General features: G+C 38.4%; 2 protein-coding genes and 1 pseudogene across 2 annotated transcripts; all 3 read left to right on the top strand.

Annotated features, from left to right (window-relative positions):
* The first annotated feature begins 7876 nt into the window (after window positions 1-7876).
* LOC122199166 (olfactory receptor 52K1-like) lies at window positions 7877-8870 on the top strand. Its single transcript, XM_042903939.1, has one exon. It carries the CDS (start codon window positions 7908-7910, stop codon window positions 8868-8870), a length of 963 nt encoding a protein of 320 aa, XP_042759873.1. The 5' UTR covers window positions 7877-7907.
* Window positions 8871-12386: 3516 nt separating this feature from the next.
* On the top strand, window positions 12387-38691 carry LOC122201245 (annotated as a pseudogene).
* LOC122199834 (olfactory receptor 56A4) lies at window positions 27179-64380 on the top strand. Its single transcript, XM_042905181.1, has 3 exons — window positions 27179-27301; window positions 55039-56019; window positions 64221-64380. The coding sequence occupies exon 2, from the start codon at window positions 55075-55077 to the stop codon at window positions 56014-56016; it is 942 nt and encodes a 313-aa protein (XP_042761115.1). The 5' UTR covers window positions 27179-27301; window positions 55039-55074; the 3' UTR covers window positions 56017-56019; window positions 64221-64380.
* Window positions 64381-72089: the final 7709 nt, after the last annotated feature.

The following is a 72089-nucleotide window of genomic DNA, read 5'->3' as shown; positions in this document are numbered from 1 at the left end:
TCCTTACCAGTTTGGCTGCTTTTTATTTATTTGTTGTTGTCTGATTGCTGATGTTAGGACTTTCTAGTACTATGTTGAATGAAAGTGGTAAGAGTGGACATCCTTGTTTTGTTCCTGACTTTAGAGGAAAAACTCTGTTTTTCCCCAGTAAGGATGATGTTAGCTGTGGGTTTTTTATAGATGTCCTTTATTATGTTGAGGTATGTTCCCTTTTTCTGTTGAAGGTTTTTATCATGAATAGATGTTGTACTTTGTGAAATGCTTTTTCTGAATCTAGTGAAATGTCATATGGTTCTTATTCTTTCTTTTATTGATGTGATGTATCACAGTAAATGATTTGTGAGTATTGGATCACCCTTGCAACCCAGGAATAAATCCCACTTGATTATGGTGAATGATTTTTTTAAAGTGTATTTTGAATTTGGTTTGTTAGCATTTTGTTGACAAACTTTTGCATCTATGTTCAGCAGGGATATTGGCCTGTAGTTCCTCTTTTTAAAAATTTATTTATTTTGGGAGAGAGAGAACGGGAGAGGGGCAGAGGGAGAGGGAGAGAGAGAATCCCAAGCAGGCTCCACGCTGCTGGAACAGAGCCCCATGTGAGGCTCGATCCCGTGAACTGTGAGATCATGACCTGAGCTGAAACCAAGAGTCAGATGCCCAGCCGATTGAGCCACCCAAGTGCCCCTATAGTTCTCTTTTGTAGTGGAGTCTTTATCTGGTTTTGGTATCAGGGTAATGCTGGCCTCATAGAATGAATTTGGAAGTTTTCATTTCTTTTCTATTTTTTGGAATAGTTTGAGAAAAATAAGTATTAACTCTTTTTTAAATGTTTGGTAGAATTCCCCTGTGAAGACATCTGTTTCTAGATTTTGTTTATTGGGAGTTTTTAAATTACTTACTCAATTTCTTTGCTGGTTATTGGTTTGTTCAAATTTTCTATAGATTTTTTTCTGTTTCAGTTTTGGTAGTTCATATGTTTCTAAAAATTTATCCATTTCTTCAAAGTTGTCCAATTTGTTGGCATATAGTTTTTCATAATATTCTCTTGCAATTGTTTGTATTTCTGTGGTGTTGTTTGTTCTTTTCCTTTTTCATTCATGATTTTATATATTTGAGTCCTTTCCATTTTTTCTTGGTAAGTCTGGCTAATGGTTTATCAATTGTATTGATGTTTTCTTCAAAGAATTATCTCCTGGTTTCATTGATATGCTATATTGTTTTTTAGTTTCTATATCATTTATTTCTGCTCTAACCTTTATTATTTTCTTTCTTCAGCTGGTTTTGGGTTTTGTTTATTCTTTATCTAGCTCCTTTTGGTGCAATTTAGGTTGTTTATTTGAGATTTTTCTTGCTTCTTGAGGTAAGCCTGTATTGCTGTGAACTTCCCTCTTAGAACTGTTTTTGCTGCATCTGAGGTTTTGGACCATTGCGTTTTCATTTTCATTTGTTTTCATGTACTGTTTAATTTCTTCTTTGATTTCCTGCTTGACCCATTCATTGTTTAGTAGCATGTTATTTAGCCTCCATGTATTTATGGTCCTTCTGGTTTTTTTCTTGTTGATTTGTAGTTTCATAGCATTGTGCTCAGAAAATATTCATGGATTTTGATCTTCTTGTATTTGTTGAGGCTTGTTTTGTGGGCTAATATGTGATCCATTCTGGAGAATGTTCTGTATGTACTTGAGAATAATTTATATTCTGTTGTTTTAGGATGGGATGTTCTGAATATATCTGTCAAAACTATTTGTTCCAGTGTGTCATTCAAAGCCATTGTTTCCTTGTTGATTTTCTGTTTAGATGCTCTGTCTGTTGATGTAAGTAGGGCATTAAAGTCCCCTACTATTATTATATTATTATTGATTAGTTCCTTTATATTTGTTATTAACTATTTTATGTGTTTCGGTGCTTTTATGTTGGGTGCATAAATATTTACAGTGGTTATATCTTGTTGGATTGTCCTCTTTTGTTATATAGTGCCCTTCTTTGTTTCTTGTTATAGTCTTTGTTTTAAAGTCTATTTTGTCCGGTATAAATATTGCTATTCCAGCTTTCTTTTGACACCAATTTGCATGATATATTCTGCCCACCCTTCTCACAGTTGGAGGAATTTTCAAGGATACAAATTCATGAATATAGTATTTCTCTCCATTAAGTTAGATCTTTAATTTCTCTTAGTAGTGATTTAGGGACTCAGAAATATTTTATCAAGTTTATCCCTGAGTATTTGATATATTTTGATGCAATTGTACATAATAACTGTAAATTTAGTTTTCCAATTTTTTCATAGCTAGTTTGTAGAAATGCAGAAAATCAATTTTGCATTGACTTTGTATCATGTTATCTTGCTAAATTCAATTATTAGTACAGATCTTAGGCTTTCCTACATACATCCATGTTGTTTGCAAGTGATTACATTTTACTTCTTATTTTCAAATCCCTAAGATTTTATTTTTTGTCTTATTTCAGTGGTTAACACCTGTAGTGCAATCATGAATATCCATTGATAATCCTGATTTTAGGGAGAAAGTCCTCAACTTTTTACTATTGTGTATGATATTGAAGGTATACATTAATGCCTTTTTTTCCCATGTTTGGGAAATTCCTTATTATTTCCCATATGCTGAGCATTTTTTCTATTATTATTATGAATAAATGTTGTTTTCATATGATTTTATTTTTGTCTCTATTAGGATGATGATATGATATGTATACTTTTCACTATTTTGTTAATATGACAATTTACTTTTGAATGATAAACTACTGTGCATTCTTGGGGAAGCCCCACCTACTCATGATATAATAATCTTTTTATATATTGTTGGATAGTATTTGCTAATCATTTGTTAAAGATTTTTATATCTCTGCTCATGAGGGACTTTGGTTTGGATTTTCCTATCTTGTACTGTCTATATGATTTCGTCATCAGATTAATACTGGCCTTGTAAGATGGATTGGAAAGTGTTCCTTTTTCCTCTGTTTTCTAAAAGTTTGCATTATTATTTCTATTGTAAGGATTGTCATTGTTTCTTTCTTAAATATTTGATAGAATTTTCCAGTAAAGACTTGATCTAATGCTTACTTCACTCTATTATCACATCATCTTCCTATGCCTAGAACACTATGAAAGAAATCTATCAAAGCACTAATCTATCCGTGTCACTGCTGTGCTTAAACAAGTTCCTTGACCTCTTATTAACATGTTGTGCCATCTAGAAGAGCACTTAAGACCTGCCATAGTCTGGGCCAAACTTCCTCTCAAATCTCATCCCTCTGCACTGCTTCATTAATATTGATCTCTTCTTAGCTTTCCATCAAAAATTCCATACTTTATGAGTTTGGAGTTCCTTTTAGTGCTAGTGAGTCATTCTGGAACATTCTGTTCCGTTATTCAACTTTCCTCTCTCATGTTGCCTCATTTGTGAAGCCTTCTGTGATCCCCACAGGCATAATCAGATGTCTCTCTCCATGGTTTTCCCATCTCTCTGTGATGTGGCTACAGATCCTTGCATATACCTCTGCTTTGCCTTTGGTCATGTTTTGCCTTAGTTTGATGTGTATCTTCCACCTGACCCTGTTTAAAAGGGGTTTAAAGTTTAAGAGGAACCCAGGAAATATATTTTTTGACCCAAATTATTGATTCCAATCCCTTGACTATTTTTGGATCTTTGGACAATTCCAGTCTCTTAATGTTTTTTGCAAGGTGAGGGTTCAGAGTTTCAGTCAGGCAGTCCATATTCACACTAATCTAGATTTCTAGTTCTGAGACTTTTGTTTATTTCCTGGACTGAAGTTCCTGTGTTTGTTACCAGTGCCTCTTAGACTGAACTTTGTATTGCTCTTGCTACTTGTCCTGCCTACTCCCTCCTCCTCCACTAGGGTTCTGTGCTGATATTTTCTGCTTCATAATACATCTCTCTACAGTTTCAGAGACATCATAGCGTCATCTCCTGTAAGCTCACTGTTACCCAGCTTGACTTCTCTGTTAGAAAACTGAATGCTTCATGTTAGGGTTCATAATCCTGGCTGTACCTGAAATGACACCTGCTATGTCTTCTTTTCCCGTCCGGAACTGGATAGTACCCTTAGAGCATGGCTGTCAGAAATGGATGACCTGATTTTGCATACCCTGTCAACCTTGTGCTGTTCCTTTCCAGTATACCCTGTGTATACCTCTGTCTTTCTGATAAGGTTTATCATTCTGAAGACACAAAGGTCTTGCTGAGTTCTGAACCATAAATTTGAATGTGTTTGTTCTTGTTTTTTTCCTTTGGCTTCATAAAACAAATAATTTTCTCTCATAGGGAGTTTCTTCCTGGACTTGAAGAACCCATTAAAAATCATGCATGCCACCACAAGTGTTCTCTTGTGTAAGCTGTACACACTCAATTTTTCAAAACTCTCTCAATCCAAGGCAATGTCCAGATCCTTCATACTATTGAACATCCTCCACAGATTAATCTGGCACCATTTTCAGGAGTGATTTTGGTGGCTGAGATGAGAGTCAAATGTAGAGAGATTGGTTAAGAATGGAGAGAATTGTAGGTAGTTTCACTTAAGGTGACATAATGTATGGATGGAAATACCTACAAGACTTGGTCTACTTTTGTACCTACTGTTTTGAGTTCAGGCACTTGACATTTTCTTCACTCTTATTCCCAGGCCAGGTTCTCTTTTCTCTTAAAAGCTTATACCTTTAATCCATTCTTTCTCTCATGGTTCCACCTATGTCGTGGAGGGGTCGTCTAGGTAATGTTGTCTGTTGGTCCTGGTGTTGCCCACCGCCCCCCACACACCTCCAATCTCCCTGCCTTCTTCCTCATTCTCCCTAGATCAGATCTTGCTTGTTCATCAAACCAGGTGGTCCCCTTCCCTATGGGAGGAAGCCACACCTTGCTTCTGGCTGCAGGGCCTTGGCCCTCTCTTGACATGACACCCTGGAGTATGCGGTTCAAAATATTCCCTGCTGGGCCTGTTCCCTGGGGTCCCAATAAGAGGAAGAGACCTTGTTAAATCTTTGTTTGAAGAAGAGGCAGAAGTGCTAATTGGTGTCTTGTTGGTGGGAACTTCATTTTGGATCCCTACAGGCAATGCCTGAAAAGGTGCCCATTAAATACCCTGTTCTTGGGATTTGACTGGTAACTTAACTTTTTCTCATCCTTTTGTAGGTTAAACAGTGCAGATCTTTGGTGAGTAATGGCCAAGGGTAGGCCCAAGGAAAAGAGATACATACAGACTTCATCCACAAATTAGCTTTCCCCCAACATTTCCAGATCTGCATAATCTGATAGGCTGTCTGGGGTGGAAATGCATGGTCTTGGTATCACTGAAGAAAATTGGAAATATCATCAATATTGATGATGTGTACATCATCAGAAGTCTATCTGGACCTTTTGTATTATATGGATATAAGCAAGAGAGGGATCAGGTATATTAGGATTACTTCCTTCCAAGTAGGCAAACATCTTTCCAATCCTGGCTCAATAATAAGCTATTTATAAATATGTTCCTCTTTGAGTGAGTCATAAGGAAACATTATGGAGGCACCTCAGTATGTGTCCTGGATTCTTCTGGTTCCAGGACCCCTTACCTCCCTTAACCCTCTTTCCTGATGGAAGTAAAGGAGCTGAGCTTACCGGGTCAGACTTTTCCTTGAGGCACGAGGTTATAATGAGGGACATTTGCTGGGTCCTCAGGAGACAGTTGGGAGATCAGAGGTAATTATTTCTTAAACTGTTCTGAAGATACTGTTAGGTTCCACAAGGTGGGCTGAGGCTTAAGGATGGGCAATTTTGAGAATTATTTGAAGCAGATGCTCAGGAGGTCAGAACCACATTTCTTGACACCAGCCAACCCCTTACTCCCCCACTACCAACACACACAGCATCATTCCCTGAGGGTGCTGAGGGGAATAGCTTGTGGTTAGGAGGGAAGAAAGGAGCCGTGTTGGGGAGGATATGGTATTTTTGACTATGTGTCTCTGGATTACTACTACACAACATCCACCCATGGGATGAACATACCATTCTTTGTCAAATCAAATGCATTGTCTCTGAATCACTGAAGTTTCTGTTGCTCTTAACCAGATTCCTCCAAATGAATTGTTTATTTCTTATAATTCAGTGAAAATAATGTTACTGTTTTCAGATTTTGACAAAAGATTTTCACATATAATATCTCATTGAATTTTCATAATGATCCTGTGAGGTAGGTTTTAATTTATTCATTTCACATGTAAGGAAACTAAGGCTTGAAAATGGTTGGCTTTGCTTACGGTCACAAAGCTGACATATGGCAGAAATAGTACCTCAAATCAGGACCTTGACTTCTGGTCCAGAGTTTATTACATGGCACTAAAACTATAGGTGTCCTGTAATCTCCCATCTTCCCAGCCCTCACGCCTTCTCTTGAGGTTACATAGTTTTCTCAGTGGCTGTGGTAAAGGTATGGGCAATAATCATGTGGTTTCTCTTGGAGAAAAAAGCAAATGTTCTTGGCCATTTTAATCTGTGCTGTTTCTTCTTTCTTGGATTATGCTTCGTGCTGACTTTTGCTCCTTTCCCTCATGCTTATAGACCACTTCCTGCTGTCACTGAAACTGTGAGATCAATCCAGCTGCATCTTTTCTGCCTGGAATGTGAATCACTTATCTTATGCTCCAAAGCCCTCTTTGACCCCAGACCCAGGCCTCTGTGTGTCCTTGTGTTTTTACTTTCACATGAGAGAATCGTGGCACTGGAGGTAATAAGGGGTGTTAGAGAGACACGTACTCCCTAAATAATTCCTTATCTGCCCTGATATTTCATTGCTCTACTGCTCACCCGTGGCCACCCAGCCCTGGATGTTCTTCCTTGGCCCTGGAGAAGTCACTGCTAACACAGAGACAGGGTGATGACCTTCTAGCTCAGGGATCAGGGATTGGTGGATGTAAGGCCTTGTCTGATTTTGTCACTAAATAGATCTGTGACCCTTGGCCATTTGCTTCTTTCTAGACTGCAGTTTTCTAACCTAAAAAACAATAGTATTTGGCACAGGATATATTGCAGATCTGAATAATTCTGTACACTTTTTATAGTTATGTGATAAATAGAACTGGAGGGAATGCCCATTTTTTCTTCCGTTCTCAATAATTTGGCACAATTTAGAATTCTTTGGCTTTCACATGACAGCTATTACCAAGAGCTTCTGTTTTTTTCCAGGTCACTACAGCTCTGAACTTTGTGTCTACCTCTGTACACCACCACCTTAAAGGAGAGGGAGCTACAGGATGAGATACTGAGGAGAAAAACAAAACATTCATTTGTGAAATGGTTGGGGAATAATCCAAGGAAGAACCTAATCAATGTTGGAGTCATCAGGGACCATTTATTCTGTAACCTGGGAGTCAAGTGAAGTTTGGAGGAGTGAGGTATCTCCAAATTAAGAAAGTTTCCAGGTGTTAGGATTTTTGGCAGTTTCAGATGAAGGTTAGTGGTATAAGACTTAAGGAATGTGTAAGGTCAGCCCTGATTAAATCCAGTGCCAATATTCAGAACTTGGGAATGTGAGCTTGATGGGAAGGGTTTTTATTTAACATTAATTCCTGGGCATCTGCTTAAACCTGGTTATGTCATTTGCTCCAGGTCATAGATATACTAGGATATCAAATTCTGGAAACTGGTTTCTGAACTTCTTGTCCAACACATTTCCCACTGGACCAAACTAATTTGCCTCCTCTGTGTTTGAGGTTCTTGCAGAAATATTAGTTACGCTGAAAATCATTTTTGACTGTTTACTGAGACCAATGGGGGAAGAGTGATGGTGCTGGTGCTGTTAGCGAGACCATAGATCTTGAGCTCCCAATCTCCACATCACTGACTTTAACCTGCTTCCTTTCTTTCTAGTAGCCCTTCACGCTTCTAAGTGAGATGATCACCATAATTCTTTCCAATAATTCTCATCACTTCCCACATACTTTCTTCTTGGCTGGCATCCCAGGACTGACTGTTGCCCACATTTGGATCTCACTTCCCTTTAGCTTTATGTTCTTCCTGGCAGTGACTGGGAATGGTGTCCTGCTTTTTCTCATCCGGACAGAGCACAGCCTTCACCAGCCCATGTTTTTCTTTCTTGCCATGCTCTCCTTTGTTGACCTGGTTCTCTCCCTCTCTACTCTGCCCAAGATGCTGGCCATCTTCTGGTTTGGTGCTACAGCTATCAGCTCCCACTCCTGTCTTTCCCAGATGTTCTTCATCCATGCATTCTCTGCTATGGAGTCAGGAGTGCTGGTGGCCATGGCCGTGGACCACTTCGTGGCCATCTGTAACCCACTACATTATGCGTCCATTCTTACCCTGGTTGTTGTTGCCAAGATTGGAGGCCTGATAGTGCTGCGAGGTGTGGGATTGACCATCTCCTTTCCAGGCTTGGCCCGTCGGCTGTCCTACTGTGGCTCTCACATGATTGCCTATACCTACTGTGAGCATATGGCAGTAGTGAAGCTGGCCTGTGGGGCCACCACTGTGGATAACCTCTATGCCTTTGCTGTGGCAATCTTTCTTGGTGTGGGGGATGTGGCCTTTATCGCCTACTCTTATGGGCAGATTGTGAGGACCGTGATTCATTTTCCTTCACCTGAGGCACGTGCTAAAGCTGGCAGCACATGTACGGTTCATGTCTGTGTCATCCTCTTCTTCTATGGACCAGGCTTTCTTTCGGTAGTCATGCAGCGCTTTGGCCCACCCATAGCCTCTGCTGCTAAGGTCATGCTTGCCAATCTCTACTTGCTCTTTCCCCCTGCACTGGACCCCATTGTCTATGGGGTCAAGACCAAGCAGATCCGGGAGCAGCTGCTTAAAATGCTGAGGCCCAAGCAGATTGACCCCACCTGAGTGCAGTTCTCATGAACTGGACATCAGAGGCAACGGTGGTCTTTCCCTTTGGAGTGGGAGCCCCACAGCCTAGTTCATTTACTTGGTGGGGACATTCAAGAGAAAAATGAAGTTTTCTTGAGTGTTTGAAAGTTGGGAAATCTCTTCTGAGGTCTATATAGGTTTAGATATTGGGATGGAAGACAGGGGTATCTCAAGAAAGTAATTTTTTGGATATGTTTTTATTCTAAGAGTTTGTGATTTACTTGTGTTGAGAAGACAAATGAATCAAGGAATTAAGAAATAATTAAGGTATCTATGGACCTGGAGCAAGTAACTTAGGAGATTAGGGAGAGATGAACTGGATGCCTATTTGTACATATGAGAACATGGGCCACTTCCCACCATGACACTGACACAGGCAGTCTGTGGGAGTGGATAGGCCTTGGGTAAAATTTTGGCATCACGGAAATAAAGGTGACAAACTATGGAGATTCTTTAGAGTTTCAGGTTCATGAGAGAAACTTTTTAAAAAATATTCATGTTCCATCTGATTCTGGAAGTGCTTTAGTTCACGTGCTTTGATTCTGTTTTTGAGATGGATGACCCTCTATGACTCCTGTAGTATCATGTATTTTTAAGCTCTGAGAATAATGATAATTGTTCTTTTATTTTTTCATTTTTAGTCTTAGGTGCAGAGCCTTGAGTTAAAGTTTATTTCACACAATAATTATTGTTCTAATTCTTTATTTTCTGTCTTGATTCCTAATTCTTTGGGACATTCTCTTCCAGTTCCTACTATTGGCACTCACTTTAATGTGTTTGTTGTATGTTCCTAAGTATATATGTATCCTTGCAACATATGTAGTGTTGGTGGTATGTTATGTAATATACATAAGTCTCCTTCTTTAGTTCCCCAAGTGTCCATGCTTCCTCCAGCCATGGGTAGTCTGGGCTCTTGCTATTGGGAGTGCACCTCCCTGTCTTTATCCTTGTTATTCCTACTCATCTTGAGCTTCAGTCTAAACCTCACCTCTTTGATGAAGGTTTTATAAGATAGATCAGGTCACTTTATGAACTCAGAACTCCATGTATCTTTCTTTAATTATCCATCATAATTAAATATATGTATATTTAATTAAATATATACATATTAATTATGTATTAATTAAATATATCTTAATTAAATATATATTAAATAAATATATAATAATTGGTTTAATGATCTTTGTCCCCCATCTCTACTAAATGGTGAATTGCATTGTATCCTTAACATAGTACTCATATGATAGGCACTCAATAAATGTTTTCTCAATAAATGCATTTTATTATTTTAATGGATTATATCATTACTAGCATGTTTCTTCATTAGTCGTATTGACATATGTGTATTTTGGATTAAATGAGTACATTAATCTCAAAGTGTGGCACGGTAGGCACTCAGTAACTTTTTACTGAAGAAATGAAATAAGTTGTCACAAAACTAGCATTGAAATCATAATTGCTTTTTTTTGCAGTCATAATCACTCTTAACACTAATGTCTTTATTGCTATCACTGTGATGAACACTACCTTAAGTTTCAAATGTTATTTCATTTTTTAAAAATTTCAACTTGTGATATTTTGGACACTGTGCAGGTGCACTGGAGAATGTGATTATTTTTAATAAGGCAACCTCACTGCTGTGTATAAACACAGAACAAGCAGAAAAATAGAATTTGTTTTCCTCCTTATCTTTATTTCTTCATTATTCTCTTCTTTTCTTCATTATTGTCTTCCTCATGCTGAATATTTACCAGACTCTTGGTGTGATGATGAAATAAACTTGAAAATATAGGAAGTATGATAAAATGTGACAGTGCTGCGGTAGATGTTGGTTCCAAGTCACAGATTAGTTCTCAATGGGAAGTGAGGGGCAAGAAAGGGACTTTAGTTCTCAATGGGAAGTGACGGGCAAGAAAGGGACATAGGTTGGGTCAGGTTAGAGATGCTATGAGTGACCAGGGTTTAGAAGAGTATGGGCCTGAGTTGTCGAGTGGGTGGATGGAGGGTTAGGGCTAAACTTATGGTCTCTAAAGGGAATCTGCTTCAGTCTTTCCTAAGTGGCTTCTGCTCTATGCCATACTCAATGGTCCCATGTTTCCTCAGTCAAATATTAATCTTCAATATTATTACTAAGAAGATAGCACAGAAGCATTGTTCACAGTAGCTTAAAGGTGAAAACAACCTATGTGTATTGGCTAATGAATGGATTAACAAAAATGTAGTATACACACATCGGCGTTCAGTGTTAAAAGGAATGAATTTCTAACACATGCTTACAACATGGATTAACCTTAAACGTTATGCTAAGTGAAATAAGCCAAACACAAAATAACAAATATTGTATGATTCCTCTTATATTAAGTACCTAGAATAGGCAAATTCATAGAGATATAAGTAGCATAGAGGTTGCCAAAGGCTTAGAGGAGAGAGGGATGGAGATTGTTTAACAGGTACAGAGCTTCTGTTTGGGATGATGGAAAAATTCTGGAAATAGATATTGGTGATGGCTATACAGTATTGTGAATGTACCTAATGGCACTGAATTTGTAACTAAAAATGGTTAAAATGATAAATGTTATGTTAAATATATTTTACCACAATAAAAAATGACTTTGCTTCATGGGCAGGAGTGGAAGAAAGGGCTGCTGGAGATGCACAGTAGCTATAGGATTGCAGAGGAAGAGGATGAATGACATTTATTACCAATGGGTGTAGAGTTTCTATGTGCTTTGACTAAACTCATTTTAAACAATATTCATATGAATATGTTGTATTAGTATAAAATCTTCATGATATGAGCAGGTACTGTTGTTCAGCTCTTACTGCATGGTACCTTGAACCATTGAGAAAAAAATCTTTGCACATAAAGTCTCTCATTTAATTTTTACAAAATGTATATGAAGCTGGTTCTCTCATTATATCCATTTTTTTTCTGACAAAAATTTTATACTTCTACTAAGTGAGGACATTACATTTTCTCACACTTGTCATACTCTGGTTTGGTAGTATGTTCACTGTTCTTGTTCCCCAAAGCAATTTTTAGGATTTTCCCCCTGGAAAAACAGACTAGCAAACAAGCATGGACTGGTGCTTTTGCTGTTCATGTCATTCATACAGATCATTCTCTACCACTCTTTGGTACTGGTGTCTCTCCTTGTTGCTCTTCTTCATTAAATGATGACTAAGTTAATGTCTTCCCTATTTTTGGCCTCCCATTACCCTGGTGTGAGACTTCAGGAATCGTGCGAATGACCCATTGAACACTCTGTTTTCATATTCTTGATTTCTTTCTTCCAAATATCCCTACCTCATTTGCCCATTTTCACAACATATCCTTGAACCTCTCTGGAGATCACTGAGTCTCTAACACATCTCCTAGCATCTGTGCTTTACCTCTTCCTATACGTATTCCTAAGCATGATACTGAGATTCTGATCGTGTCTCAATAAATAATGACACATTTGTGTCATCCTGATCTTCTATGTTCCTGGAATGTTCTCTTTCCTCACTCACCGCTTTGGCCACCATGTACCCCATCATGTCCATGTTCTTCTGGCCACACTCTACCTCCTCGTGCCACCTGCACTCAATCCTCTTGTCTATGGGGTGAAGACTCAGCAGATCCGCCAGCGAGTACTCAGGGTATTCTCCCTAAAAGGATGGATCTGACCACATCCCAGTTATTATTTTCTGAGGCTCCTGTCAAAGGTACTGCCTGGAGTCCATGGCTGGTCTAAGCTATGTGGGTAGAGACCATTGCACAGTGAGGGGTCCTTCCAGTCCTGCTATCTCACGGCAGAGAACACCCCTGGGCACTTGGCTCCATCAGTGTTTGGACTCCCTGAATAGCTGGATTTTTTATTATTTTCTTTTCTTTTGCTTCTGATTCTAACATTTCTCTATTCCTCTATCAAGGGGACTTGAGGAGTGGAGAAAAGATATATCTTTGGACATGCCATTTTTTTCTGCCTTCACCCAATGATTGTGGAACATCATTCAGTAAGGGAATGGGAAGTCCCAGCCTCTTCTTTGTTTTAGTTTTAGAGTGTCTTCACACCCTCAATGTTATTGCTATGAGCTCTAGGTCACTCAGCTTCCATGTAGCAACAGAGTCTCTCTCTAACCATTTGATACTACCAATATGTCAGAAAACACCTTTTTATTACAGTATGACTCTTACTCACATATTTAAATTAACCTAAGTGTGGAGACATGGTAATGGGTTCTTAGAAAAATGAGATACAAACGCTATTTTCAAGGAAGAAATGTATATTGTAGAGTGCATTTCTTTTTGAAAAGGTCAGTATTTTTAATTTATTCATATTTTTTATTAGGGTAAAGAAGGAATAAGACCAGTATTGAATGTATGTATGTTTTGTAAGTCTTAATTTAACAAAGCTAAACACCCATATATTAATATTATTTAATAACTACAAAATGTGCTAGAGTCTGACACTGGTAAACATAGCTTTATTCATACATGTAGATGTAGTTTTGGCACTTGAAAGAATTTCTATTTCTGAAATGTGGATATGGAATGATGTCAGTTAGACCCCCGTCCCCACTTTTTTGGTAACAGGAACTGGGTAAAACTTATAAGAAGATTGTTACAATTGGTGTATTGCATCCTGTTTGTTGGATGTTGCCCTAAAATCTGGCTTAACTCTTTTGTGTTCCTAAAAGGGAGCACATTTTGTTCTGTTCTGGAGGAAGCAAGTCACTGCTGCTTTGAGGTAGGATGCTCTGGTGTTGAGAGGGCTCTATCAATGGACTCCATAGTGGTCAAAAGGGGGGAATGGATGAGTTAGTGTTCCAGTTTCTCCTTTCTTGGTAAATTTCACTCCTAATAGTTTTCGGGTACAGAGACTTGAGTATGAAGTCTTCAGTTTGGTGCACGCACATGGGTGAATTAGGGAGGAATTGTATGAGTTCTTATTGTAGGAACAATTACACGTTCTCATCACGTTGGTTGTAGGCGCAGGACTTGAACTCTGGTGAGTTGTCCTGAGGAAGCCCAGGCTGTGGTGTATGTTGTATCCCATTCACTAGAAAACAACTATGTTGGCTCTAGCGGTACTTTGTTTAGGTACTTTGTTTACTTTGTTTTATTCAAAGTAGCTGTTTGTTCTCTCATCCCATTTACACTATTTGTGGATTTTTGGGATGTGGGTATGATGGTGGGATCTGAAGAGCTTCTTGGATCACAAGATGGAAAAATGTACTGAAGATGGCAGAACAACACTGTAGAAGAGCCTGTGTTCCCGACGCTGTCTGGGCCACCAACCCTGACTTAAACCTGAGATAGAAACTTGTATCTGGGTTAAACCCCACTATATTTTGGAGAATCTTTTTGGTGCTGACTAACCTATAGGCTAAAAAGTAGATTTTTTTAAAAAATCTCAGATCATCTAAATGGGGTATGTATGATGCTTGAAGGATGTCTTTTAGAATTTCCTTTTGAAAGATTTTAAACCTTTTTTTGGCCTAAATATCTGCTTGTTTGCTGTCATTGAAGTTTACTATCAGAAAATATTCATATCATATCTTATTGTTTTATTTTCTACTGTGGTTATAGTATATCCCCTATTTTATCCCTAGCAGTGTTTATTTGTGCCTTCACTGATTTCCTTGCTCACCTGTGCCAAACATTTATCAATATTATGAAAATATTTAAATGTTTAGACTCATAGCCATTCAACTTAATGTTAGCACTGGCTTTTTGGATTTAGCTTTCTTGTCACATATTGTGCAGAAAAGACTGTACTGACATAGCTGCCCTGGCAATACAAGAACAATTCCCTCATCAGTTCACTAAAGGTTTGCTTTCAATTTCTAAAATTTCAATTTATCAGTTCGATTGATTCCAAGCTTGTGTTATTTCTTGAATCTCTTAATAAGTACAATTCTCAGGTCTGTATCAAGCTGTAACCCATTCCTTTTCCTAACTCATAAGTCTACTCTCCACACATACATACCTACACTGGTTTGCAGATTTCTTCATTCTGGTGTTTATAAAGTTAATACAATCTGACTTATAAGTTCCAGAAATATTTGAAAGTGTATGATCCAACCCTAGAACAGTTCCTCAAATTCTAGTAATTTTATTGAATTACTCTTACTTTTGTGTCTTTTTAGTCATTAGATTTCAAACTACATCACAGAGCTATAGTAATCAAAACAATATGGTATTGGCATAAAAACTGACACATAGATCAGTGGAACAGATCAGAGTTCCTAGAAATAAACTCATGCATATATGTATAATTTAATTATAATAAAGTAGTCACAAATATGCAATGGTAGAAGGATAATGTCTTCAATATATAATATTGGGAGCACTGGATATTCCCATGTGGGAGAATGAAACTGGATCCCTATCTTACACCATACACAATAGTCAACTCAAAATGGATTAAAGACCATTTAGGTCTGAATGTAAAACCTGAAACCATAAAACTCCCAGAAGGAGACATAGGGGGTAAACTTTTTGACATCAGTCTTCATAAAGAATTTTTGGATTTGACACCTTAAGAAAAAGCATCCAAGGCCAAAATAAACAAGTAGTAGAACATTAGACTAACTAAAAATCTTCTGTATAGCAAGAAAGCCATCAACAAAATTAAAGGACAATCTATAGAATTATAGAAAATATTTGCAAATCATATATCTGATGATGGGTTAATATCCAAATTATATGAAGATCTTATATGACTTAATAGCAAAAAACCAAACAGTCCAATTGTAAGTGGGCAGAGGTGCTGAATAGACATTTTTCCAAAAAAGTTATACAAATGTCCAACACGTACATGAAAAAGAGCTCAGCATCGCTGATCATCAGGGAAATGCAAATCAAAACCACGATGAGCTATCACCTCGTATCTATTAAAATGGCTATCATCAAGAAGACAAGAGATAACAAGTGTTGGCAAGGATGTGGAGAAAAGAAACTCTTGTGGACTGTTAGTGGGAATGTAAATTGGTGCAGCTACTGTGGAAAGCAACATAGAGGCTCTTCAAAACAATAAAAGTAGAACTGCCATATAATTCAGCAATCCCACTTCTAGGTATATTCAAAGGAAGTGAAATCACTATCTCAAAGAGATATCTGCATCCTTAGGTTACATGTGCAGCATATTTTATAATAGCCAAGAAATGGAAATAGCCTAATTGTTCCTCAACAGATGAATAAATAACAAAAATGTGAGATATATAGTGTTATATATGTGTATGTGTGTGTGTGTGTGTGTGTGTGCGTGTGTGAGACATGGTATATTACTGTAGTACATATATTGTGGTATACACATATATGTATATATATTGTGAATGTATGTATATATTGTGAATGAATAACAAAAATGTGATATATATACATAGTTGTATATATACCCACACAATAGAGTAATATTCAGCCATAAAAAAGGAAATCAGTCATTTCCAACAACATGGATGGAACTTGAGGGCATTATGCAAAGTGAAATATGTCAGTGAAAGACAAATACTGTATGTAAAATCTGAAAAAAAACAAAACTCAGAAACGAGAACAAATTGGTGATTTCCACAGGTAGGATTTGGGAGTGGGTATAAAAAAGTATGATAACTTTGAGGGGAGGGGGGAGTAAATCATGTTGTCAGTCCAATATCTTCAATCAGAACTATTATAATTTCAGTGTAATTTTGTAACATTACTTGTGTTGTATATATCCCATGTTAGACTAGACTCCAATTTACTTTTCAACTCCAAGTGTCTGACCTACTCCTCAGCATAACAAACTTCCTCAATAATTACTTGTGATACTAGATTCAACCAGTGCACAAACTTCACACAGTGAATTTTTTTTCCTTTTATTAATTTTTTATGTGATTTTCTGTTTAGGACTAGTGGGACAGATTTTCCATCCAAGAATTAGCTGCTCCTCACCTGAGAGAAACAGAGTGCCTCCCTGAGAGGAGAAAGCTCAGGAGTGCTGTTGAAGATGGAAAATGCAGATTTCTCACTCTTTATCCCCTCTGCATTCCTAGCAGTGGAGAATGCCCACAAGGAATTAAAGAGGAATTAAAGTGAGAATAGTTAAGACCTAATAAATGTCATATGCTTGGCTCTCTGGTAAGTCATGATTAGAAAATGAAGGTGAGATCTGAGGACAAAAAGGAGGCCATCAATTTCATTCCCTAAATTTTAGGTCCTAACACTCCAACCACTCCCTCCCTTTGCTCAGATATGGTGAGATTTTATTTGAAAATTTGGTTCCAATGCAAATACCCAGTAATTTACAAGGAGGATTGTATACTCTCCATAAATTGGGTGAAGCCATAGCGGAATGTAAAATGCAAAAAGAATGGTTGCTTTCAGAATTCTGTCCATGAAAGACATCATAAGCTCTATCCAGGTGAATTTATGATACTTGGATACAAAACAAAAGAGAGTCCACTGCTGTACTTACAGATCCTCCAGGTTGGCAGTAAAACAGACAGAACATATTTCCTATGTTTGAGATGCATGAACTCCACCCACTGCTCCCAACCATTCCTGTCCAATTGTATTGGTGATCCTTCTTCTCATATGGAAAAGAAAACAAGGGAGAGGAGAGGGGGAAAGATAGAGCAGGAACTTTCACTCCTATTATTTCCGTCTTGTGATGTGAGGAAGAAAAGCCTTGCTCTGGAAGTGGAGAGGAGGAAATAAAGTTCTTCCCCAATAGGCAGTAGATGACTCTTCATGTTCTTTGGGTGAGGTTGAAAATGTTACATGGGGGATGGGAAATGTGAGGAGGTAGAGGACACTTTCTTGGCACTGGGTCATAAATTATGTCTGAATAAATTTTGAAAGAATAAAAAACTTACACAGTATATTCTCTTACCAACATGTAATTATATTAGAAAACAATAATAATAAGATGTCATGAAAAACCCCAAAAACATAGACATTTTTTTATATTTACATTCATGATTTATATTAAATATAATTTATTGTCAAATTGGTTTCCATACAACATCCAGTGCTCATCCCAACAGGTTCCCTCATCAATGCCCATCACCCACTTTCCCCTTTCCCCCAGCCCCCCATCAACCCTCAGCTTGTTCTCAGTATTTGAGTATCTTATGGTTTGCCTCCTTCCCTCTCTGTAAATTTTTTCCCCCTTCCCCTCCTCCATGGACTTCTGTTAAGTTTCTCAGGATCCACATGTGAGTGAAAACATATATCTTTCTCTGCCTGACTTATTTCTCTTATCATAATACTCTCCAGTTCCATCCACGTTGCTACAAATGGCCAGATTTCATTCTTTCTCATTGCCAAGTAGTATTCCATTGTATGTATAAACCATATCTTTATCCATTTGTAAGTTGATGGGCATTTAGGCTCTTTCCATAATTTGGCTATTGTTGAAAGTGCTGCTATAAACACTGGTGTACAAGTGCCCCTATGCATCAGCACTCCTGTATCCCTTGGATAAATTCCTAGCACAAACGCTTAGAAATTAAATAACATATATCTAAATAATTCATGGCTCAAATAAGAAATTATAGAGAATGTTAGAAAATATTTCAAACTAACTGATAATGACATATAATAAAATTGTGGGAATGCAGGTAAAGAGAATATGGAGGAAAAATTATGTTTTTAAATGCTTATATTAGAAAATAAAGACTTAGTATCAATTATCTAAGGTGACAAGAATTTAGAAAAAGGAAAATAAATTGAGCCTAAGGTAAAAAAAAGAGTAAGGAATTAGTTAAGATTAAGATAGGATCAGGGTGCCCGGATGGCTCAGTTGGTTGAGCATCTGACTCTTTATCTTGGGTTGGGTCATGATCTTGTGGTTCTTGGGATCCAGCGCCCCAGTGGTCTCTGCACTGACAGTGTGGAGCCTGCTTGGGATTCTTTATCTCCCCCTCTCTCTCTGTCCTTCCTTCATTCGCATGCGCGTGTGTGTACACACACTCTCAAAATAAATAAACTTAAAAAATTAAAAAATATAAAAAATAAAAGTTGGATCAATAAAATTGAAAACAGAAATAAAGAAAATCAAGGAATTTTAAAGTCAATTTTTTGCAAAGATCAATCAAATCGATAAAGCCCTAATAACACTTATCAAAGAAAAACAGAAAGGGAGATGATATCAAGATGGCAACAGAAGTTGCTCGACTTTAATCCCGTTCACAAGAAGACCAACTAGCAGCTATCATAGATAAGACACCATTAATCCCATAACCCAAGGCATCCTCCTGGACCACAGAGACCCAGAAAGACTGCATTAGAAGAGTAAGAGTAGAGGTTTCACTTTGCCTGCTTTGCCTCTCTCCCAGGGCAGCACAGCACTGCTCTGAGAAAGCCTATCCAGTTCCTCTAGTGGGAAAGGAGAGCCCAGTGTGGACATCCAGCTCCATCAACTTTGCAGGATGCTTTCTGGGAGGTCCACTCAGGTCTTGTCTCATAAGGATCATGAGTTAATCTGCATGGCTTGATCACTGGGCATCAGACAGGGATGGAAAAGGGGGCAGAGTTTTCTGGCAACCAGTGCTCAGATGCTGGAGGACAGCCTTCCTGCTGTAATGGAACCTGAGTAGATATCTCAGGCAGTGGTCAGTCCACCTGCAAAGCTGAGCTCATGGCTCAGCTCCATCTCGCAGTGAGCTCAGTTGGCAGTTCTTCCTGATTTAGGACCCCAACCAATAGGCTTACCAGTCTTGGAGTCTATTCTATGACCCCATCCAGACAGGGAAGCAAATCCATAGCCCCACTCACTGTTGAGTATAGGTTCCAGTGCATGACCAGGAAGTTTTGTCCTGGTTAAATGATAAAAAAAAAAAAAAAAAAAGATTTTAAAAAGAATGATAAAATGATAAGGTGATTAAAAAATGATAAAAAAAAAAAAAAACCACTTTAAACAAACAGAAAGCCAGGAGACCTGTGAAACTGTTGAGTATAGCCTCTGACCTGCATAACCTAACAGTGACCCTGGGCCTAGTCTAGCCTTGGAGCCTAGCCTATTGTCTCCCTTAGCCTATGACCCTGACTGATTATTGAGCATATCCTGTGGCCTTGCCCAAGCAGGGAGCCCAGCCAGTAACTCTGCCCAGTTGAGGAGCAGGTTGAAGAGTTGAAGCAGTTGAAGATTTAGGTAGTCTGTGGGCTACCTAACCGGAAAGTCTGGACAATGGATCCGCCCAATCACAATAGTAAGCCTTGCCTGGCCACTGTTGCTACCAGCTGATCTGTCCTGTACACAAAGCTAAGCTGATTGGTATAGGTCTTACCCTTCTGAAGCAAACCTGTAGAGTATGGAAAGGACATTGCTTACTCCAGTGCACAGATAGCAATGCAAGGATACTAGGATCCCAAAGAAATCTAATAAAGCTCCAATAACTGACCCTAAGAAAATAGTGATCTTACACTATGAACTGTTTGACAAAGTATTCAGAACAATCCTTTTAAAGAAGTTCAGTGAACTACAAGAACACATAGACATACAACCAAACAATTAGATTAACAGTGCATTAACAAAATGAGAATATTAGTAAAGAAACAGAAATGATTAAAAAAAAAAAAACCTAAACAGAAATCTTTACATTCCTTCCTTTTTCTTTATCTTTGGTAAAGGAGAAGAAAAAATCACACAATGAATCTGAGCGGTTTTACATTAATTTAATCATCATAAACCCCAAAAGATATTCAGTAATGTTTGTGACTGGAGTAATTGCCTGCTCAGAAAAGTGGTTCTAAATACACTAGAGAGGTAGAAAGGGGTCAGATTATGTATGACCTTGATTTCACTAATTAGGTAAAAATGTGTTGATTCTACTACATTCTAAACACGGTATGAGACACCACATTAGTGGGGAAGAAAACTGACATGGATCTAGCCACCCAGTTAATGTTTAGTGTTGAGTAGCCCGTATTAAGAAAGCTAGTTTCATTTTATAGGCAATGGGAAACTACTGATATAATGTAATGTGATTACTGTAAAGGAATCTTGATAAAGGCAATGACCTTGACTACTTTGTTCACATTTTTATCCCTGTGACTATCCTAGTGCTGGCCATATGGTTGATAATAAGTAAATATTTAGTGAATGACTGAGATTTGCATAGTGTAAATTAGTTTCCCAAATCCATGCAGACACTAAACAGCAGAGTTGAATTCAGGATAATATAAAAAACAGGAAGTAGTATAGTTTCATTAAGAAATTCTGGAAAAGCTCAATATAACATTTCAGGATATTGAAAGTGTTATAATGTTTAAGAGGATGGCCTATGAAATTGAGCAGATTGATATAGATTTGAATTTCAAGTCAGTTTCAAATCCTGTCCCTCACATCACAACTACTGGCACCCAGTAGCACCATAAGTTAAAGTGAGATGAAGGTTCCTATGAGATCCAGCTCATCAGCCCCATGGTCCCAGTAACCCAAACTAAGACTGTTCTCAGATGATTTGGAAAAGGAGATGGAACAACGTGAGGAACGGACTGCAGATCATAAAACCTTCTAGATTTTTTCATCAGAGCCAAGGAAGGAGCTCTGGTTCTGGTTACTGGATACAGGCAGTTGACTCCTTAAGTAGGACTCAATCTGTTGTGTCACTGGTAAGTTTCAGGGTTAAGGGAGGAAAGCCCATGTCGTGCTAGGCCCACAGAGGCTGAGTCACAAGAAGAGTGAGAACAGAGGACTTTTTCCTCATTCTTTTTTTTTCATTTATTATTTATTTATTTATTTTTATTTTTTTTATTTAAAAAATTTTTTAAGTTTACATCCAAATTAGTTAGCATATGGTGCAACAATGATTTCAGGAGTAGATTCCTTAGTGCCCATTATCCATTTAGCCCATCCTCCTCCCACACACCCTCCAGTAACCCTCAGTTTGTTCTCCATATTTATGAGTCTCTTCTGTTTTGTCCCCTCACTGTTTTTATATTATTTTTGTTTCTCTTCCCTTATGTTCATCTGTTTTGTCTCTTAAAGTCCTCATATGAGTCAAGTCATATGATTTTTGTTTTTCTCTGACTGACTAATTTCACTTAGCATAATACCCTCCAGTTCCTTCCACGTAGTTGCAAATGGCAAGATTAAATTCTTTTTGATTGCCAAGTAATACTCTATTGTATATATATACCACATCTTCTTTATCCATTCATCCACTGATGGACATTTGGACTCTTTCTGTACTTTGGCTATTGTTGATACTGCTGCTATAAACATGGTGGTGCATGTGTCCCTTTGAAACAGCACACCTGTATCCCTTGGATAAATGCCTAGTAGTGCAATTGCTGGGTCGTAGGGTAGTTCTATTTTTAGTTTTTTGAGAAACCTCCATACTGTTTTCCAGAGTGGCTACACCAGCTTGCATTCCCACCAACAATGCAAAAGAGATCCTCTTTTTCCACATCCTTGCTAACATCTGTTGTTGCCTGAGTTGTTAATGTTAGCCATTCTGACAGGTATCAGGTGGTATCTCATTGTGGTTTTGATTTATATTTCCCTGATGATGAATGATGTGGAGCATTTTTTCATGTGTCGGTTGGCCATCTGGATGGCTTCTTTGGAGAAGTGTCTATTTATGTCTTTTGCCCACTTCTTCACTGGATAATTTGTTTTTTGGGTGTTGAGTTTGATAAGTTCTTTATAGATTTTGGATACTAACCCTTTATCTGATATGTCATTTGCAAATATCTTCTCCCATTTTGTCGGTTGCCTTTTAGTTTTGCTGATAGTTTCCTTTTCTGTGCAGAAGATTTTAATTTTGATGAGGTCCCAGTATTCATTTTTGCTTTTGTTTCCCTTGCCTCCAGAGACGTGTTGAGTAAGAAGTTGCTGCGGCCAAGTTCAAAGAGGTTTTTGCCTGCTTTCTCCTCAAGGATTTTGATGGCTTCCTGTCTTACATTGAGGTCTTTCATCCATTTTGAGTTTATTTTTGTGTATGGTGTAAGAAAGTGGACCAGGTTCATTCTTCTGAATGTCACTGTCCAATTTTCCCAGCACCACTTGCTGAAGACATTGTCTTTATCCATTGGATATTCTTTCCTGCTTTGTCAAAGATTAGTTGGCCATACGTTTGTGGGTCCATTTCTGGGCTCTCTATTCTGTTTCATTGATTTGAGTGTCTGTTCTTGTGCCAGTACCATACTGTCTTGATGATTACAGCTTGGTAGTATAGCTTGATGTCTGGGATTGTGATGCCTCCTGCTTTGGTTTTCTTTTTCAAGATTGCTTTGGCTATTCAGGGTCTTTTCCGGTTCCATACAAATTTTAGGATTATTTGTTCTAGCTCTGTGAAGAAGGCTGGTGTTACTTTGATATGGATTGCTTTGAATATGTAGATTGCTTTGGGTAGTATCGACATTTTCACAATATTTGTTCTTCCTATCTAGGAGCATGGAATCTTTTCCATTTTTTGTGTCTTCTTCAATCTCTTTCGTAAGAAGAGATTTCTTCATGCTCTTTCTTTTGGGGTGAATTCCTTTGTTTTGTCATTTTGAAGGGAGAAAAAGAATTAATGAGGTAGAAAAATTGAAATTAAGAAAATTAAAATTAAAAAATATTAAAATTAAAAATTAAAAACATTCCCACACCAAATCGAATAGATGACGCTAGATCCAGGTGTGTTTTGGTATGAATGTAGAAAGTGGTTTGACAGATTAGAGAAACAAACAAACAAAAAGGATAAAAGGGGGGGAGAGAAAAGAAAAAAAAAAGGAAATCGTTTGAGAATTTGAAAAAATAAATACACTAAAGTAGACTGAAATACATAAAAGTAGAGAATATAGTAGAAAAAATTATAGAAAAATATTTTTAATAAAAATTAAAAAGAAATATGAATTTTTTCATTTTCTGTGTTTAAGAAAAAAGAAAAGAAACGAAAAAGAGAAAAAAGATAAAAAAAGAAAAATGGAAAAGAAAAAAAGAAATTGAAAATTTGAAAAAGTGAATACACTGTAGTAGACTGAAATAAAATGATGGGAGTAAGATAGATTTGAAAAAATATACATAAAATCAAAAAATATAATAATAAAAATTAAATAAAAATATTTAAAAAAGAAATTGAAAGTAAAAATGAAGTTTTTCTATTTCTGCATTCAAGAAAGAGAAAAGAAATGAAAAAGAGATAAAAAGAAAAAGAATGTAAAAAGGAAATTGTTTGAAAATTTGAAAAGATGAGTACATTGAAGTAGACTAAAATAAATTGATGGAAGTAAAGTAGAATTTGAAAAAATTTACACAAAAGTAAAAAATATAGTAATAAGAATTAAAGACATATTTTTAATAAAAATTGAAAATAAAAATGAGTTTTTTCTCTTTCTGTATTCAAGAAAAAGAAAAGAATTGTAAAAGAGAAAAAGGAGAAAGAGAAAAAAATTTGAATAGATGAATCTGTTAACAGATTGAAGTAGTACTGAAATTGCTTCGTTTTCCCCTAGAGGTCAGTCCATGTAGCTCTTTATAGTCCATAGATGAAGCTGGCGGTGAGGTTTGTGTTCTTTAAGAGTGAAGTTGGCCCAGTTGGGCAGGGCCCGGTGTAACAGCTCCGCTCTCCACTAGATGGCGCTGCTAGCCTACTGGGGTGGAGTGTTGCGGTGCATGTTGGTGCGCATGCGTGGGAGCGTTGAAAAATGGCGCCACTCAGCCACCCAGTCTGTTCTCCTGGATCAGCAGTCGCGCACTGGTCCTCCGTATTCAGCTCTCGTCCACTCCCCGCTTTTTCCACTCTCCGTGACCAGTCCCCAGGCAGTACCTCTCTCCCAAGTTTTGTCTCAGATGTGGCTGTTTTCCCTGGCCCTTACTTCCGAAGGACTGCAGCTTTGACCCGCTCCACCCCTCTGCGGGAGGGTCTCTCTGAGCAATGGCTGAATGAGCAATGGCCGAATGTCGGCTGCACCCAGGCATGCCTGCTGCATCCTGCTGTTGCCGGTGCCCTGAGACTGCAGCCAGGTGCCAGCCCACCCCCCAAAAAAATCGCGAGACAGTGTAGCAGCAGCATTACAGGCACCATGGAAAATCGCCACACACATTTGACACCAGGCTTCACCCTCAACAGCCTTGCTTCAGCACCAGCGAATGTGGCTGCCTTCCGGGGTCTGCTGGGACCAGGTGGCTTCAACAGTCTCTACTAAATGTCCTTCCAGCAGTGGAACCACTTTTCCCCGTGTGGCCTGAGAACCTCCTGGACCCCACTCTGTTCCTGGGGATTCACCTTTCCCCCCAGAGCACCACCAGGTATTGAGCTGTGGAGTTGCAGCCTTCGCTCTCCCCTTGTTTCAGTCTTAATGGAATTTAAACCCTCTCTTTTCTTCTTTCTCCCTTTTTAGTTTAGTCCCTGCGGCTGTTTCCAATTTCCACTTTCTCTCCAGCTGCTTTTGGGGAGGGGTGCTTTTCCCATATGCTTCCCCCCTCCCCAGTCTCTGTCCTCTCTCCACCTGCAATAACAGTTCCCTACCTTTCAGGCCTTCTTGCTTCCCAAGTTCAGCTCTTCGTGTTGCATATCTGCTGAATTCTATGGTTCAGGTTGTGCAGATTGTTGTGTTAATCTTCCAATTGGTTTTCTAGGTGTGTAGGATGGTTTAGTGTTGGTCTGGCTGTATTTCATGGACATGAGACACACAAAGAGCTTCCACGTTGTTCCACCATCTTGGCTCCTCCCCGATTCCCAAATTCTTAAAGGCATTCGAAATGTTGAGAGTACTGATTTCTTGTTTTCAACAAATATTATCTTGTCTTTGCAATATCTCTTGACTGGTAAATGGCAAATATTGGATATAAAGGAATATACTATATAGCAGGTGGAGAGTTGGAGAACTGCTTGATTCCTTTAAGTATAAAGAGTATGAAAATGTGGTTTAAAATATTTTAAGGAAATTTTTTAAAGAATGAGCAGAACTTGATTATTAGTTGGATGTGTTGAGATGTGTGAGAAGGAGGGAAAGATGACTATATATGCATACTGATAATTGTGTGGATTTTGTTATCTCCAGTTTTTGTTTATTCAAGGAATATTGGCATAAAGTTCTCTTCTTATGAGTAAAGATAGCAGTTGGGTTCCTTAGAGCCAAACATAATTAACCTGGTGGCCTGGTCATAGAGCTGTCCTTGCTTAACCCTGTGGAAAATAAGATTCCTAGGTACACGGTATTTCCTGAGATGCTCATGTTAATTCTGAGTATACATCCTATTGTCTCCACACACGAAGAAGAACATTTTGATAGATTCTTCCCTTAAAAATAAATCTAAGTGCCATTCTTAATCTTCAAGGTCCTGAACTAGTCACATATGTGATTTCCCACATATCATGTGTATACTACTGTCCTTCATCTAGTCCTAAAATCTATTTTCTCCAAATTCCTTAGGTGAATTTTGTAGTCCCCAAATCACTATGACCTCAGGTTCCCCCAGAGGTGTATTTTCCACTCTCCGTGACCAGTCCCCAGGCAGTACCTCTCTCCCAAGTTTTGTCTCAGATGCGGCAGTTTTCCCTGGCCCCTTACTTCCGAAGGACTGCAGCTTTGACCCGCTCCACCCCTCTGCGGGAGGGTCTCCCTGAGCAATGGCTGAATGAGCAATGGCCGAATGTCGGCTGCACCCAGGAATGCCTGCTGCATCCTGCTGTTGCCGGTGCCCTGGGACTGCAGCCAGGGCTGCATAGTCTGCATATTGTAGTGCATAGTCTCCTAAGATACTAAGGCATCAGTTATAAAACAGATCTCTTCTGATTTGTGGTGAGGGTATGGGGCTTATGTAGTCACACATCCAACCCTGAGCCCAGGGAAGGGTCAGAAGTTAGATGGTGCTTTCATCTGATTGGCCAACATGAATTTACATACTTGAGAGGAACTTTAGCTTGTTGAAATGAACAACAAGGAGTAGATTTATCCTCTCACCAAAGCAACAACAAAACATTGGACAAAGTATATGAAATAATGGTTCTGAAGACACTGGACCTGAAGAAATGGAAGACAATGATCCCTGAGAGATAGGAAACAAATGTCCTGTTTATTGGACAAAGATTGTTACAGCTTATTGGAGAGAGATTCCAAGCCATTTTGAAGAAAGGGTGAACTTAGGTGTAGTCTGGTAGTCTTTCTGTATTCAGGAAAAGGACATGGGAATCAGGGAAGGCCAAAGTATCTAGAGTTCACAGGGTAGAGTATTAGTGCAGAGAGAACTGCATAGAAAGAGAATTCCCAAGATCTACAGAGGGCTCTCTAACATGCATGTGTGGAAACTATGAGACTTGTGTGCCAGACCCTTTTATTCTCTCATCAACTCATCTTTGGATGGGGGTTTCCCCAGGGGGAGAGCAAAACCTTGGAGAAGACAACTCCCATTGGCAAAGGCAGTGCCGCTAGAAGAACACAGCTGAATGCCCTGCCCTCATCACTGTTACTGTTCAGTGTGAAAGAGAACATCCTGACCAACACAGTAAGTCAAGGAAGAAAGAAGCGTTTTAAGGATCAGAGTAAAAATGGTTCAACTGTAATTATTTTTATGTGATATAATCAGTAAACTTAATAGAGTTTTAGAAGTAGTTATATGTTCAATAAGATGTTTAGATATAATAAACTGTAAAAAAATCAATAGTTGTCTTTATACCAACAAAAATAATCTAGAAATAATAGACATCATCCGCCATTTATGTAATAGAAAACTTATTAACTTATAGAAATTGGCATCTTTAAATACACAAGAATGCTATTTTAAAATTATGCTTAAAGTATTACAGTGAAGACCTGATTAAGTGTTGAGATAAACCATGTAAATGAAAGACACATGAACATTTTAAAGATGTCTGTTTTCAGGGGTGTCAGCATGGCTCAGTCAGTTAATTGTCCGACTCTTGGCTTCGGCTCAGGTCATGATCTCATGATTCGTGGGTTTGAGCCCCGTATCAGGTTCCGCACTGACAGTGCAGAGCCTACCTCGGATTCTCTCTCTCTCCCTTTCTCTGCCCCTCCCCTGCTTGCTCACACTCTCTCTTTCTCTCAAAGTAAATAAATAAAGTTAAAAACAAAAGATGCTTGTTTTCAAATTAACTTATAGGGTCAATGCAATTTCAAGAAACATTCCAGCAAAGATTTTCAGAGGATGTTTGGTACAGTTATTCTGAAATGTAAAATATATATGCAAGTTAAAATTTCACCAAATGGAAGAGAATTTTTAAAAAGATTTGTCACACCTTACCAGATAATAAACCATACTACAAACTCATTGTATATCAAATGATTGTGCCTAGGACGAAAGCATGGGATATAACACAGAGTTTATAACAGGCTCATGTATGCGAGTTAAATTGATATGGGATAATATCATTTACATGTATATGATCTTAATATACACATAGAAACACAGGTGAAATATACACAGTAGATTGTAAATACCAGTTATTTCTAATGGGTGACATTTTGCTGGACATTAAATGGTAGACAGTATTACATGATTTGAATGTTATAATGTCAGTATATTATTTCATAATCAGAGGAAAAATTAAAAACTGCCATTGGTGGGCTATATTGTTCAGAGTGAGAATTCAAAGGATGAGTATCAGATTGAGGAGAAAAACTGTCAGTTTATGTCAGTAGAAAAGAAATGTAAGAAGTCAGTGAATTCAGGGACACATTTAAAGGTCACCAGTTAGGAACTTGTGGAGAACCAGTAAAACATAAGGGTGGGAGGACTGGGAACTACAAAGCAGTTCTTTCACTTTTCATTGGCTTGATTGTAGCATCCCTTTTGAATTTCAGTTTTGGCCATCAGTTTGTTCCGGTGCTATCTTTGCATGGCCCTATTGTGTTCCAGGTGCATACTTCCCAGCACAAGTGAATAGATCGATGTTACTGGGTTCCCATCAGAAACAGCTCACACCCTGCTTGCCAGCTGAGTGGTTAGCTCTTTGTTCTCATTGTATCTATTTCAGATGGACCCAATCCTCCTGTGCAATATAAACCCACAGGAAGCTCCAGACTGCTACAATTACACCAATCCCAAACAAATTTATAAAGGGCACTAGGAGAATAAGTTTCTGCCCATTTTCTAATGTAAGGTAGCTTCCAGGTGAATTATGTTTATAGGTAGATCAGATGAGGCAATAGGGAAATTAAATATTTATTACCTAACTAAATTGTTTGTCTAAAATCAGTGGGAGATCATATGGGCTAAATATTCACATCTCAAATTATTTCTCTCTTGAATATATTCTTTGCTTGAAGTCTAAGCCTTTCCTAAATTCCTCTCAGAGGTATCCTTTATTTAAGTAACTATACCATATGTATCTCCTTCTGTAATTATCAATTACTTTATATATATTTATTTTTCAATGGATTTTCATTGCTGGGAAAATGAAATATTTGAGGACTTACCTCAGCCTGTACTCAAGACTTAACCCTTTTTTGTTTAAACCTTCAATTTTGACATCTCATTTTTGTGGTTGATCCACCTCTAAAATACAGATTTGAAACATCTACCTTCTGACTATCACCTTCTACCTTTGGGCTCAAATTTTCGACTCTCCTCAGGACAGTCACAATTGTTGGACATCAAGAGTCACAAGCCATTGGTTGAATCCCTTTCATGCTATCTTTCATCCCTTTCTTGTCCTGACTTTATTTTTTGTCTAGCTTAGATTCTATAGCCCATCATTTAACTACACTCTTGGAAATAATATAACCTCCTTTGTTTGCTCCTTCCATTGAAGTTGTTTAAAAAAAAACTAAATTCTGTTTAAATATCTGTTTCCTCTGTGAAAGACTGAAATTTGCTAGGAAAAAAATCCCTGAAATGAACTTACAGATTTCACATTAAATTTATTATTAGAAACGTCAGATGTAATTTCAATACCCAGAAATCTTAAATGTGTGATATCATTACAGTAAATGAGCCCATATTCACCAAGTTGTCCAGGACAGAATTCTAAGATTTATATTTGATTTCTACATTAAATACTTCAGTTCTAATTCATCATAAGTATATTGACTTGACTATTCTTCCAAAATTTGTTTATTCAAAGTCATTTCCTCTGCTACCAATATGGTCCATGCCACTACCATGTCTTACCTGGACCAGGTAATGGTCTTCTGCCTGACTTTTCTGCTTCTACCCTGTTTTCCTTCTTATTCATACCTCTTTTTGCTAAGACTTTTTTGATTTGCATTACCTAAACTAATGCTACCATGGTAATGCTCTATGATGGTACATGATAGGATTTTGTATACTTTATTTTGTATAATTACCAAAACTTTTGGCATTTCTTTGTTTTATACTTTTATCTGTATGGTCAAAAGGAAAGACTTTTAAAAATATTTAATTAAAAATAGTGTTTGTATGTGATTCAAAATTTTAAACCTTAAAAAGAATATTCAGTAAAAGAAATTCATTCTCCATTTCAGTTAGTATATTTCTGACTGCATATAGTAGAAGCTCCAAATAATAGTGACCACCAAATTACGATTTTTTTTCCTTTCATGTAGAAGAGTTTCAGAGATAGACATCCAAAGCTGAAACCACAGCTTCACCAGTTTCTCTCTTACTTCTTTATCATACTTAGAATCTGACTTTCATCCTCAAAATTGCTGATGGTTTGGGGTACCTGGGTGGCTCAGTCTGTTAAGCATCCGACTTCAGCTCAGGTCATGATTTTGCGGTTTGTGAGTTCGAGCCCTGCATTGGGCTCTGTGCTGACAGTGCAGAGCCTGAAGCCTGCTTTGGATTCTGTGTCTCCCTCTCTCTGCCCCTTCCCCAGCTCACACACACAGTCACTCTGTCTGTCTGTCTCTCAAAAGTAAGTAAACATTAAAAAAAAATAGTTGCTGATGGTTTAAGCTGGAAATTCAGGTGTCAATCCTGTGCCTGTTCCATGGGAAAGGAGTGAGGGCTAATGACCTTTGTTTCTCAACGGAGTTCACATTAAAGAGTCTTCTTGGAAACCCCACCAAAGGACATCTACTAACATTCAGAATCTGAGAATCTGAGAGGTAGAGTATTTTAGCAGTATAGATGGGTACCCAAATAAAATTATGTTTTTTGATACTAAGGAAGAATAGGGGCATTGGGTAAACAACCAGCAATCTCTGAGACACCATTCTATTCTTGTCTGCCAAGCACACAATTTTCTTTCCCAGAAGCAACTGTTCTTACAAGATTCTTGTTTATCCTTCCAGAGGTAATTTGAATATTATACACACACACACACACATATATATATATATATATATATATATATATATATATATATATATAATGTAAGAATATATATATTATATATAAGGATATATATTATATATAAGAATATATATATTATATATAAGAATATATATAATATATAAGAATATATATATTATATATAAAAATATATATAATAAAGTATGTATATATTATACATTTATTTATATGTATTCTTTGTATAGCATTAGAATTATTTTGTACACAAGTTCATTCTCTGAAGTTTTTGCCTCTTCCTTACTTAACAATATATCTTAGAAATTATTCAAATAAGTACATTTAAAGTTGCCTGTTTTCTTTTAACAAGCACATAATTAGAATGAACTCTTGGTGAGGACTGGAACCATGTGTGCCTTATTCACCATTGTATACAGTGCCTAATACAGTTTGTGGAGCATAGGTGGTAGTTAGTAGTTGTTTAATGAATGGGTCACACAAATAGCAAATGCCAGAGCTAGGGTTCAAATCTTGAATGGTTTTATCCCCATGATCTTATCCAGAATCTTGATGTGTTAGGTTGACAGATTTCCTTATACTGAACTCTCCTTGCATTCTTCAAAAGATAAATATAGTTGTCAGTTAAAAAAATGTTAAGTTTACTAAACTCAACTTGCTAGGATTTTGTTTAGGATATTAATACCTATGGTCATATTCATCAGTATAGTGGAGACAGTAGATAAGAGTCATTTAGAACACAGATATTGGAATCAGATTGATGTGGCTCTGAATGTAGGCTAACTGCAGTGAGTTTGGGCAAGGCTTCATCTTTCCATTTATCCCGTACCCAGTGGGGATAATAGTTCCTACTTCAGAGTTGCTCATTCATATCTAAGGGAGATGATTAAATGAGAAAAAATATAAAAGAACTTAAATAGTTTATGGATTGCCTGGGTGGCTCAGTTGGTTGAGTGCCCGACTTTGGCTCAGGTCATGATCTCACAGCTCATGAGCTTGAGCCCCTCATTGGGCTCTGTGCTGGCAGCTCAGAGCCTAGAGTCTGCTTCGGATTCTGTCTCTGTCTCTCTCTGCCTCTCTCTCTCTCTCTCTCTCTCTCTCTCTCTCTCTCTCTCTCAAATATAAATAAACATTAAAAAAATAACAAAAAAGAACTTAAACAGTTTAGGTCACTCAGAAATGTCATTCAAAACTTTAGAATTATAATAAAAGGGGTTGTTCTATAGCCTCTTTTCTTATAGTTTTTGACCATGTTTGCATGTCAGGTTTGTGCACCAGATCATTGGCCTCTGGACAAGTTCTTACCTTAATTTCAAACCACTCCATTCTTCACACCCCAACTCTTTACCTGCAGGAGTACCATAAGACAGGTCCCAAAGGACTCAGCTCTTCATCCCCTAAGTCTCTGCTTCCCAAGCCATCTTTTCCCAGCTGGGTCCAAAAAAGAGAGGGTAGGAGTGGAAGAGGAACTCATAAAACTCTTCAGATGTATTCAGCAAAATTCCAGCACGTTTACCAATACAGCTGATATATCACAAAGGACTCATCCTTTATAACTTCTGTAAGTTCCAGGGCCAAGAGGGGATAGGACAGACTGAATTGGATCTCGATAGTCTGATCATTACCAACCTATCCATACAAAATCTGTCGCCCTCTACCAGTCTTTCCTCTCCTCCTTGACTCTTATCCTCTCTATATCCTATTTTCTCATCCCTATTGAGTGCCTTTCTTAGCACTTTGTCCTCTTCTAGCATTGTTTGACATAATCTTCACACCTGTTTATGCTTCTTCTCAAAGGCCTTTAGTAATGATCAGACCGAGGAAATTCAAGAAAATTCTTACCAGCATGTTAGGAGCAATAGAGTTGTTTTGTGTTTGTATTAAGGCAAAGGCAAAAGGTTTCTTATGTCAGATACCTAGCCCAGGGTTTTACCATTAACCAAGGAGCAGGCTCTTGAGGCACACCAGTAAAGAGTGGCATGCAGAAGTCCCTGAATTCCCACATGCATTTTGTGCCTTGCCCTGCCCCCTCAGTGACCACCATTAGTGGTATTGATCAGGACTTCTCCCTTCCATTCCTCAGTGTCCTCTTTAGCATACTGAAACTCTCCTAAATCTCCCCTTTTATTTTCCCTCCTTGAAATTTTCCATTAATGTAGAACACCAAAGCCCAATAATTCAAAAATCGTTTCAGTAGATTTTTATTAAGAGTCTGTGGGGTGTTAGAGGAATTTGGTGTGTATAAATACAAAAGTGTACCTTGTCTATCCTTAGTTACTTCACAGGGGGTGGAGGGAGACAAATAGGTACAAAAGCTATATGTTAAGTGTTATAGAGAAAAATGATAATAATGGTAATAAAATTGCCTTCTCAATAAACTACTTGTTATCTTACTTTCTTTCTGAATTTTAACCTTTCTCTAAACAATTAAGCATGCTACAGTATGTTTCATTCCTGTCTTGCTTTTTTCTTCACTTACAAACTTGAAATGAGGCTCTTAGCTGTATAGTCAACCCTCCCTATTTACACTTCCTCACTTATTAATTTCATTGCCCTTCCTTCTGAGTTCTGTTCCACCAGTCCAATGAACTACTCTTGTCCAGGTCACCATAAAATTTAATGGTTATTCATATTTTCATGTTATTGAACTTCTGCCGTATGTTGGCCATACATTACTTAAAATTTTCTCCCCAATTTTTCTTAGATCATCATATTGTTCTGATTTTCTTCATACTTTTCCAGACCCTCCTTCTATGGCTCTTTTTTATTTTTTCACCCTTGCAATTGCCATTTTCCAAGGTTTCAATCTCAGCCTTATGCTATTCTGACTACTTCAGCTATATGATAATTTTTTTTGAATTTATATCTTAGGATAAGATCCTTCTAATTTGTTCAAACTGCTCATTTCCAACAGTCTAAGATAATTCTCTATATAGATTTGTAAACACCTCAGTATTGATATATACTCATACACACAAAACCTGCTAATTCTCCTGTGTTTCACATCTTGGTGATTCTATTTATTCAAGTCAGAAAATTCTAGGCTTTTCACCTACTGTCTCTTTCATAACTGTCTATATTACCATGGGAATATGCCACTTCTTCCCATCCTCAGTGCTCAAACTTTCTTCAGACAACACTTCTCATCAGAGATATTGTGGCTTCCATTCTTTTTGCTGCTACTGTCTCTACTTACTCAAATAATCCATAGCATTGTATCCAAAGTGAACTTCCTATAGTCCATACCCAGTCACTTCTCTCCACTAATGAAAATATTTCTTTATATTCTCTTTATGTGTGTGTGTGTGTGTGTGTGTGTGTGTGTGTGTGTGTATATATATATATATATATATATATATATATATATATAGTCTCTTTATATGTAAGATTAATTCTAAATTCCTTAGCATAGAAAAGGTCTATCATGATCTGCTTTTCTCCCCCACCGCCCCAACATCATTTTCTGCTCTTTCTTTCAACTTCCCACCCTCTTGGCTCCAGTCAAATTAAATATTTCATAGGATCTCCCCCTGAAATTCCTCAACTTATTTCCATGCTTTTACACAACCCATTTCATATGCCTTAAATACACTGCCCACAGTTTTGGTGCACATCTAAGTTTTCCACATCCATCAAAGCTCAGCTAAGATGTTAGTAACTTTGTGAAGGCTTCCAAACTTTTCGTCTCAGGCTGATTTAGGAAATTTTATTTTGTGTCCCTCTATCACTCTGCTCATAAAACTAACAATTAATTTATTCTACAAATATTATTTGGCACCACTTCATGCCAAGTACTGCGCCAACTGGTGAACATGGTCTCTACTGTCATGGCATGAAATGTCTAACTGGACTTGGGGGAAGGAATATTTAACCAAATTATTACATACACATCAACTGTGTTGAGGGGGTACAAAGTGCTGTGAGAACATAAAATAGGAGACCTTGGTTTTGTCTGGAGAGGATTAGAGAAAACCTCCCAGAGAATGGAATATTCAAACTGAGATATTAAGGATGGAAAAAAGTAAAGGGATGTATGTGTGGAAACATGGGATGCACAGTCTTCCAAGAGAAGTGGGAGAAGAAAGTGCATGTTATATTTGAAGATCTGAAAAAAAGGACAGTGTGGCTGGGGCTCTGGAAGCCTCAGAAGAGAGAGAGAGAGTTCAGATTAGACTGGAAAATGGGAAAGGAGGCAAATGATATATTCATTCATTCATTCATTCATTCATTTTCTTATTTATTAAATAATTTATTCAAGTAACTATGAGCACCTATAAAGGAATCTACCTATACACTGTACATATAGTGATGAAAAACATCAACAGACATGGTTTCTTCTCTCATGAACTTGTATCTAATAAAGTTAAGGATTTTGTTTTTTTTGCCTATTAACAATGAGAAGCCAATAGCATATTTTAAGCTGATGAGTGGCAAGATAATATTTATATTTGAAGATATTTCTCTGATTTCAATGTAGAGAAGGGTTTTATAATGAAACCTAGAATGCATTAAGAGGCAATTCCAGTAAATTTCACTCAAGAGACAATGATACTGTTTTTTTGGCTGGTGACAGTGGTGATGGAGATGTAGATCCAAGAGCTAATTAAAAGGCATATTTGACAGGTTTTGGTGGTGGGTTTGTAATGGGAAGTATAGGTGAAGGATATGTTCAAGATGGTTTCTAGCCTATGAGTTGTGGAATAGCCCATACACATATGCTATTCACTGAGAGAAGAGATGCTAGACAACCAGGCTTGGAAGAAAAATGGTAAATTAATGTTAGAGTTGGTGAATTTTGGATATCTGTGAAAGATGCAAGTTGATATATCGAGTAGGCATTTAGGAGGTGTAGGCAAGATATATAATTTAGTAATCATCAACATGGAGATGGTAATTGAGCATATGGAAAAAAGAAATGGAAGACAGGGTAGAAGAGATTAGCACGGAGGAGAGAAGAAAATCAAAGAGAACTCAGGACTGAACCTTAAAACCGATGTCAAAGTGGTGGATAAAAAAACACATGTAAGAGAAAATGAAGACACCAAGAGTGTGAGATAAACCAGGAGATTGTGATGCAAACAAAACCAAATGGAGTATGTCAGGAAGAGGATCTGGTCCATTGCTTTAGCAAGATTTAGAATCGACAGATGATTTTTTAAAAAGTTTATTTATCTATTGAGAGAGAGAAAGAGAGAGCATGGAGGAGGGGCAGGGAGAGAGGGGGTGGGAGAATACTAAGCAGTCTCTCCACTGTCAGCATAGAACCCAACAGGAGGTTCCCTCTCAAGGGTGTGAGATTATGACCTGAACTGAAAGCAAGAGTTGGGTACTTAATCAGCTGAGCCACCCAGTCACCCCAACAGGTGATCTTTTTGAGAGGCATTTTGTGGAACTAATGGAGAAGGAGGCCATGCTGATGTGAACTGTAGAATGGATGTGAGGTGAGAACTGGAGACAGTGAGTGTGGCAGTGCTTGGAAGAAATTTGGGTGTGAAGGGAGGGAGATGGAAAAATAGCTGGAAGGAAATAAAGAGCCTTTTTATTTTTATTTTTAAAAATGAAAGATACTGGAGAATGTTTGAAAGACAAGGCAGATCCACTGAAGAAGGAAATATGACCCCAAATTAGGGAACAATTGATAGTGTAATTGCAAGGCTAGAAGGGCTACGATTCAGTGTAGGAAGTGGAAGGTTTGATGCATTGAGTATGGGCAGATTCTATATCAATGGGGGGAAATAAGGAAAGGATGGGAGAATGTGCAAATAGGTTGGTAAGTTTTATCTTGGGAAGTTGAAGAAAAATCTCATTGCACACCTTTTTTCTCTGCAAGGTAGTGGTTGATGTCATCTTTTAAGAGAAGAAGTAGAGTTTGAGGTTTGAACAGAATGAAGAAGTTTTGAAAAAGGTTTTGGAAGAAGGGAAAGTTGATCAGGAAAGTTTTTAGGATGGACAGGAAGCATTGAGGTCTCATTTAAAGTTGGTAACTATATAGTAAAAGCCATTTCTGTTATTTTAGGCTTATTCTAAGACCACTTGGGATGATCAGGTACAGATGCTGAAAGGTGAGTGGTTGTATTCAAATAGATTGGGGTTTTAGCAAAGGCCTGGCTTAATCAATTTGACATTCTATTTTCTTCTAGTATACCATGAGTTTGTGGAGGGGATACAACAAAATTATCAATCCAAAATCATATTGGATATGGTAGTAGGTGAGCAGGTAATTAAAGGTTTTCCATCCCACATCAATGCCAATAATTATCTCAAAAACGCCTATTGAAGGATATTTTTCTCCACCATAGGTTTGATGCCACCCTCATCGTACACTAGATAATTGTAAAAACTAGGTGTGCTTTTGGCCTTTTTTATACTATTAACATTTTATTTTTCTTACACTGGTATCATACTGACATAATTTGTTGCACATTTTTAATGTTGTGAGGTTATTCCTTATCACTATTCACCTTTCAAATTTTAGTTTATTCACTGATTCCTTTTCCTTCGTAGACCATAGCTTTTATTTGTTGAGTCTCACCAGTCTATCTTTATGATATTGATTGGGATTTGCCTATTCAAGAAGAGTCTCCTATATATCACTAGCTGCCTAAAGAGTAAGAGGCACACTTTTGAAGTGGACTAAAAAAAATTGCTTCTCGTATCTGCCCATACAAAGAGTCCAGAAAAACCTCAGCTCCAGATTCATTCCATTGCATCACCCAGCAACTACTCCACTGCTCCAGCCTCTGAATTCCTCCTCATCTGCTTCCCTAACTACCGGAGTTGGCAGCACTGGCTGTCCCTGCCCCTCAGCCTCCTTTTTCCCCTGGCCATGGGGGCCAACGCCACCCTGTTGACCACTATCTGGCTGGAGGCATCTCTGCACGAGCCCATGTACTGCCTGCTCAGCCTGCTTTCCCTGCTGGACATCATGCTCTGCCTGACTGTCATCCCCAAGGTCCTGGCCATCTTCTGTTTGACCTCAGGTCCATCAGCTTTTCGGCCTGCTTCCTCCAGATGTTTATCATGAACAGCTTCCTCCCCATGGAGTCCTGCACATTCAGGGTCATGGCCTATGATCGCTCCATGGCTATCTGCCACCCACTACAATATCCTTCCATAATCACTGACCAATTTGTGGCCAAGGCTAATTTCTTCATAATCACACGAAATACCCTACTCACTGTACCTATTCCTATTCTCTCTTCCCAGCTCCATTACTGTGGGAAAATGTCATTGAGAACTGAATCTGTGCCAACTTGTCTGTGTCCAGGCTCTCCTGTGACAGTTTCACCCTTAACGGCATCTACCAATTTGTGTCTGGTTGGACGTTAATAGGCTCAGATTTCATCCTCATCTTCTCCTATACCTTCATCTTAAGAGCTGTGCTTAGGTTCAAGGCTGAGGGGGCTGCTGTCAAAGACCTGAACGCATGTGACTCTCATTTCATCCTCATCCTGTTCTTCAGCACCATTCTGCTGGTTGTGGTGTTGACAAACATGCCCAGAAAGAGGGTCCCCATGGACATCCTCATCCTGCTCAATGTCCTTCATCACCTCATACCCCCTGCCTTGAACCCTATTGTTTATGAGGTTCAGATCAAAGAGATAAAACAAGGAATTAAGAAATTGATGGAGACAGGGATGTGAATATATGAAATAGATCTAATTTCTTTTCTTCCTTCTCCTCAGTGATTTTGCCTAGACAGTGTATTGGAAAAAAGCTTGATGAGTATTTACTATATACTCTGAAGCTCACTTCATAACTGACCCAGATTTCTTCCATTCCTCTCTTCACCTGATTTTGGTGAAGGTAGGCAACAGGAAGAAACTGAGATTCCTTAATTGTGTTGAGCCCAGGCAATTTTATGTAAGTAAATTTAATCTTCACAACATTTCTGCAGGTGTCATTACTTCCTTTTTACATAGTAGGAAAAAAATGATGCTTTTATGATTGGAAACTGCTAAAGACCACATTATCTGGAAAATGGCAGAGATCAAAATCCAGACTCCAAAGCCCAGGTTCCTTCTACAGAAATTCCCCTTCAAGTGCAGTTGATGCTGGATACCTGACCTCTACCTTACTCTCCTTTGCTTGTGGTTTGTCCTTCTGGATATCTATTTCCCGCCTATACCTACTTTCTTGAGAACTAGTGGGTTCTCAGAGATGACAGAATCCTGCCCAACAAAGCATCTGCAACCCTACAGGAGAAGAACGTTCATAATAACATATAGCAATACCAACTTCCTCTTCTATCTTATGCAGTCTCACCATCTTCAGGGAGTCTTAGAAATGAGGATAAGCTGGGAGAGAGAGAGATGGGGAGAAAGGAAGCCATTTCCCAGAAAATGGGGAAACTGACCAGGACGTTGGGTTGGCCACTTCCCCTAAATGTTTAAGCTACACAACCAGTGAATTGAAAATCAAGTCTTATTTGATTTGTTGACTTTTGCTCAAGAGCTCTAGTTGAAAGTGAGAAGACATAGCAAAGTGTCAGGTTTCTGGATAATAGTGGGTCCGGTGAGGAGAAGAAAAGTCATACTGGTTATTTTCAGATTATTTAATGTAAGCAAATGGCTAAATGGATATTGGAAACCTAGAAACTAAAACAGGGGATACTGAAGTATGGAGAGGTAGCACCTGTGGGAAGAACCTTACACTTGGGAAGAGTTTGGTCATTGGGCCCTAGAAGGTTGGAAGTGGGCCCATGGGGCTGTGTCTCACAACACTGAGGAAGGTGCTGCCTTGAACTGGTACAGTGTCACAGGAGCTCAGAAGAGGGGCCCTCAGAGTTGGGACTCAGATCTCTGAGGATGAATCCCTATCCTGCTGCTACCTCTGAGGGAGCTCAGTGAGGCTGATTTGACCGTGGGAGTTCCAAAACCAAATCCAAACCAAACCCAAACCCAAATAAAACTGAAACTCAATATCCAACCAACCAACCAACCAACCAACCAACCAACCAACCAACCCTGGAGACTAGAATCAATTCCACTGCCAGGTGAAGAGCCAATGCTTGGGGATACTGACAAGATAAGAACAGACAGGAAGAAGCAAGTATCCCTTGCCCTGCTTCAGCCTTCCAGTCTTTTCCTGTTGTTCTCTCTGGGTGGAAACTAACAGGGAGCCAGGTGTCTAACTAACAGAAGAGTCCCAGTGTCCAAGTCCCAGATCCCACAAGATCTGCATCCCAAAGCAGATCTGGATGGGTAGGTTTGAGGCTGAGAGACAAGAGTTAATGATTACACAACTCTTGTTGGTTCTGAGTCTGAGGGCTTGTGACTTGCCAGTGTTCACTGGCTCCCAGGGACTGGACACAGAATCAAGTTCTCCTGTTCAGGTACACGAAGAGACATGACAATATAACATAATATTACAGGGGAAGCTTTCATAGCTGTGAAAGAATTTGGAGTTAGCTGTCAGCAGGAATAGAGAGTGATTGCATCACATTATGGGGATTCCACAGAGTAACTGCATCTCAGTGCTGCTGTGGGCTCCAGGGCAGACTCTTCTACATGCAGTAACAGCAGGAAAGGAAAATGACATCCACTTGTCTACAAGAAGGTACTCTTAATGTCCTTAGACTTGGCTCTCATTTCCTCAAGCCCAGCCACAGGTGTGACTCAGTATTTGTCATTTTCTACAAGAGAATTCTCTCTTAGGGCTCCCTCCATCTCATGGCTGTTAGAAGAGTTTTATACAGCACCACCTTCCTACTGTCCCTCAGAGGACAGAAGGGCCAACTTCAAACACTGTGGCCTAAAATTATACTAATAATCCCAATGTTCTTATATACTGATAATAGTGATAGTCGTGACAATGAAAATAAAAGCTCAAATGTTTTGAGCACTTGCAATATACCAGTATCTGTGCATGATTCTTCTGTGGATGATAATAAAAATTCTTTAAGAAATCTAACAGAAAGGATATAATTCATAGGAATAGGACAGATTGTCATGTGATATTGTCCAGCATTTGGTCCACTCTGTTGGTCTCTCTAGGAGTGCTTTGTCTACCTCTGCTATGCTTCTCCCAGGTGCAAACCCAGAAGGGACTCAAAGAGGAATCGCTGTTAGTTGGTCATATTCAGATCTTAATCCCTTCACTAGGCTTTTCTAGATCAGTGCAAATCGCCAACATAATTATGAGTGGGTATACACAGTTACAGAAACTACAACTTGTGTTAAGGATTTGTAAGGGATTGGGGGCCAGCACACCTGTTGTCATTACTCACAGTGACAAGCACATCTTCTGGTACATCAAACGATTTAGGAAATATCCCCTTGCTTATGCTATTGAAGTGGCTAAGAGAAGAGTTAATCAATAGTGTCTACAATGCATCTTTAGTTCTAAGTAGTAGATTTCTCAACATAAGTATGGACAAGATATATGCTTGAGGTTGGCTCTCAATTCTGGTCCTTGAGAGACAGGTTAAGAGGACCACAGTTTTTCATAGAATTGTCAAGCCCAGTGCAGGTGGCTTAAGGAACTGGACACAATGGCTCTAAGACAGATTTGGGCTGAGTCCTCATAGATAAAGGGGATGGAGGAATAGGATTACCCAAAGAGCCAGATCTTGAAGGGCAGACACAACTTTGCCATGAGGCTCCTGTAGCAAAAAATGTTATTGAACATGTCTTGAATGGATAGACTGAAGTAGCAGAAATGAAAGGCATTTTAAATAGGCATTTTAAAGGTACAAGCTTTCAGTTTTAAGATAGATAAGTACTGGATATGTAATGTATAACACGATGACTATAGTTAATACTGCTGTTTGGTATATTTGAAAGTTGCTAAGAGAGTAAATTCTAAAAGTTCTCATCACCTGGAAAAAACATGTTTTTCTTCTCTTTTTTTGTATCCATGTGGGACACTAGATAATTTGTGGTAATCATTTAATCGTATACGTAAGTCAAACCATTATGCTGTATACCTTAGACTTATATAGCACTGTATGTCATATCTCAAATTAGAAGAAAAAAATAAGGTCTTTCGTAAGTTAACTGAAAAATCTGTGGAGTAACTTTGCTAACACAGACTGACTATGGTCCAGTTGTACTGGAAAGTGTGTATTAATGAGAAGGGGACAGGAAGAAGCCAACTGATAGCCACTCACCACACTCCCTGGTTTGCGGGTTAGTCACATTTGCAAGAAGAACACAGAGACTTTTGGAAAAGAATATCTGAAGCCATTGAACACTGATTTTCAGGACCAGAGAAGATTTAAATCTAGAGCCAATAGCAAGAAAGAGCAGTGTATCTCCTGGAATTAAATTACCTCGAGGAAAAAGATGACCAATGCTCAAAGCAATGAAAGAACAAAACTACATTTTCTGCATATAATAAAGTGGAGTTTGGGAGCCTCTTAGTACATATCTATCCTGATACACTGTTCCTCAGATATTTTCTAAGTCTTTGGGTGTTAACATTGAGAGATGTGACCTGAGAGGCCCAGTGTGGGACATCAAAGCTGTGCAGCCAGGGAATCTACAAAGGCTGAAGTTATTGCCAGGAGTAAATAAATGCTTCATAGCCTGCAAGTCAACACTGCTCTCTTGTGGCTACCAGTGGGAATAGCAATACTATGGTGATTTCAGCTCTCCATCTCTACTTGATGTTTGATAGGGGACTGACATCTCTGTGTTGTGAAAATTCCTGGGATCTCCAACACTTAGAAAGAGGTAGGGAGTGGCTTCAAGTAGAAGATATTGTACTTCTTGCTTATTAGCCATATGGGGATTTAAATGATTAATTAAAAAAATAAAAGGAATATAACAATTCATACTCTGATTTTCTTTTCTTCAGTGACATCCAAAATAAAAATCAAATCAATGACATGAATCAGGTATTCATAAGTGTAGAATGTATTTCAGTATTTAATAAGAAGTTACATTAGCAATATTGGCTAAGGACTGTATATAATAATAACATTTATTCCTTTCTTCATCTACTCAACCAAAAATTAGTTGAGTGCTTTGTGTGTCGTTAACATGTTAGTAATTAGCATAGATAGTTACCAAGAGGTAAACTACTTTTAGAGAAATTATGATTATAATTTTTGGAATTATCATTATTCCCAATTTTACAATTGAGCAGAAAGGTAAAAATACTAATGGTCATTGAACTAACAGAATCAAGAGAGAAATCAGGCATGTTTGTTAACTAAATCCATTGTTTCTATCACTTTGTCTAGGGATTAAGATATATTTTTAGACTTCTCCTGGACAGCTATGTAGTTTTCTGAAGTTTTTGTGCTCCAGATTACAGATAGCAAAGACCATGCACGTCAAAACCCACCATATATAGAATTAATCAAAGCTAGTAAAGATAGTTATTACAACAAAGATATCACAGTAATTTAATACAAAACTAGCTTACTTCTCATCTAAACCCATTCCAATATGGGGGCTTTGCTTCGTGCCAACATTTAGGGCCTGAAGCATCTTTCATATGTGGATTCTCCATGTATTAAGCTCTCAGGGATCTCCAACAGGTACTTCTGAATCTGACTGACATACAAGCAAAGAGAGAGAATGTTCAAGATCTTGTAGGAGGTTTTAGGGGCTCAATCTGGGAAAGATTTACATCATTTTTTCTATCATCCCATTGGCCACATTCCTCACATAAATCCAACTGCCTACAGGAGAGGCTGCATCATTGAACATTCATCTCTTAAAAAAAATTTTTTTTTAGCATCTATTCATTTTTTTTTTTTTTTGAGACACAGAGACAGAACGTGAGCATGGGAGGGGCAGAGAGAGAGGGAGACACAGAATCTGAAGCAGCTCCAGGCTCTGAGATGTCAGCACAGAGCCCAATGTGGGGCTTGAACTCAAAAACCACGAGATTATGACCTGAGCTGAAGTTGGATGCTTAACCGACCGAGCCACCCAGGTGCCCCTGAATATTCATTAAAATTTTTTTAAAACGTTTATTTATTTTTGAGAGACACAGAGAGACAGAGAATGAGCAGGGGAGGGACAGAAAGAGAGGGAGACCCAGAATCTGAAGCAGACTCCAGGCTCTAAGCTGTCAGCACAGAGCCCAATATGGGGCTTGAACCCATGAGCCGTGAGATCGTGACCTGAGCCGAAGTCAGTTGCTCAGCCGACTGAGCCACCCAGGCGCCCCATGAATATTCATCTCTTAAGAGAAATGATACTAGAGAGACTCTTGCATGTAATATATACTTCTTCCCAAGGGAGACCACCCAAGCTCACATGCAGTCACTGTGTGCCACACAAAGTCCAAGATCTTGAGCAGTGTCTTCTCCATCAGGTCCTGATATGATTCCTCACAGGCCATTTTCCTCCTCCTACCACATATGTAATGGTGGAGCAGACACTGGTACCAGTCATTAAGATTCCCAGCTGGAAGCGAGGCATGGAATTTATTTAGCAGGAACTTGTTCATGGTAATGCTGGAATATTTTGGGGGCAGACACTGCAACATTGTTACCCACTGAAGTGGTGGAAGTTCCCTAACTAGACACTGGTTATGTTCTCTGGGTGAAACTCTCCATCGTATCTACGACCTCTAGTTCTGTCTCTGGGGGGTTGCGTCTTCATCAGTGTTCTCCATGGCATTATATCACACAGGCATTGGAATGTGTGACTTCTTTTGCATTACTGCTTTTGGAGGCTGCTTCTAGCTCATAAAATATTAAGATCAATAATTGCATTAATTCTTGATAAAAACTTTCTTTAAAAGCCAAGCTCAGGTATCTTTGGCAATAAACATCCTCAAAAAACAAACAGGTGTCTGATCTATTTGTATCAGGGCAGTTCCATGGACTAGTAATCACACCCACATATTTTCCTAAGCATAATTTAAAATTTTTCTTTTGTTTCCTATTGTCTTTTCCATGCCACTCCTTTGTAGGTAATGGTGTCTATCTAAAGCCATTGGACATGAGTAAGACAACTGTACACATAATCTTCTCTCTTCTCAGTGCTGGTTTCTATGAGTCTTTGTTTTTTAAAGACAATCTAAAACTTTCTCTGAAACTTTGACCTTCCAAGCAGTAGGACAGTTCTTCAAAACTCCACATCTATGGACTGTGTCTATCAACAGTAATATATGCTTGAAGACTGGCCAACTTTCTGCTAAGGTCATCTACTTACCATAATAACTTGTCAATGGGATCAACAATTGCAAGCACATACAATTTTTGTCAATTGTTCCAACCTTTCCCCTAGACTTACCATTTAGTAGCCATGTCAGCTTTCCTTGTTGTATAATCTTTCTAGTATTGGATGTCAGTTTCCTCATTGTCTGAAGCATTACTCAGGATCACTTGCCAGCTGTTGAAATGAACAATTCCAATGTGTCAGTGGTTTAACACATACAACTTTATTTTTGACAACATCCATCCAATGCATATGGAGGGAGGCTCTCTTCCATGCTGTATTTTAGGGACCTAGCTTCCTCCATTGTATCATTCCATCTTTTCTAGGGCTTCATGTTTTAGTGGATTATGTGCAACTGGCCAGAGGTGGGGCACACCAAGGAGGCTATAAAGGTTGTACCTGGAAGAGGTACATGCTATCTTTTTGGCCAGGCTCAGTCGTATAGTCCCATCTAACTATAGGTGATCCTGGAAAATGTAAATTTATCTGTGCATCTGGGAGGAGGAAGAACTCTAGTAAACTTAGGCTTGTCTCTGTCATTTATATACATTGATTGTCGGCTGAACTCCAAGCTGTGTAGTGAGAAGGGTGAGAGTGGTAGGAGACCTCTGGAGATCTTGTGGCTCTTCTGGTCTCTCTGAGACATTGTCAGCCCTAGAGCCTGGTCTGCTGTTTGTTTGCCTCCACCAGAAGCCTCATTAGGTAGATCATCAGGTTTTATTTTAGGCTCATAAAGAGAAGAAAAGAGGACCTTTGAGGTCCCTTGCATGTTTTCCAGTCACCCCCATGTCAGTGGTATGAATGAAGAAAGGGACCTTGATATGCTGGATCAGTGGATGGGTACAGAGATTTGAATACCCATGCCTCCAGATCCAGTCCTCAGGACTGGACTGTCCGAACATATTCCTGAAAACTGCCCTGAGATTTGCTAGGATGATATCAGGAGCCTGACATGGGACTCAAATGAGCAGGGCATTTTCTGCTCAGTCCTTGAGTTTATGCAGAGTTCTTGTGGCCTGTCAAGAGACATTGCTGTTAGGACACAGGGGGAGGGGGACCTGATGAGTTAATATTCCAGGGAAGGATAGACTTTGGTGGATTTCCTCCACAAAGTTACTAAATTTATTGTCTTTACTTGGATGTTTATAACAGAATTAAGAACTGTGTCCTGTTTGAGAAAGAGGCTGCGAGTTTCCTTAGACCTGTGCTTGCTTCTGAAAAAGTAAATATTGATTTGTCTGTAGATGGAGCCAAAAGAAGTCTGTTTATGGTCCATGTGCTGTGCTTCCACAGAGCTGGGTGAGAGCAGTTTCCTTGACTTCCAGGCGTGCAACTGCCTTTGGAGGAGTCTGAGGAAGTCTGTACACTATGTTTGTCCAGCCAACCACTATCAGCTAGAATATTTTTCTGAGACTGTAAGATTGCACTTCTCTACATGTCTTTTTCCTATTGTGGGACAAATACTGCCTTGGTTAGTATCATCACCTTCACTTTCCTTTTGTACCAGCATCTTTTTTTCTCAGCCAAAGGAATTACATAGTTCACCTATCCCCCTCCCCATCCTGCAGCCACTAGCTTTTCTCCATATTTGAGTCTGTTTCTCTTTTATTGTTGTTTGTTTGTTCATTCATTTGTTTTGTTTTTTTTAGATTCCACATATAAATGAAATCATATTGTATTTATCTTTCCCTATATGACTCATTTCACTTAGTATAATACTAAGTCCATCCATATTGTCACAAATTGCAAGATTTCATTCTTTTTAAAGGCTAAGTAATATTCTATTGTATATATAATATATATACCACATCTTCCTTATCTATTTGTCTATCAATGCACATTTAGGTTGCTATCATATCTTGGATATTGTAAATAATGCTGCAATAAACATATGGGTGCCATAATCTTTTTGAATTTTAGTGTTTTTGTTTTCCTTGGGTAAATACCCAGAAGTGGAATTATTAAATTATATGGTATTTCTATTTTAATTTTTTTAACACCTTGCATAATGTTTTGTACAGTGGCTGTGCCAATTTACATTCCCACCAACATGAGGATTCCTTTTTTCTCTATCCTTCCAGACACTTGTTATTTCTTGTCTTTTTGATACTAGCCATTCTGATTGGTGTGAGGTGATATCTCATTGTGGTTCTGATTTATATTTTCTTGATTATTAGTGACGTTGAGCATCTTTTTATGTGTCTGTTGGCTATCTGTATGCATTTTTTGAAAAACTGTCTAGGCAGATCCTCTGCCCATTAAAAAAATTTTTTTTAACGTTTTATTTATTTTTGGGACAGAGAGAGACAGAGCATGAACGGGGGAGGGGCAGAGAGAGAGGGAGACACAGAATCCGAAGCAGGCTCCAGGCTCTGAGCTGTCAGCACAGAGCCCGAAGCGGGGCTCGAACTCATGGACCGTGAGATCATGACCTGAGCCGAAGTCGGATGCTTAACCGACCGAGCCACCCAGGCGCCCCAAGAAGTGGTTTATATATACAATGGAATACTACTTGGCAATGAGAAAGAATGAAATATGGCCTTTTGTAGCAACGTGGATGGAACTGGAGAGTGTTATGCTAAGTGAAATAAGTCATACAGAGAAAGACAGATACCATATGTTTTCACTCTTATGTGGATCCTGAGAAACTTAACAGAAGACCATGGGGGAAGGGAAGGGGAAAAAAAGTTACAGAGAGGGAAGGAGGCAAACCATAAGAGACTCTTAAAAGCTGAGAATAAACTGAGGGTTGATGGGGAGTTGGAGGGATGGTAAAGTGGGTGATAGGCATTAAGGAGGGCACCTGTTGAGATGAACACTGAGTGTTGTATGGAAACCAATTTGACAATAAATTTCATATTAAAAATAAATAAATAAAAATTAAAAAATAAAAAAAAGAATTTGAAGTCTTGAATAGCCCTAACATTATCTACATATTAAATTTTAGATACATTTTGAGTCAAAATAAAAATTAATGCTCAAAAAAAAAAATAAAGATGGTTTCCTTCAATGTGCAAAAGATTTGTAGTCCCTGTTTATTTTTACACTTGTTTCCCTGGCGTAGGCATATATATATCCAGGAAAATATTGCTGATGTTAATGTACAAGAGATTAATGCCTATGTTCTTTGGTAGTAGTTTTATGCTTTTACATAAAAGGTCTTTAAACCATTTTGATTATAGTTTTGTGTATGATGTAAGAAAGTGGTCCACTTTTTTTTTTTTTTTTTGCAATAGTTGTCCTATTTATTGAAGATACTGTCTTTCCCTGTGGTATATTTTTACTTCTTTTGTTGTAGATTAATTGACCATATAAACATGGGTTTATTTCTGGGCTCTCAAATCTATTTTTTTTTTTAAATCTGCACACATTTGCTAACATTACAAAATCCTAAAGATGAAGTCTTCTGAATAGATCAAAAGAGATGATTCATTACTTACAAAGGAATACCAATTGAGCGGTCATATACTTATCAATAGCAACAAAAGATATCAGAAAGCTGTGTAAATATACATACAGTATAGATATAACATATATAATATACTATCCAATTTGTATGTATATAAAATACTTGTTAATATTCATGTTTTTATCCAGTTAAATTGTCACTAAAAAAAACCCTGCTTGAATTTAAAAAATAGAGAAATATTTTTGAAAGTACTGAAAAGTTAAGGAAAGGTCAAAATCTAGAAGGTAAAAACTGAGAGAGAAAGCCAGGGTTTAAAGCTACTTCTGCTCTGAGGACTTCAAATCCTGAAGAAATCATTGTGAAATGGAGCAAAAAAATGGCAATTTTCTGGTTTGAGGAGACAAAACTCAAGGCCCACTAAGAATAGGGTCTGATAACTATCCACCCACACACAAATTCCAAACTGGACCTTGGGATGTATTCTCGGGGTTGTTGAACTAAAGTTCATCAGTCTTTGTGTTAACTGGTAGCTCTTAATTTGATTAGATCTACAAAGATCTTATTCCTGTATTAGGTCACACTCACAGGTACCTGAAGGTTAGGACTTCAATATATCATTTTGGGGGACACATTAAAATCCAAAACATGTATTTTTTTATTCCTTATTGGGAATTGGTAACTATAGTTGTTGCCTTTTGTAATATGTATCTCATTAGGTTGTTATAAGCATTAAATGAAAAATCAGGTGATATTCAGAGTAATATGACACATTAAGAACTCTGAAGATTTGTTTTTATTGTTACAAGCATTATCCTTGGTGTGGCTGTATGTAAAGTCTTGGTTTCCCTCTCTAAAGTGGAAGAAACCATTCCTTGATGTACATATTTCAAATATATAGTGCTTTGTCAAAGTAGGGTAAAAGTGTTTGCTCAATGAAAAAGTAAAAGTAATTTTTATCCTTGCAACAAATCTGTTTTGGAAAGTTTGGTATGCCTATATTTCAGGTAAGGATATTGTTGTTCTGAGAGCTAATGAAACTTCTTCAAGGAAAAGTAACCAGAAAAGGGTTCAAACGTAAGAAACGTAGAACAAGGGTTCAAATGTAAGCTTCCAATGATCTTTACCAATATCCCTATAATCTGACAGTGAAGAGGGATTATTAATTTATAAGAAACTCAGGGACCAGGGTGTTTTGCCTAGAGGAAATGGTATGCTCCAGCAACATTCTTTCATTGAACGATAATTCAGTAATGAGAGAGTTTTCTTCATTTAGCACATCTATCAACTCTATTTGATGCTGACAAGGTCCTTGGCACTTTCCCCAGCACCTTCAAGAAGCAAGGCAGAGGTGGTACCAGGAGAGTAGTTAGTGCATGTAGGGAACAAGATTATTTTCCAGGTACATTCCTGCCCTGATGTCTTCTTCAGCAGTTGTGGGTAAGAAGTGTGAGACCTAGAACCAGACTCCACTTGCTCTCCTCTTTCCAAGATTCCTGTGCCCCAAACCCCAAAGATCCTACATTTAGCTGGAAAGTCCCTATCCTAAGACATATCTGGGAAGGTCCACAGGAAAGGCTATTTTCTAAGTCCTACTGTGCATCAATGCAAAGTGGTGGCTGCAATGGTGGAAGTTCCACTTGTTCCCCAAGGAAGCAATGCCAAGTGTTGCCCTGTGGAAGGTGAAGATTGTTAACAGTTGAACTTTCTGCAACCATACTTATGCGACAGAGTTTAAACCAAGCACAGCCATGAAGGTAAAATCTTGGCCATGAGACCACATGTGTGTAAACAGGACCCCTCCGAGGGATGTGCTTGTGTCAAGACCACTGGTGCTCCCACTGCAGGAGAGGGGCTCACAGGGAAAGTGCTCCTTGGCCCCTGTTTGCCCATGGTCCATGCTCCTCTGAGGCCCATGCTCCTTTGATTTCTGGGGATGTTCCTCTGTCACCTCCTCCATGGAGTTATAGGGCTGAGGAGAGTTTACTCACTTCTTCCCCTCAGGTGCATCCGTATAAATTTTCCCTGAGAAGATTCTCATCATGCAGTTTCCTTACCCTTCTTTTCCCAGAGCTTCTTTATTTAGACTCCCCAAGAGCCCCCTGCCCTTACTTTATTGAAAATGCTGAATTAAGCCTTTTACAATACGTTCTCTTGGGAAATAGACCATAGGGCCTGAGGGCCCAAGTGTTTAACAAGGGCACCACCTCTGGTGAGCAATGGAAAGAGAGGGGGCACAGTGGAGCCAGAGTTCATAAAACCAGCCTCCAGAACTCATGGAGGGGTCAGTTTAGTGCTTTCTCTGGCAGCCAGAAACAGCAGCAGTGCAGCTTTCTGAAACTGGTGAGTCTCAAGCTGGACCAAGCAGGGAAACTGTGAGGAAGGAGATCATGAGAGGAGAGAGAAATCCAGGAACCTAGTACATAAAGGAAAAGGAACTCTTTCAATAGGGCCTGGTGTACATGCTGACCCTGCTAAGATGCTTAGATCTGGTGTAAGGCTGAGTGGCAGGGACTGACCTCATGCTGTTATTTCATTCAGGGATGAGGCTGAGTCATTTTGTGTCCATAAGTGTTTGCAAACTTCCGTAGACTCCAAGGCCCCCTCCCATACCATGGCTGGGTGACCAAGGTCCTGTGCCTGGCTGGGTGAGAACCTTCCTTTCTGTCCTTGTCTAAATTCATCTATGAGTCAAGGTGGTCACTCCGTTTTCCAGTCTTGGCTTGAGTCTTCTCTTGTAATTTTGTTTATTCAAGACTTGTCTGACCTTTATAGACTGTCAGTATATCATCATCACAGACCATGTTTGGTCAATAGTACTTAGCACAAGGATCACCCCTTTGTAAATGTCAGTCTATCAGTACTGGAACTGGATACTGAATATCAGAACAATGTCCCAGATGCCCAACAAGTCCTCATTGCTCATATTAGGAGGCCTCAGTTTCACTGAGGAAAATACAGAAAGAGAGGAAAAATGGTCCCAGCTCTTATGGAATTTACTAAAACAGAGCCAAAAGTATATTGCTACCTGGGAGAAAATACCAGTGTTATAGGAGGTCTGAAAAGGACATTTTTCCCTGTATCACTAAAAGGTGCTTGGCGACATTCTGGACTCCAGTCTCTCTGCCTGCTCATCCTTTCTTACACTAAATCCTGTAGTTCTCCCCACACCTCGAATACATCCTTCTTCTCCACCTACATGGCCTGCATTCAGATCTTCATCACTTTTCCTTTGTACTGTTCAGGACTCTCTGAAAGCCTCCCTCCCTGCTGTGTGATTCCCTGTGTCCCATCTACAGCACATCATTTCCCTGTTTCAAGTTCTCTGTGCTTCCTTACAGTGTATGTGATAATGCCTCCCCTCAGGTGGGCCTCACAGGGCTGCCCCTGCACACCTTAACCATGTCTCCTGACCCTCTGCTCTCCTGCTTGCTTCCCCCAAAGAACTTAGGATCTATCACCCCCTAGCACCTCACCACCAATCATACTGATCATCCACATTGATGTTTCTTCTCTTACCATTCCCTACACAGAGAGTCCTTCTCCCCCAGGTGGATTTGCCTCGTTTTTGTATCCTTCTCTGATGCTCTCAACTCCTTGTGTCTCTGGGCCTAGCAGGACTTCAGGAGATCATAGCCCCATTTTCTCTCCACAACACCTGAAGTTAAATATCATTTATCTATTTCGTAAATGAGGGACGTATATGTCATAGAGTTTAAATTTTTGTAATGTTTATTCTTGAGAGAGAGCGAGCGAGCAAGCATGAATGCGGGAGGGGCAGAGAGGGAGAGGGGGAAACACAGAATCTGAAGCTGGCTCTCATCTCTGAACTATCAGCACAGAGCCTGATGTGAGCTCAAATGAGATCATGTCCTGAGCCGAAGTCACTTGCTTAACCGACTGAGCCACCCAGGCGCCCCTATCATAGAGTTTAAATAGCTCACAGAATCATACAATGAGTATAAGAGCCAGACTTGGAATTCACTTGTCGGAGGCCAACTTTGAACCATATCACATTGCTTCATTCATCTGTGCTTTTGTCTCTTTCCCACTGTTTGTAAGATCAACTTTATTAGAGTCACAACTATAATGTCTTAAAAGGGTTGTTAAGTCAATTTTCCTCTATTAATTAGGATACCAGTGTTTGGTTAATCCATGCCATACATTTGTATGCATAATATTAAGACCAGGTACAGGGAAGCCACTGAGTATTTTCTTGCTTATTCAAGTAGAGTGGGTCACTCTGAGGATATAGAACTTGAGGTTCATGGAAAGGACAAGCATTTTCTAAAAATGTAACTATGTTTTCTTTCCTTTTTAAATTTCTTTTGTTTTAATTTTTTAATGTTTATTTATTTTCGATGGGGGAGGAGCAGAGAGAGAGGGAGATGCAGAATCAGAAGCAGGGTCTGAGCTGTCAGCACAGAGCTTGACATGGGGCTTGAACCCACAAACTGTGAGATCATGACCTGAGCTGAAGTCAGATGCTTAACTGACTGAGCCACCCAGGTGCCCCAATCCTTCTTAAATTTCTGATTCACATTGAGAGTCATTTTCCTAATCACATATGAAAATGAAGGACAGAACTGATACATAATTGTTCCTTCTATAGTTTTAGCTCCTGAATCCTTGGCTTGTTTTAAAGCCCTATAATCAGTAGAAAGTGTGTGTGTGTGTGTGTGTGTGTGTGTGTGTGTGTGTGTGTGTGTGTGTGCATTATATAATCTACATTTGGAAAGTCTGGGATTTTTGGAGTGAAATTCCTTGGATTTTATATTTTTTGACAGCTAGTCTAACACCTTCTCTCACACAATTTATTCTTTCTGAAGATATTTGTCATATAGGACAGATGAGCAGGGTCAATAATCCCACTTGATTATATTGATTATTTGCTGCCTGAGCTCTTTCTTTTAGTCTGTCTTGACTAGCTGACTCTCTTCTGCTTCTTTGGCTATGACAGCCCTTACTGTCAGTCTTCTTAGTACTTGGCCACTCTGTTCTTTGTTTAGTAGTGAGGTAAATAAGATGGTACCCAACAAAAGAAACAAAAAATCAAAGTATATGAGCATACAGATCATAGATTCCATATAGATAGGATAACTGGATTTTGGCTATAAGGAATCACAGACAGTGCTGCTTACCAGATAAATAGATCCTGTATAGGTTTATATACTTGAACCATACTTATTTATCTAGCTCATAATCTACCTTTGGTGAACCTACTGGTGTATCCTCAGTACACCAAAATATGAAATACATAGGCGTTTCTTTTTTAAAATTGTTTAAAACATTTATTTACTTTTGAGAGACAGAGAGATATAGAGCTTGAGAGGGGTAGGGGCAGAGAGAGAGGGAGACACAGAATCCGAAGCAGGCTCCAGGCTCCAAGCACAGAGCCCAACACAGGGCTTGAACTCACAAATGGTGAGATCATGACCTGAACCCAAGTCAGACTCTTAATGTACCCCTTAAACTGTAAGACTTTTCTAAGGAATCCAAACCAAAGAAAGCACTCTTGAGAGCACAAAGCACAAGAGAAACACAGGAAATAACCCAGTATGAGTGATAAACACTGTGTTTTTAAAAGGGCAATCCTGGGGCACCTGGGTGGCTCAGTTGGTTGAATGTGGGACTCTTGCTTTCGGCTCAGGTCATTATCTTTTGATTTGTGGGTTTGAGCCCTGCATTGGACTCCATGCTAGATGTGAGGCCTACTTGGGATTCTCTCTCCCTCTGTCTCTGCTCTTCCCCCCCTCCTGTGCATTCTCTCCCTGTCTCGAAATAAATAAATAAACTTTAAAAAAAAGTGAAATCCTGTTTGGTACTAGAAGATATTATTCTTCTTGGGTGGAGTCAAGGGATGCCCTACCTCCATTCCAATGTTTCCTAAAGAATAAAAATTGGAAACCCTGAAGTCAGGCCCTGTCCAAGTATATGGATTAGGGGGCTGGGCTTTTCTAGGACCTCCATGTATTCTGCTGAACAGAGCTCTCCATAAGCTAGTCCTAAACTCTGAAGGAAAGTGGGGCTTAGTAAGTAATTGTGCTTGTTGAGGCTAAACAATATATAGTGGCTGAAAGCAGAGACTTTAGAGTCAGACTCTTTTGTCACAGACTTGGCTTCAGTACTTACTGGATGTATAATTTTTATCAAAAAAGTTTGCCCCTCTTTGTTCCTTTCAATTATCTGGAAAATTAGGATAACAATACTATTACTCTTAAGTGTTTATTTAAAGGACTAAATGTGCTAATGAATATAAACATTCGGCGTAATGTGTAGCACATGGTAACTGTTCAGTTAATGTCAGCAAATATTGATATGGTGATGATGATGATGATGGTGATGATATTGATTATTCAAAAACTTCATTGAGATAGGTTAAGAGACCCATGGAAACCTGAATTTTACTCCATATAGAACACATATTTTCTATGTTAATGTATTTTGTCCTACATTTTAAGGGACTCTGGATTTTTAACTTGTACAGAATACTTTACATGGCCTCACCCAGCAACTACTCCACTGCTCCAGTCTCCGAATTCCTCCTCATCTGCTTCCCTAACTACCAGAGTTGGCAGCATTGGTTGTCTCTGCCCCTCAGCCTCCTTTTCCTCCTGGCCATGGGGGCCAACGTCACCCTCCTGCTCACCATCCAGCTGGAGGCCTCTCTGCACGAGCCCATGTACTACCTGCTCAGCCTCCTCTCCCTGCTGGACATCGTGCTCTGCCTGACTGTCATCCCCAAGGTCCTGGCCATCTTCTGGTTTGACCTCAGGTCCCTCAGCTTCTCTGCCTGCTTCCTCCAGATGTTCATCATGAATTGCTTCCTTGCCATGGAGTCCTGCACATTCATGGTCATGGCCTATGACCGCTATGTGGCCGTTTGCCACCCACTACGATACCCATCCATAATCACCGACCATTTTGTGGTTAGAGCTACCATATTTGTTGTGGCCCGGAATAGCCTCTTTTTCCTTCCTGTTCCAGTCCTTTCTTCCCGACTCAGATATTGTGCAGGGAACATCATCAAGAACTGCATCTGCACTAACCTGTCTGTGTCCAAACTCTCCTGTGATGACATCACCTTCAACCGGCTCTACCAGTTTGTGGCAGGCTGGACCCTCCTGGGCTCTGACCTCATCCTTATTGTTCTCTCCTACTCCTTCATCCTGAAAGCTGTGCTAAGGATCAAGGCTGAGGGTGCTGCGGCCAAGGCCCTGAGCACGTGCGGTTCCCACTTCATCCTCATCCTCTTCTTCAGCACCATCCTGCTGGTTCTGGTCATCACTAACCTGGCCAGGAAGAGAATTCCCCCAGATGTCCCCATCCTGCTCAACATCCTGCACCACCTCATCCCCCCAGCTCTGAACCCCATTGTTTATGGTGTGAGGACCAAAGAGATCAAGCAGGGAATCCAGAAACTACTGAGAAGGTTGTAAGAGGTAAAATGGATAACAACTAACCCAGGGAATAGAAATTGATAGTGGGCAATTGTTTTTATGATGCATAGGGACTTTATATTTTTTTAATTTTATTTTTAATTTTTTAAAATTTACATCCAAATTAGTTAGCATATAGTGAAACGATGATTTCAGGAGTAGATTCCTTAATGCCCCTGACCCATTTAGCCCATCCCCCCCTCCCACAACCCCTGCAGTAACCATCAGTTTGTTCTCCATATCTATGGGTATCTTCTGTTTTGTCCCCCTCCCTGTTTTTATATCATTTTTGTTTCCCTTCCCTTACGTTCATCTGTTTTGTCTCTTAGTCCTCATATGAGTGAAGTCATATGATATTTGTCTTTCTCTGACTAATTTCACTTAGCATAATACCCTCCAGTTCCAACCATGTAGTTGCAAATGGCAAGATTTCATACGTTTGATAGCTGAGTAATATTCCATTCTATATATGTACCACATCTTCTTTATCTATTCATCCATTGATGGACATTTGGGCTCTTTCCATACTTTGGCTATTGTTGATAGTGCTGCTATAAACATGGGGGTGCATGTGTCCCTTTGAATCAGCACACCTGTATCCCGTGGATAAATGCCTAGTAGTGCAATTGCTGGGTCGTAGGGTAGTTCTATTTTTAGTTTTTTGAGGAACCTCCATACTGTTCTCCAGAGTGGCTGCACCAGCTTGCATTCCCACCAACAACGCAAAAGAGATCCTTGTTCTCTGCATCCTCACTGCAGAGAAGTGGCTGTTCTTGTGCCAGTACCATACTGTCTTGATGATTACAGCTTGGTAGTATAGCTTGAAGTCTGGGATTGTGATGCCTCCTGCTTTGGTTTTATTTTGCAAGATTGCTGTGGCTATTCAGGGTCTTTTCTGGTTCCATACAAATTTTAGGATTATTTGTTCTAGCTCTGTGAAGAATGCTGGTGTTACTTTGGTAGGGATTGCATTGAATATTAAATTGCTTTGGGTAGTATCGACATTTTAACAATATTTGTTCTTCCTATCCAGGAGCATGGAATCTTTTTCCATTTTTTTGTGTCTTCTTCAATGTCTTCCATAAGCTTTCTATAGTTTTCAGCATGTAGAATTTTCACCTCTTTGGTTCGATTCATTCCTACGTATTTTACGTTTTTTGGTGCAACTGTAAATGGTATTGATTCCTTGATTTCTCTTTCTGTCACTTCATTGTTAGTGTATATGAATGCAACCGATTTCTGTGCATTGATTTTATATCCTGCAACTTTGCTGAATTCATGAATCAATTCTAGCAGTTTTTGGTGGACTCTTTGGGTTTTCCATATAGAGTATCATGTCATCTGTGAAAAGTGAAAGTTGACCACCTCCTGGCTGATTTGGATGCCTTTTATTTCTTTGTGTTGTCTGATTGCAGAGGCTAAGACTTCCAATACTATATTGAATAACAGTGGCGAGAGTGGACATCCCTGTGTTGTTCCTGACCTTAGGGGGAAAGCTCTCAGTTTTTCCCCATTGAGGATGATATTAGCGTTGGGTCATTCATATATGGCTTTTATGATCTCGAAGTATGCTCCTTCTATCCCTACTTTCTTGAGGGTTTTTATCAAGAAAGGGTGCTGTATTTTGTCAAATGCTTTCTCTGCATCTATTGAGAAGATCATATGGTTCTTGTCCTTTCTTTTATTGATGTGATGATCATGTTAATTGTTTTGCAGGTATTGAACCAACCCTGCATCCCAGGTATAAATCCCATTTAGTCGTGGTGAATAACTTTTTTAGTGTATTGTTGGATCTGGTTGGCTACTATCTTGATGAGGATTTTTGCAACCATGTTCATCAGCGGTTATTGGTCTATACTTCTCTTTTTAGTGGGGTCTCTGGTTTTGGAATCAAGGTAATGCTGGCTTCCTAGAAAGAGTTTGGAAGTTTTCATTCCATTTCTATTTTTTGGAACAGCTTCAAGAGAATAGGTGTTAACTCTTCCTTAAATGTTTGGCAAAATTCTCCTGGAAAGCCATCCGGCCCTGGACTCTTGTTTTTTGGCGATTTTTGATTACTAATTCGATTTCCTTACTGGTTATGGGTCTGTTCAAATTTTCTATTTCTTCCTGTTTCAGTTTTGGTAGTGTATATGTTTCTAAGAATTTGTCCATTTCTTCAGATTACCTATTTTATTGGCATATAATTGCTCATAATATTCTCATTATTGTTTCTATTTCTGTTGTGTTGGTTGTGATCTTTCCTCTTTCATTCTTGGTTTTATTTATTTGGGTCCTTTCCTTTTTCCTCTTGATCAAAGTGGCTAGTGGTTAATCTATTTTGTTAATTCTTTCAAAGAACCTGCTTCTTGTTTCATTGATATGTTCTACTGTTTTTTTTTTGGGGGGGGGGTTTCTATAGCATTAATTTCTGCTCTGATCATTATTATTTCCTGTCTTCTGCTAGTTTGGGGTTTTATTTGCTGTTCTTGCTCCTTAAGGTGTAAGGTTAGGTTGTGTATCTGAGATCTTTCTTCCTTCTTTAGGAAGGCCTGGATTGCTACATACTTTCCTCTCATGATTGCCTTTGCTGCATTCCAGAGATTTTGGGTTGTGGTGTTATCATTTTCATTGGCTGCCATATACTTTTTAATTTCCTCTTTTTAAAAAAAAATTTTTTTTTAAGTTTATTTATTTTTGGGACAGAGAGAGACAGAGCATGAATAGGGGAGGGTCAGAGAGAGAAGGAGACACAGAATCTGAAACGGGCTCCAGGCTCTGAGCTGTCAGCACAGAGCCCGACGCAGGGCTCGAACTCACAGACCGCAAGATCATGACCCGAGCTGAAGTCGGCCGCTCAACCGACTGAGCCACCCAGGCGCCCTTAATTTCCTCTTTAACTGCTTGGTTAGCCCATTCATTCATTAGTAGGATGTCGTTAGTCTCCAAGTATTTGTTACCTTTCCAAATTTTTTCTTGTGATTGATTTCGAGTTTCATAGCATTGTGGTATGAAATTATGCATGGTATGATCTTGATCTTTTTGTACTTAGGGATGATTTGTGTACTGGTATATGGTCTATTCTGGAGAATGTTCCATGTGCACTGGAGAAGAATGTATATTCTGCTGCTTTAGGATGAAATGTTCTGAATATATCTGTTAAGTCCATCTGGTCCAGTATGTCATTCAAAGCCATTGTTTCCTTGTCGATTTTTTGATGAGATGATCTGTCCATTGCTGTGAGTGGGGTGTTGAAGTCTCCTACTATTATGGTATTACTATCGATGAGTTTCTTGTTGTTTATGATTAGTTGATTAATATATATGGGTGCTGCCACATTTGGCACATAAATGTTTACAATTGTTAGGTCTTCTTGGTGGATAGACCCCTTGATTACGATATAATGCCCTTCTGCATCTCTTGATACAGTCTTTATTTTAAATCTAGATTGTCTGATATAAGTATGGCTACTCAGGCTTTCTTTTGTTTACCATTAGCATGATAAATGGTTCTCCATCCCCTTACTTTCAATCTGTAGGTGTCTTTAGGTCTAAAGTGGGTCTCTTGTAAACAGCATATAGATGGATCTTGTTTTCTTATCCTTTCTGTTACCCTATGTCTTCTGATCAGAGCATTGAGTCCACTGACATTTAGAGTGAGTACTGAAAGATAGGAATTTACTGCCATTATGATGTTTGTAGAGTTGGAGTTTCTTGTGGTGTTCTCTGGTCCTTTCTAATCTTTTGTTGCTTTTGGTATTTATTTATTTGTGTGTGTGTGTGTGTGTGTGTGTGTGTGTGTGTGTGTGTGTATATTTATCTTTTCTCCCCTCAGAGTCCCCCCTTAAAATTTCTTGCAGGGCTCATTTACTGGTCACAAACTCATTTACTTTTTGTTTGTCTCAGAAACTTTTTATCTCTCCTTCTATTTTGAATGACAGCCTTGCTGGATAAAGAATTCTTGGCTGCATATTTTTCTGATTCAGCACACTGAATATATCCTGCCACTCCTTTCTGGCCTGCCCGGTTTCTGTGGATAGGTCTGCTGCAAACCTAATCTGTCTTCCCTTGTAGGTTAGGGACTTTTTTTCCCTTGCTGCTTCATGATTCTCTCCTTGCCTGAGTATTTTGTGAATTTGACTAGGATATGCTTTGTTAATCGTTGGTTTTTGTTGAATCTACTGGGGGTCCTCTGTGCTTCCTGGATTTTGATGTCTGTGTCTTTCCCCAGGTTAGGAAAGTTTTCTGCTATAATTTGCTCTCATAACCCTTCTACCCCTATTCTCTCTCTTCCTCTTCTGGGACCCTTATGATTCTAATGTTGTTCCTTTTTAATGAGTCACTGATTTTCTAATTCTTTTTTTTTTTAACGTTTATTTATTTTTGAGACAGAGAGAGACAGAGCATGAATGGGGGAGGGTCAGAGAGAGAGGGAGACACAGAATCTGAAACAGGCTCTGGGCTCTGAGCAGTCAGCACAGAGCCCGACATGGGGCTCGAACCCACATACCGTGAGATCGTGACCTGAGCCGAAGTCGGACGCTTAACCGACTGAGCCACCCAGGCGCCCCACTGATTTTCTAATTCTTAAATCGTGCTCTTTTGCCTTAATCTTCCATTATTTTTCTGCTTCGTTATTCTGTATAAGTTTGTCATCTATATCGCTGATTCTCTGTTCTGCCTCATCCATCCTTGCCACCGCTGCATCGATCTGTGATTGCAGCTCAGTTATAGCATTTTTAATTTCATGCTGGCTATTTTTTACTTCTTTTATCTCTTCAGAAAGGGAGTCTAATCTGTTTTCAACTCCAGCTAGTATTCTTATTATCGTGATTCTAAATTCTGGTTCAGACATCTTGCTTGTGTCTGTGTTGGTTAAATACCTGGCTGTCGTTTCTTCGTGCTCTTTCTTTTGGAATGAATTACTTTGTTTTGTCATTTTGAAGGGAGAAAAGGATTTAAGGAGGTAGAAAAATTGAAATGAAAATTTAAAAAATATTAAAATTAAAAATTAAAAAAACACACAAATCGAATAGATGACGAGTTTTGGTCTGGGTGTTGGTCTACGTGTGTTTTGGTCTGGGTAGTGAAAGTTGTTTGACAGATTAGAGAAAGAAAAAAGAGGGGGGAGAAAAGAAACAAAAAAGAAATCGTTTGAGAATTTGAAAAAATGAATACACTGAAGTAGACTAAAATGAGATGATGAGGGTAAAATAAATTAGAAAAAATATACACAAAAGTAAAGAATATAGTAGAAAAAATTAAAGAAAAATATTTTCCATAAAAATTAAAAATAAATATGAATATTTTTGTTTTTTGTATTCAAGAAAAAATGAAAAAGAGGAAAAAGATAAAAAAAGAAAAAAGAAATCGTTTGAAAATTTGAAAAAGTGAATACACTGTAGTAGACTAAAATAAAATTATGGAAGTAAAATAGAATTTGAAAAAATTGCCATAAAAGCAAAAATACAGTAATGAAAATTAAATAAGAATATTTTTAATAGAAATTGAAAGTAAAAATGAAGTTTTTCTCTTTCTGCATTCAAGAAAAAGAAAAGAAAGGAAAAAGAGATGAAAAAAGAAAGAAAAAGAAAAAAAGGAAATTGAAAATTTGAAAAGGTGAATACACTGAAATAGACTAAAATAAAATGATGGAAGTAAAGTATAAATTGAAAAAAATTACACAAAAGTAAAAAATATTGTAATAAAACTTAAAAAATATTTTTAATATCTTAATATTTTAATAAAAATTGGAAATAAAAATGAATTTTTCTTTCTGTATTCAAGAATTGTAAAAGATAAAAAGAAAAAAAAGAAAGAAAATTGAATAGATGAACTTGCTAACAGATTGAAGTAGGACTGAAATTGCTTTGTTTTCCCTTAGAAGTGAGTCTATGTAGCTCTTTATAGTCCATAAATCAAGCCATCAGTGAGACTTGTGTTTGAAGACCAAAGTTGGCCCATTTGGGTGGGGCTCAGTGTAACAGCTCTGCTCTCCACTAGATGGCACTGCTAGCCTACTTGGGTGGATTGTTTCGGTGCTTGTAGGTGCATACGCGCATGCGTGGGAGCGGTGAAAATGGCATCACCCAGCTACCCAGTCTGTTCTCCCAGATCAGCAATCGTGCCCTGGTCCTCTGTCTTCAGCTCTCATCGACTCTCTGCTTTTTCACTCTCTGTGACCAGGCCCCAGGCATTACCTCTCTCCCGAGTTTTGTCTCAGATGCAGCTATTTTCCCCGGCCCCTTACTTCCAAAGGACTGTGGCTTTGACCAGCTCTGCCCCTCTGTGGGAGGGTGTCACTGAGCAATGGCTGAATGAGCAATGGCCGAATATTGGCTGCACCCAGGAATGCTTGCTGGACCCTGCTGCTGCCTGTGCCCGGAGACTGTGGCCAGGTGCCAGCCCGTCCCAGAAAAAGTTTGTGAGACAGAGTAGCAGCAGTGTTGCAGGGTTTATGGAAAATCACAACACACATCTGGCACCAGGCTTCACACTTAATGACCTTGTTCCAGCACCAACGAATGTGGCCATTTTCTGGAGTCTGCTGGGACCAGGTGGCTTCACCAGTCTCTACCAAATGTCCTCCCAGCAGTGGAACTGCTTTTTCCCATGTGGCCCGAGAACCTCCTGGACCCCACTCTGCTCCTGGGGATTTTCCCTTCCCACCAGTGCACCGCCAGGTATCGAGCTGAGGAGTTCCAGCCTTTGCACTTCCCTTGTTTACAGTCTTAATGGAATTTAAACCCTCTCCTTTCTCCCTTTTTAGTTTAGTCCCTGTGGCTATTTCCAATTTTCTACTTTCTCTCCAGCTGCTTTTGGGCAGGGGGTGCTTTTCCCGTATGCTCCCACCCCCTCCCCCCAGTCTCCATCCTCTCTCTGCCCACAAAAGCGGTTCCCTACCTTTCACAGCTTCAGTCTCCCCACGTTCAGCTCTGTGCGCTGCGTACCTGCTGAATTCTGTGGTTCAGGTTGTGCAGATTGTTGTTTTAATCCTCCAATCAGTTTTCTAGGTGTGTAGGATGGTTTAATGTTGGTCTGGCAGTATTTCATGGATGTGAGACACACAAAAAGCTTCCATGCTTTTCTGCCATCTTAGCTCCTCTGGGACTGTAAACAGTTACTGCAGGAATAAGTTTGGATTTCACATTCTCCAAATTTTCAATTGAATTATGGGGTATTCATATCCTGGGTCCTGTTTTCTCTGAACTGACTGGAACCTTAGTTTTGCATTATGGAGTTTCTGGCAGTTTCTTGGCCTCACCTGTGTGAGAAGGATGTGTCAAGCCATAATTACAGGACCTTAATTAGAACAATACTGTTTTCCAAGTAAAGAAGTAATGGTATTCCACTCACATTCAGTGCCTCTGAGTTTCCTCAATTGCTTAATACTTAGATATGTATTATTTCTCTTGTTTCTACCTGACACAGTTCAAGCTGGTTTTGTGTCATGAATGGGTCTCCTGTGGAGATACAGAGTTGGCTCCAGAACTTTGATTCTTATCATGAGGGAATGACATGTGTCACTCACTGCCTTCTCTAAGCCCTCCCAGACATTGTCCATATACTTACTTAATGCCACTTTCCTGGAGTATGAATTTCCTGTAATTCTCTCCTTTAATATTTGATGAATTAAAACATTTTAAGATGACTCATTTTTGTGAGTTTGTGCTTTGTTTCAAGTGAAAGTGTGTCTCCTGTATTCAGATGTGCTTCACTAACTTTTGTCTTCATCCTCTCGTATATGACTGCCATCAGCCTTCAGGCACTATCTGCATCCCCACTTTTTTTCTGTTTATCTTAGTTATACAGGTAAATTGACTTATTCAGTCTACTTTCAGCTCTGTTGTGTCAATCCTCACATCCTGTGCTGGTGCCAAAATAGTGTCCTCTGGGATCCAGACATCCATATTAGTGGGTTATTTGAACAAGGATAAGTGTGTTTCATTCTTTGCAATTCCCTTCCTGCTTATGCCCTGAAAATGGTAGGGACTCAGATATTGGCCAGTGTTTCCTGGGATTAATTTACCTTGGCAACAGATCCCCCTTTTGGATACTGAGAGTGTCACATATAAGAGCCTTTTGAGAATATCTTCTAACATACCTAGCTGATCTATGATGACGGTAGTTATTTGGGGGGAATTTATAAAATAATTTATCATTCTTATAGCATTATCTTTCACCAAAGTAGTAGCTTTGATCCACTCTCTCTTCTCTGTTCCACAGGTCCAAAGATTGATCCTGACCAAAGTATGAACTTCTCAAGCACTGTTCTATTCGCCCATCATTTCAGTTACTCTTAGCTCATTATTTTCAGATTATGCCCACTGATATTTTTTCTTAAAGTCTATGTTCAAGAATCTTCTCCCACATAGAAAACCAGTACGTGTCTTCATTTGACAAACTGTCAGTTTCAATGGAAACTCCACCTACTTTTACAATCCTTCCCTTTATTCACCCCAGCAGAATTAATCTATTTTTAGCCACGTGTGTATCTCCCTCTGATACTAGATTATTAATTCCTCTGAGTTTGTTGAAGAGTTTTATTTGTCTTCTTAACTTTATGTACTGAGAGCTGGTAACACAATTATTTACTTATTTGTTATTTTGTTGAACTACAGTGAATAATTGATATGAATTATGTTTTTATTATTTCTTCTGAAAATTTCTTAGGGGAAGATCAAGTTGTTAATATAATGTATTTTTCAAAACACTTTACAAAAACCTTATATAGCTCACAGTTCAGTGTGGTGTTATATACCAAAGAACTTAAGACTATTTCTCTTGGAATAAGATAAGAAGGAATCTTTATTTATTTGAATCCCAGGTATACCATTGTGGCCACTGACTAGATGTGTAACTTTTTACTCACTGATCTGAGCTCTCGTTTTCTCATGTAAGAAGAGTGATAACTGACTTTTATTATGTGATTTATCAGATTATTGGTTGACAATCTATGGAAAGCTTTTCAACCATATACTTAAACATGCTAATAACTTTTAGATGGCAACTCATTTCATCATTTTCCTATAAACATTGATTTCTCAAATGTCTTCAGAAGAAGATGCTCTTCATTATTTTATATACCACAATGCATTTCAGAGATGCTTTGCCTTTCCCTGTGTGTCATTCCTCTTCCCCAGTGCAATTTCTTGATTATTGTGCACCACTGTCTTATAAAATCCTTTCCTTACTTAAAGCTCAGGGTCATGTTGTACCATGGCACCCTCAATCGTTTCTTGTTCTAACTCATCTTTTAAAACCTTGGTCTTGCTGCCTCAGTTTAGATGTTGGCAGTTGCCTAATAGTCTGGTTGGAATGGATCCAGACTAAAAGCACCTCTATTCACAATGAAAGACTCTAGGCTGTACATGAACAGAGAACAGAAAAAATTTTAAAAATGATATGAAGTTACCCAGTGAGGAGCATATGCTCACAGAGTCGCTACATATATTTCTACAATTTTTTATGTTACTATTTTATTTTTTTTAATTTAGAAAGTTTTAATTTTTTTATAATTTACCTCTTAAAGCACACAAAAATGTTTGGTAGATTGTCCACATTGGCAATCACTTTTTTTTTTTAATTTCTGGATACTCAGAATTTCATATCTATAGGGATTTTAAAGTCACCAAATCTAGAGTCCTCTTGGAATTTCCACTAAAGACTATTTGATAAATAAGAATTCAAGATTTGCTTAATTTCCTCATTGATAAGAAACTATCTTCTGCCACTTGGGACAGAAAGCGTTGATTTCTGTTTCGGATTTTAAAAAGAGACCCTCTCACTTGCCCGCAGTTTTTCCTTGGGCCCATATGGAAACTTTCTGGTGAATTAAATTTCTAGTACTAGCTTCAGTCATTTTAACAATATTCCATTTGGGAGCTTGCAGAACTGATAGTTCTAAAACAGGTATAATATTCACTCCCTTTCCACATAATTTCTCATTTCCTTATACCGTGCTTTCTCCTATATAAGTCCTATTAGGTTACTGATTGTTGCTCACTTTTGCATTTCCTACTGAGACAAGCAGAATAACAAACACATAAAAGATGTTTAGCAGATGCATATGAAATAGATTAACAAAATGTGAAATGCAGTAAAATGAGAGAATGAAATGATATGTGGAATGAAGTATATAATAAAATGGAATGTGAGAGGTAAATTTTATATTTAGGAGTGTGGTTCTAAATGACTGGTATCTCTAATACAGTCAAACACTCCAAGCATGGGATTCTCTGGGCAAAGTGCTACAAACCTCTGTTTTTTCTTTCTTTTTGTATTTAAATGCATACATCTTTCCTTCACCTTTGGAAGTATGTAGGTTTATGTAAGAATGTGTGTAGGCTTAGGCAGGTAGGTATGTTTGTGCAGGATGTAATACTTCAAGGAACCATGAGGACAGGAAACTCAAAGTATCTTTGTTATCTTTTGACTTGCAAGAGAGGCAACATTATATCTTTAGCAATTTCAGGGAGCCCAGCAAAGAACATAAGGCAAGAAGTTGAAGAGTCACATACTGGCAGCTGACTACTAAATGAATAAGACCTCCACTTAGAGGAAACTTTACATAGTACCTTCAAAATATCCATTTAAACAGTTAGCACAAGATGAGTCAGTTAGAGAAAGAAAAGAACTGTATGTATCACTTGCATGTGGAATCTAAAAAATATCAAACCTGTAAAAAACAGAAAGTAGAATGGTAGTTACCAAAGGATGGAGGGTGGAGGGATAAGATTGATAGTGTTTAAGGGTACAAACTTCAAATGAGTAGTAAATAGGCCATAGAGATCTAGTGTACAGTATAAGGAATACAGGCAATAATATTATACTATAATTATGTAACATGATAAATATTGCTACAACAGCAATCATATTACAATATATAAGTGTAGCAAAGTAATACTTTCTGTACACCTTAAATTTATGCAATATTGTGTGTCAAGTTTATTCAATATGAAAACAGTTTTAGGAGAAGTAGTACTTTTATCTTAGAGTTTTCATTCCACCTTGTGTATAAGAGAATGAGAATGTACACCTTAGATATTCATGTTTGAGAATCCAAACATGCAGAGATTAATACCCACCAGACTATACATTATTCTAACAGGTACATCATTCCACTAAACATAATTTTGGTGGAAGGTCTGTGGGTTAGCCCAAAACATGTAAAGTGTAGTTCAGATGTGCATTTAGAAGCGATGTTGAATGGAGAAACTGAGAGAGGAAAATCATTAAACCAACTTTGAGATATAAGTATCTGGCTTTTTTTTTTTTTCTGTGTGAAGTGATGAATGTTCAAAATGTCTAAGACTTTGATATTTTTCCTCATGAACTTTTATATTACCAAGGAAGATGTCAGTTACACCAAGAACTACAGCTCCAAGTAGAGAGACAAAATTGAGAAAAGGATAGCTGTAGAGCTTTAAACATTGATTGGAGGAAAGGGTCGTCCAACTCGAGGGAATAGGGACAGGGAGATGCTAGTGTTCATGTCATTAGAACACTGGACAGTCTGATGTCTAACACTGCATAAAGTTGTGTCCAGACCTGTGCTAACTAAGGGGTAGGATTACATTAATCTGAAATCAGAGCCCACATGCAGAGATTTGAGGAAAGGGAGAAGTTACTTTCCTGATGAGAAAATTTGTCTTAATTTAAGACTCTCCTCTTCTCCCCACAGCTGTGGTGGAATGGAGCTGTGTAGAAGACCTCCCCCCCTTCCATAAGAGGCAACAGTTGGCTTGTGCTTTGGGGGGAAACATGGCAGAATTAGTAACTCAGGATGATGGATGGTCCAGGAATCATCCAAAGAGAACTAAAGCACCAACTTGAGTTTATCTGGGCTCTTCAACATTTCACTTGTTAACCTAAAAAATAAAACAGAAAGTTATTTTACCAGCCAAATGAGTTTATCAGGAATAGCAGAGAATCGCAATGCAGGACATGCTATGGCAAAACCATAGGCAAACCAAACAAACAAAGGAGAGGACCATTATTTTATGGAGACGAGGGAGGAGGCTGAGATAAGTTGTTTTGAACAAAAGTCCATTGGAGAAAGGCAAGAGTTCAGAGTGATGACAATTTCTCATTGGCTGAGTTGCCAGAGAAACTGGGGTGCCAGTTTCTCCTAGGAGATGCAATGTAGATCTTTCCCTGTTGGGAAATTGACATTTCTTCCTCTATTGATGTTGAATGGTATGGCTCCCCCTTCTGGCTACTGCGCTCTATTTTCATGAGGTTTCCCTTTATTAATTTTCACATACCAAGCATCCTTTTATGGACAACTGGCCATGTCTGCTCCTGTCTCAAAAAGCGTACTCTCTTACTCTGCATCTTTTACCCTGAAAGGGCCAAGCATTTAGAATAGCATCTCCCCAATGAACAAAGTGAGAGATTGAACACAGGCAGAGTGAGTTTGGATTTGGCCTCAATACCACTCAGTTTTATCCTGTTGCTCTGTACTGACGATAGGGTTTAGCTTTCCATCCAAGAGAATTTTCAGAAAGGCGAGGTGAGACGTGGAGCAGAGGCTTGAAACTGGTGACCATTAGAAGACTGATAAAATAGATAATGGATTTAATGGTTTGTGCTCAAGGTTTTAATGGGTACAGAGGAGCAACAGACAAGGACAGGAATCTGACTTTGTCTAGGACTATGATATCAAGGAATATGTAACACTTAGACAAAATGAGACAAAAGGGTTTAGGAAAATGAAACAGGGAAGATTTTCTTTTTTTTTTTCTTTTTTATTAATTTTTTTTAACGTTTATTTATTTTTGAGACAGGGAGAGACAGCATGAACAGGGGAGGGTCAGAGAGAGAGGGAGACACAGAATCTGAAACAGGCTCCAGGCTCTGAGCTGTCAGCACAGAGCCTGACGCAGGGCTCGAACTCACGGACCGCAAGATCATGACCTGAGCCGAAGTTGGATGCTTAACCAACTGAGCCACCCAGGCGCCCCAAAACAGGGAAGATTTTCAATGAGGGAAGAACGTGTGTAAAGTCACAGGGGTGAGGCCAAGCATAAAATTATATACTGGTGTAGCTGAATTAATGTATTTGTGGAAACAGCAAAATTTGAGCTTAAGAGAGTTATTTTTTGTTAATTTTTTAGCCATAAACTCATGGGAACCACAGATGGATGTTTGAAGGGCATGAGATAAATTACATTTTATTCTGGTTATTCCAAAAGAAGCATTGCAGAAGTATTTGAGGGGTTAGGCTAGCAGCAGATGGGTAATTCTAGACTATTGAAGGAATCATACACCAAAGAATGAAATCATATCTGTGGTATTTCAGCTAGACCTAGCCCTTCCTTCTCCCCACTGGTGATGGTGCTATTTTCTAAAAACACAGGGACCCAGGTGACCAAGATCTTGAGTTACTTATCAGGGATACAGGACACGCAGCACTGTCAATCTATTCTCATGACCTCGCTCATAATTTTGTCCCTTGGAAATAATTTTGTGCTTTAGGGACCCATAAACTCACCATTATCTCCCTCATTGGATATTTCTCCTGCCCCCAAATTAAACACCCTTGAGACCCTCATCGAAGGCACTAGCTTTTATCTTTAACATTTAGAGAGGAAGTCCATCTGCGATATTTGTATATAGTGGATATCCAGTTAATTCGTTTAACATTTGTTAAAATGACTATTTCTCCCTAGGGCCCATTTAGTTTGCTTTTCTCATCAATCAGGTGGCTATATCTATCTATCTATCTATCTATCTATCTATCTATCTATCTATCTATCTATATGTATATCTATATATCTATATATCTATCTATATATATCTATATATCTCTATATATCTCTATATATATCTCTCTATATATCTCTATATATCTATATATATATCTATATATATCTATATATATCTCTCTCTCTATATATATATATCTATATATATCTATATATATCTATATATATCTATATAGATATCTATATATATCTATCTATATCTATATCTATATCTATATCTATATCATCTATATCTATATCTATATCTATATCTATATCTATATCTATATATCTATATCTATATCTATATATCTATATCTATATCTATATCTATATCTATCTATCTAGATAGATAGATAGATAGATATATCTGGGCCTATTTCAGGGCTATCTTACTCTTTAGTTGGCTGGATTGTCTACCCTTGTGTCAATAGCACACCATCTTAATTCCTAAAGCTCTGTAATGTTTTGAAATCTGGCAGTCAATATAAGTCATGCAGTTTTGTTCATCTTTAAGACTGACTTTTTCAATTCCCATATGAAGTTTTACATAGGAGTTGGTAAAAAACATGGTGGAGGAGAAACTGCTGGGAATTTGACTGGGATTGCATTGAATCTAGAGATTAACTTTGCGGGAGGGTTGACATCCATACCGTATTAAGTTTTCCAATCCATAACCTCATTTCTGTACGTTATTTAGGTTCCAATTTTGTATCTTTCAGGATAAATATTATGTAATCTTTGTTTAGACTTATTCCCAGGTATTAATTTTTCTGATGCTGTTGTGAATATGTTCTTTGTTTTCTGTTTATTGTCATACACAGCTAAATTGTGTTTTGCCCATGTTTTGGTTGATAAATCTAATCATGTATTAGTTCTAGTATTCTACTTTTGGGTTTTTGAAGTACATAATTATATGCTTTGCAAAATGACAGTTTTATTCCTTTCTTTTCAGTCCTGCTGCTTGCTATCTGTTTTTTTCAGATTTACTCACTGACTTGACTCTCCAGTGCCATGTTGAAAGGGAGTGGTGATATTGGACCTTGTTGTCTTTTATTTTGTTTCTTATTAAAGGACAAGTCTTTACCATTTAACCATTGATGCCTGTGACTTCCGTAGGTGTTTTGGAAATATCCTTTATCAGATCAAGGAAATTCCCTCCTATTTTAATATGCTAAGATTTCTAAATGGGTATTTACTTTGGTCAAATGCTTTTTCTGCTTCTCTTGAGATATTCACATAGTTTCATTTGTTATTCTGTAAATGGAGCAGATCACATTAGTTTTCAAATATTATATTATCCTTGTTTGTGGTCACTTACCATTTTCATATGTCATATGTCATTGCATTTGATTTGCTAATGATTTAAGAACTTTTATATACATGTTCATGTGAGAGATTGATTTCTTTTTTAAAGGTTTCATTTTTATATCTTCAATTTTTTTATTTTCAAAGTTTTTTTCCCTTCCTTCCTTCCTTTCTCTTTCTTTCTTTCTTTCTTTCTTTCTTTCTTTCTTTCTTTTTCTTTCTTTCTTTCTTTCTTTCTTTCTTTCTCTCTCTCTTTCTTTCTTTTTCTTTTTCTTTTCTTTTCTTTTCTTTTCTTTTCTTTTCTTTTCTTTTCTTTTCTTTTCTTTCTTCTTAGTAATCTCTACATCCAGCATGGGGCTCGAACTCACCACCCAAGGATTAACTGTTGGATGCTCTTCCAACTGAGCCAGTCAGGTGCCCTTATATTCTTTTCTTGTAATGATATTTCTTCCTCCACTCTTTCATTTTTAACCTATTTTTGTCTGTATATTTGAAGTGGTGTTTTCATAGGTAACATGTAATTGGGTCTTGCTTTTTATTCAGACTCATATTTTTGGCCTTTTAATTGGGTTGTTTAATTTATTTGCACTTAATTTTATCATTGATATGGTGGGATTTAAATCTACCACCTTGCTACTTGTTTTCTATACATCACACCTGTTATTTGTTCCATGTTTTCCTGTTTTTATGCTTTATATTGGATTGAGTATTTCTTTTCACTGTGATTCTTTTTCTCTTTTGGTTTATTAGTTATAACTTTTTGTTTTTTTAATTTAGTTGTTGCTTTAGAGTTTACAGTATGCATCACTAAGTTACCACAGAGCACCTCAAGTGATATACCATTTCATATATAGTATGAAAATCTTACACTAGTTTGCTTATTTATTTACCTATGTAATTATCATATCTGGAACTGTTTATTTCTTTCTGCACATCCAGATTTTCATCTGGTATCATTTTCTTTCTGCTCCAAAGAATTCCTCTAATATATTTTGCAGTTCAGGGCTCCCGATGGTGAATGATTTCAGCTTTTGTATGC

The sequence above is a fragment of the Panthera leo genome, chromosome D1, assembly GCF_018350215.1.
Source record: "Panthera leo isolate Ple1 chromosome D1, P.leo_Ple1_pat1.1, whole genome shotgun sequence".
NCBI lineage: Eukaryota > Metazoa > Chordata > Mammalia > Carnivora > Felidae > Panthera > Panthera leo.
Note: the sequence above shows the minus strand (reverse complement) of the source record. Positions and strands in the feature narration are given on the sequence as shown.

Coding starts and splice junctions, on each gene's coding strand:
- LOC122199166 (XM_042903939.1), top strand. CDS start 7,908: ATGATCACCATAATTCTTTCCAATAATTCTCATCACTTCCCACATACT.
- LOC122199834 (XM_042905181.1), top strand. CDS start 55,075: ATGGCCTCACCCAGCAACTACTCCACTGCTCCAGTCTCCGAATTCCTC.